The sequence below is a fragment of the Thalia democratica genome, chromosome 4 (assembly GCF_965202585.1).
Source record: "Thalia democratica chromosome 4, ktThaDemo2.hap1.1, whole genome shotgun sequence".
NCBI classification, from domain to species: Eukaryota; Metazoa; Chordata; class Thaliacea; order Salpida; family Salpidae; genus Thalia; species Thalia democratica.
The window spans coordinates 33,547,438-33,613,521 of NC_139168.1; the positions used below are offsets into that span (position 1 = coordinate 33,547,438).

General features: G+C 27.5%; 2 protein-coding genes and 1 pseudogene across 2 annotated transcripts; 2 read left to right on the forward strand and 1 right to left on the reverse strand.

Annotated features, from left to right (window-relative positions):
* The first annotated feature begins 3,968 nt into the window (after positions 1–3,968).
* On the forward strand, positions 3,969–20,547 carry LOC145835218 (importin-7-like). The gene is made up of 24 exons (XM_082942778.1): positions 3,969–4,079; positions 5,965–6,209; positions 6,891–7,049; positions 7,916–8,072; positions 9,665–9,766; positions 9,863–9,945; positions 10,078–10,154; positions 10,418–10,566; positions 11,508–11,607; positions 11,815–11,923; positions 12,218–12,401; positions 12,677–12,884; positions 13,147–13,265; positions 13,545–13,770; positions 13,946–14,046; positions 14,400–14,522; positions 14,672–14,764; positions 14,946–15,032; positions 16,522–16,655; positions 16,846–16,988; positions 17,374–17,510; positions 19,192–19,315; positions 19,876–19,992; positions 20,124–20,547. The coding sequence occupies exons 1-24, from the start codon at positions 3,996–3,998 to the stop codon at positions 20,225–20,227; spliced, it is 3,165 nt and encodes a 1,054-aa protein (XP_082798904.1). The 5' UTR covers positions 3,969–3,995; the 3' UTR covers positions 20,228–20,547.
* A 9,760-nt stretch (positions 20,548–30,307) lies between these two features.
* Positions 30,308–30,951, forward strand: LOC145833282 (calcineurin subunit B type 2 pseudogene; annotated as a pseudogene).
* A 6,915-nt stretch (positions 30,952–37,866) lies between these two features.
* On the reverse strand, positions 37,867–53,616 carry LOC145834644 (telomere length regulation protein TEL2 homolog). Its single transcript, XM_082942126.1, has 14 exons — positions 53,459–53,616; positions 52,617–52,804; positions 50,262–50,444; positions 49,396–49,547; positions 48,050–48,188; positions 46,854–47,019; positions 44,871–45,015; positions 43,453–43,705; positions 41,824–42,040; positions 41,437–41,568; positions 41,117–41,233; positions 39,035–39,280; positions 38,554–38,751; positions 37,867–38,376 (listed from the first exon to the last, which is right to left on the reverse strand). Exons 1-14 carry the CDS (start codon positions 53,588–53,590, stop codon positions 38,098–38,100), a joined length of 2,547 nt encoding a protein of 848 aa, XP_082798252.1. The 5' UTR covers positions 53,591–53,616; the 3' UTR covers positions 37,867–38,097.
* Between the last annotated feature and the right edge of the window lie 12,468 nt (positions 53,617–66,084).

Genomic DNA, 66,084 nt, shown 5'->3' on the forward strand with positions numbered 1-66,084 from the left:
TTTTTTTTTGTTTTTTTGTTATAAAATTTTTATTTTTTAATTTTTTTAAATTCTGTTCCGACAGAATTTTCTAAATACTGCAAGGAACATTTCCTGAAAGTTTGAGGTAGTTAGATTTTTAGTAAAATAGTCTATTTTTGCTGTTTTAGTTTGCGCCTCCCATAAGGAACCTATTGTTGCCTCTGACTTTGACCGGCTATATCTCAAAAATTATTTTGAATTTTTAAAATCTGTAAAAAGCATCTTGTAGCTTAGTAAAAACTATATAAAATAAGATCAAAAACCAAAAAAGGGTGTTTACCCCCCTATGCCTTTAAACGCGGGTGGATTTTGAATGTGTTTTATATCATAGTTTTTATACTGTGTGCAAAGCTCTAAATTGAAATTGATAATGTTTTTATAAGTGAGAAACCCCATTTTTCTATCCACTCAAGCGTGAAATCATTAGCTAGTTTTACATTTCATTTTACTTTTGACAAACAATTAAGTAAAATTCAAATAATTTAAAGCAATCTACCAAGTCCAAAATTTTGGATTCGGCTGAATCCTAATCTTATTTTGAAATTAGGATTTGGCGGAATCCAAGTCTTATTTTTATATTTAGGATTCGGCTGAATCCTAGTCTTATTTTGAAATTAGGATATGGCCAAATCCAAGTCCAAAAATGCCGGATTTGTCTTAATCCAAGTCAAAATCTTGGATTTGGTAGATCACTACTAATAATAAATGTTTTAAGCCTAATATGTTAAATCTAAAAAGATTGTTATATCGAACTATATAATTATATTATAAAAATTAAATTTAGTTATTTAAAACAAAAATATTTAATTAATTTTTTTGTACAATATCAAATTATTGTTTTAATATCACTGCTTTAATTGTAAAATAAAAGAGATAAAGTATTTAAGTTATATTAGTTTATGATAAATAAGTTTAATTTTATTTATGTATTCATAAAGTATAAAGTTTTTGCCTAAAATTATGGTTATAAAAGACATTAAATATAATACAATTTCAGCTTGATATTGGTGCAGCACCATCCTAGGTAATTACCTAATATTTATATTAATTACAGTACTGTAAAATTGAAGCAATTAGATGTTTAAGTTTTATTAGTTTATATTTTAGTTTAATAAGTAAAAAATTAAATTCTATTTATGTATGTATAAAGCTTGTTTAAAACAAAGTATCTTTTTAGACTAAACATATTAGGCTTTAAACTTATATTTTTTAACCTAAAACAATGGTTAAAATAGACATCAAATATAATGTAATTTCAATTTGATTTTGATTTGACATCATGCTAGGTAATTACCAAAACGGATGATGAAAGCTGATTTACTACTATTAACTACATTTTTATTTAAGCAATGTTTATTCTGAAAATTAACTAGAAGAAAAAAGAAGCCTAAGTATAGGTTCTTCTTATTATTTTTATTATTATATTGATTTTGAAACTTGACTAAAATTTAAGGGCATAGGGGGGGGTAAACACCCTTTTTTGGTTTTTGATCTTATTTTATATAGTTTTTACTAAGCTACAAGATGCTTTTTACAGATTTTAAAAATTCAAAATAATTTTTTAGATATAGCCGGTCAAAGTCGGAGGCTACAATAGGATCCTTATGGGAGGCGCAAACTAAAACGGCAAATAACTAGAAATCACTAAAAATCTATCTCCTCCTACATTTTTTGAGCTAACTACCTCAAATTTTTAGGAAATGTTCCTTGCAATATTTAGAAAATTCTGTCGGAACAGAATTTAAAAAAATTAAAAAATAAAAATTTTATAATAAAAAAACTAAAAAAAAACTGTTTTTTTTGTTTATTTTTTTTATAAAATTTTTATTTTTCAATTTTTTAAAAATTCCTTCCGACAGAATTTTTTAAATATATCAAGGAACGTTTCCTGAAAGTTTGAGGTAGTTATCTCAAAAAACGTAGGAGAAGATAGATTTTTAGTGAAATAGTCTATTTTTGCTGTTTTAGTTTGCGCCTCCCATAAGAAACCTATTGTTGCCTCCGACTTTGACCGGCTATATCTCAAAAATTATTTTGAATTTTTAAAATCTGTAAAAAGCATCTTGTAACTTAGTAAAAACTATATAAAATAAGATCAAAAACCAAAAAAGGGTGTTTACCCCCCCCTATGCCCTTAAACTTTACCATATATTTAACCTTAAGATTAAATTTTAATTTGCTTTGTTTTTAAGTAAAAATTTTCAGTAAAAATTTGTTTTTATTTAATTGTTTAAATACTATTTTCCATGACTGTTACATATCTTTATAGGTTTTTTATTTAAGCACTGACAAGGTCTTTGACCAAAACTTAGTTTGCATAATAAAGTCTTGAAAGAATAAATATATTATTTCTCCTCTAGTAGTTGATATCTCTTAATTTGTTTTCTATAAATCAAAACATATAATAAGTATAATACTGTTAATTTTGTGTGAGTTAGGTTAGGTATAAATATATAGACTCTGAATTAAATGTATTAAAAGAAAAATCTATTAAGGGCATAGGGGGGTGTCCACCTTGATTTTTACAAGTTGATCTTATTTTATCTGAGCTATCAGACTTTTTTAACCTCTTGAAAAAAATCATTGTAAATTTTGAGATATGAGCGATCAAAGTCATCCTCAATAGGTTCCTAATGGAAGGCGCAAACTAAAAATTCAAAAAAAGACTATTTTACTTAAAATCTATCTCCTCCTTCATTTTTAAAGCAATGTTCTTCACATTTTCACAGAAAGTGTATTATTAAATTTTAAAAAGATCGAATGCAGGAATTTTTTTAATTTTGAAAAATAAAATTAAAAAAAAAAAAAACACCTGTTTTTCTGTTTTTTTAATGTAAAATTTTATTTTTAAACACTTTTAAAATTCCAACATTCAAAGTGTTTTAGATTATAAAAAAAAGTTTGAGGTCTCTAGCTCAAAAAATGAAGGAGAAGGTAGATTTTTAGTGATTTTTTTAAATTTCTAAGAAAATTGACCCTGAAAAATAGGCGGTCTATATGTTTGTATTGAAAACTTTTTATAAAAATTACAATGTCCCAAAAGGTAAATAAGATTTTATAATTTTATAAAAACTGGCTTGTAGTTTGTATTTCAAGCTTTCATATAAGATCTAATGTTATTTTTAGTAAAATAAATTCAAACCCCCCTTTGCCCTTAAGTCACATAAAACTGATATTTACCTAAAATGACTTAAACAAAAAAATTTAAAAGATACCTTTTTAATTGGATAAGTGTTGTTGTCATTTATTATAAAAATTAAACCTTGATAATGTTAATAAATTTACTTTAAAACTGAAATATTTCTGTGAAAACATTAAAAATCTTAAAAGTGAATTCTCCTCAACTAGAAGACTACCAAGAAAATATTTTCTTTCTTTCAGATAAATTACAAAAGTGTAATTAGTATGTAATATTAACACCCATTTCACACTGTAAACTAATTGTTTTTTCCTTATAAATAAATACCGTAATCCCTTAAGTTCAGCTAGTACTTTTTTTATGTCTGAAAAAGAAAATAAATCTTTCTAACTTTTTTTATTTTTAAAAAGTTAATAAATTTTATATTTTCTATCAATAAAAAAATACTGTATTAAACAATAATTGAAATCTGAATTAAATAATTATTTATACTCACAACTTTTTTATTTCAATGTTTTATCTTTATATTTTGTTTCCATTAAAATACAAATACTAATTAGTTTTTTTAAATCTATAATTGAACCTAAATTTGTACTTATTGCTGTTTAAATAAATTGTACCATGGATAAAAAGACAAGAATAAATTTTTAAAATTTGTTGTATTTTGGCTACAATGTCTTGCTTAAAATATTTGATATTGTGTTTTTTTTAATATATAAGAGAATAAAAATTGGATGATCAAAATAGTGTTAGCTAGTTTTACCAAACTTTATTATAAAACTTACTTAAATAATGAAAACATAGTTCTTACAGATTTTTTGATAAAAATACTCAAATGAATCCAGAAAAAGTTGTAAATGTCCTTCAAATGACAATGGACCCCCAAAGGGGCAAAGAAGCTGAGGAGACCCTCAAACAGGTAATAACTACATATTTTTTGATTAAATTGGGAGTATTAACTTTTAAATTTATTTAAAATATAATGTAAATCTAAAACTTATATTTAAAATGTATTAAATTTAAAGAAACAAAAAACTGGTTATTTACATGTATATTTATTTTTCTTCAATGTTTAGGTGCTTTTAACAGTTAAGACTTCAAATAGATTGCTTTTTGAGACATGTTGTGTAAGTCTTAGCTTTTGTATGTTTATTATCAAAGAGGTATGAGTAAATTTTTAGAATTAGTTATTTCCCCTTTCAATTTTTAACAAAAACTTTTTAATTATAAAAAATAAACTTATTAGTTCTAGTTTTGTCTCCGGATATTTACTTATTAAATTTGATATAAATTAAAAAGTACTGTATGTTTTAGACTTTTTTTTTGTTATTTTGATTCTCCAAAAACATATTAAATGTTAAATGTTTATAAACAAACAAACCAACGCTTTAGAATTTTAACAAATAACTATAAATTTAAAACTTATAAAACTTTAATAATATTTTTTTAATGTACCTAGTAGAGGAGGGCATTAACTCTTGTTGAGGCATTTTATGTCCAATAAAGTATAAGTAGTGGCAGTAGCTTTATTTATACACAGTATACAGTTGGTGTTGGCAACGATTAATCATCATGACTTACTTTATCAGGGTTGCCTCAGTATAGTTTTAAATTTTTTTAAATTTCAGGATGACTGAAAATAACTCAAGCTAGTTAATTTTTTTTTGAAAATCTCAGGGCAGTTTTTTTCTAGATATCAAATCTGATTTAGTTGGTCCAGTTTCAATATATACTATTTTATAACTAATTTTCTATAAAACTAGAATTTTATTGATTTTGAAAGGTATATTTGAAGTTTTATTATCTTTGCAGCTAGCTCTTTACTACTTAAAAATAAAGTTATGGCATTTGTTTAAAATCTTAAATTAGTATTTATTAACATTGATGTTATGTTAATAATAATGGTTTATAGATATAAAAATATAATTTATGATTATGTTAAGTAATCAGGTTTTTTTTTACACTTTAATTGATTTTAACTTGATGCTTTGATCTTTTAAAACAGTAGTTCTAGTAAATTTAGTAACGTTCAAATTTGGAAGCATATGTTAACAAATTTATTATATATTCACTTTTTAAAAGAAAAATATTTATGAGTTGTAAGTAGTTTGACCCTCAAGCACAATTTTTTTTCAAAGAGTTTAAAAATCCTAGTATGTCCCAGACTAGTTTAAAATCACTAATGATAGTTTTTTGATTTAATGAATTGCAACCGTGTTTTAAGCTTGAAACAAAAAATAATTGAATTGAACTGTTTTATAACAAATATTTTGTAATATGTTCTCATTTTTATTTTCAGCATTGAGTAGTATTAATACAATTGTTCTTTTACAACTTTGATTTTAAAACGTTTTTCCACAATTTAAATTATGCATCCTCCAGAGAAAATTTTCCCATCCTGCCTAAAAATTGTTGCCATGGGCTAAGTTTATTTTATAACCTCCTAATTTATCTTGAAGTTAATGTTTTTTCAAAATAAAATATTCATTTAAATTATTTAACAATATTTCAGTAAATTTATTTGTAAAAAAAAATACTTGTTTATGGCAGTTTTAGGAAGCATCATCAAAGAATACAACTAAATAGTGTTCAACTTTAATTTCTTTCTGTTATATAACCTAAAGTCTCTGCATTAATAACTGCATAAGTTAATTGTCATGAGCGTAAGTGTAGGTTATTGGAGTTGTTTGGTTTTAAACAAAAACTCTTTTCAATGGAATAATAATTAATCAATAATTAATAAGTCTTAATGTTTTTGGTGCAATGATTTAAAAAAAAATCATACATACTTGAAAAACAAACAGATGCAGAAGATAGCAAATTTTGCTCCACTTTTGCTTAAAATTGTGATGTCCACTGAGGTAGATGTCCCAGTGAGGCAATGCGGTGCAGTTTATCTGAAAAACTTTGTGGACAAATATTATGAAGATCTAACTGATGACAACGGTTGCCCTGACACAGAAAGGTTCAGCATTCATGAGGACGACAGAACAGTTCTTAGAGAAAATATTGTGGATGCAATTGTTATGGCACCCCATAACAATGTCAGGTTAAACCAGTTGTACTCTATTATTTTATGTAGTACTTCAAATTGCTTCATTTTGATTTAGTTTCAGTACTGATGTGTATTTAAGAGCATAAGGGGGTAATCACTTTTTTCACAATTTAATCTTATTTTATACAGTTTTAACTAAGCTACAAAATTATTTTTACAGATTTAGAAAAATCAAAATAATTTTTGAGATATAGCCAGTCAAAGTCTGAGGCAACAATAGGTTGCTTATGGAAGACGCAAACTAAAATCACAAAAAAAAACATTTTTTCACTAAAAATCTATCTTATCTTATGTTTTTTTTTTCAGATAAATACCTCAAACTTACAGGAATGTTCCTTGCAATATTTAGAAAATTCTGTTGAAAAGAGTTTAAAAAAAAAAAACATACTAAAAAAAAAAATAAAAAAAAAAGTTTTTTGTTTCCTTGTCATAAATTTTTTGTTTTTTAATATTTTAAAATTTTATTCTAACAGAAATATTGCAAGAAATATTTCCTGAAAGTTTGATGTAGTTATCTCAAAAAATTAGGAGGAGATAGATTTTTAGTGATTTCTAGTTATTTGCCGTTTTAGTCTGCGCCTCCCCATAAGTAACCTTTTGTAGTATCCAACTTAGACCGGCAGTACCTCTAAAATGTACTTAAAACTTTTACTAAAAGTTAATTCTATTTTGAAGAAATCAGTTGACAGTGATGGCAAACACAATCATAAAGCACAGCTTTCCCGAAAAATGGCCTAATTTAATTGAAAAGATTCATCAATATCTTGCTGGTGGAGATGTAAATCAATGGATGGGAGCTTTACTTGTCTTGTACCAAGTCATCAAAGTTTTTGAGTGAGTTACAACCATAAAAATAAATAAAATTCTATTTAACAACTGATTTATAAAATAGTTTTTTTGTAGCAAAATCTTCTTTGATTTCTAAAATATTTTACTTAGTTACTATAGGTTTGATTATTAAAAAGCAATTAAAGATACCTATTTTAAAAGAGGAGAACTGCTATTTTTTAAATATATATTTTATATAAAACTATACTTAATTAATTTTTTTATATATCAAGTTTCAAAAGTTTGTTCAGCAAACTACGTTTCCCTTGTAGAGTTTGCAGTACAGCAAATGAATAGTTCTAAAAAATAATGTAAAAGGCATGAAAAGTAAATAGATAAGAGAGAGATTATAATTGTCATGACTTTTGAGTAAATTATATATATAAGCTTTAGTAGTATAAATTGTACTAATTTTTGCTTTGTGTTAGAAACTTAGACTTTTTCCTGTATTTTCCTATAACTTTTTGTACTATGTAGTACAAATACAATTGTTATATATTTTCATGTCATACACTTTTTTATTGATGAAATTTATATCAAATAATAAGTTTTGTTTATCACTTTTGTAAGGGTATAAATCAAATTTTTAAATAATAAGCTACTTTATAATCGTTACAACAAACAACACAGCTTTGACTATTTTCTTTAAGCCTTTTTTTAAAATTTATCTTCAAATTTTAAATAAAAATAATTTCTTTACAACTTTAATTTTAGTTTTTAAAGTTAAATATAACAAAATCACGGACCCAAATACTATGGTCTAAGTAGGTTAGAAAAAGGTGATCTATATTTTAGTTAAAATAAAATATTTGTTGTTTGTTGTCAAAATAGTTTATGCTTGACAAACTCGACCAACTTCTAAATACGAAAAGATACAAGAAGCCAGAATCGAGGAAGCCAGTCAACGAGACAATGAAGCATCTGACCCCGGGCCTGCTTCAGATGTTCTCCAAACTTATGCAGGACGACTCAAACCCTTCCTTTCTCATGCAGAAGCAGCTGGTGAAAATCTTCTACGCCTTCATGCAGGTTAATTTTGATAATTCAAGTGTTGTACTAAGATTTTATGAATGTTAGTTTGGTTTTTTAACCAGTTTTGAAGATGTAGTTAGCATGCAAAAAGTATTTAAAATTGAATTTCAATAATAAGTAAATTTACAAGTTCTTTTATCTGAGTTTTCAAAGTAATTTGATATTTCATGTCTATTTTGAAAGTAGTTAAGCTATTTTTTATACAAAATTAGTTTATAAACCATTATTTGTTCTTCTGTAGGAATATTTTAAAGTATTTTTGAAATGAAATGTTTCTTTTTTTTCTGTGACTTTTTAAATAAATTTATTATTGTCATTCGTTAAATTTATGATAAATATCGAATTGAACTTCCAATGAGGATATTTTTCACGGCAGCCATAATGCTGTGTTTAAATTACGTCACAAAAGCTTTTGTTTCGCGCCACATTTTGTTTATAAGCGAACATTATTAAAAAATTCCTTCTAATTGTTGTTTCTTTGTTGTATTATTATGTATAATTTATCTTAAAAATGCAAAAACACAGAAATTTTAATTAACTTTTAATGTAGATTTAAATAATTCTCAAAATTTTATATTTTTATACTTACCTAATTTGATGTGTTTTTTTTTACAAAATAAATCTTACTTAACTTAAATGCGTTTTTTTTATTAGTTTTTGGAGTAATTTAGATTGACTTAAAATTAATTTTACAAGTGGATTAAATTTTACGTAAAAAATAAAAGACACAGGCTTTTTTCAGTTTATAAAATAAAGTAGGTTGTTACTAACATTTAAATAAAACAAAAATTTAGATTTTTTTTCCAAAAAAAGTTTAGTTACTAATTTATTAAAGTTTACAATTTTTTCCACTTAAGTTTAAAAAGTTAGTTTGCATATTCCAATATCGTGATTAAGTCAGGTCAAAAGTTACATAAGACAAATTTAAGCTATGAATTGAACTTTACAACTTAAGTTAAGAACAAAGTTTATACAATAAACTTTACAATATATTTATGTTGAATAGGTTTGACCACTTATATTTAATTGGAGGAAATTTATTAAACTGAAGTTTAGCATAATGTTTTTATTATTATTTTTTAATCTGACTTTCTATTATCTGTTTGCATTGTTTAAAGTTCAAAAAATGCACACTTATTTAGTAAATTATCAAATTAATTTTTAGAAATTTAATAAAATAGTATTAAAACACTGTTCTTCTTTTTAAACTTTTTGAACTGTATACTGTTTTCTGCAATATTTATAAGACTTCTATTTCTTTTTATCTGATTGATTACTTTACAGCAAGTAAATAATTTGTGTAGTCTACTTTTTTAAGTATTTAATCTCCTACACTTTTTTATATCTAACATAGTTTTTAATATCATTTAAGAAATAATAATTATATTATTTTAATAAAATAATTTCTCAATTTATTTTGTAAAACAGTTAGATTTCCTACATGAACTTGAAATTCACTGGAAATAATCTAAACAAATCTAAAACATTTTTGTTGCCATAAGATATTTTAACATAATAAACTTATAGTATGTGATTAACATGTTTTCATTGTTTAACTATGTATTAAAAGTAAATTTCTCCTAACACAGTACCACATGAACTACTCAATTTTCAACGACCAAACCACCCAGCAGTTTGTCACCATTTTAAACGGTGTTCTGGACAAGCCAGTGCCTGAACACACAAACCAGGTTGATTTCGTGTTGTTTCTAAACTTTGCTGTTTTCCAAAGTTTTATTAAAGTAGGTTATTTTTAATTACTTGTTGTAAATTATGACGCCATAAAGGTGGACGAGAGTGAAAGGTCGGAACTTCCGTGCTGGAAACTGAGAAAATGGGTGATGAGGCTTTCCTGCAGAATATTTGAAAGGTATTTTTATTAAATTTTAACAATGTACAATATACAACATACAAGGATTTTTATATCCACTGTAATACTTTGTTTTTAACCAGAATTTAAATTTGCTCATGAATGTTTTTATAATTCAACCTTTGTAATCAGGTACGGCTGTCCTAACTCACACAAGGAGAAGGGCGCAGCTAAAAAGTTTGCCACTAATTTCATGAAAAAGTATGCCTGTAAGTTTCACTGTATTTTAGAACTCAGCTTATAAGTTTAATAATAATGCATTGTTTATGTTATCTTACAAAGCTGTAAAGAAATTGAAAATGCATCTCTCAGCATTTTACCAATTCAAACATTTCCATCCACAACATTTTAACAGGTTATATATCTTATAATCATAGTTCCTACCTCAAGGTTAATTAATTAAAAAAGCAAGAAAACAATAAAAAATACAATAAATATTTTTACCACGTTGTATAGTTGTACATATTTATAGGCCAGCTGATGCAGACCATAATGAAGTACTTGTCGATGTTCAGGAGCAAGACTTACGTGTCGCAGCGAGTCCTGCAGCTGGCATTCCAGTACCTCGAGCAGGGAGTCAGCCAGTCGCAAACGTGGAAAATCCTCCAACCTGCTTTCATGGTATGCTTATTTGAGATTTTATAAATTTGCCTCATTAGTTTTTAAGAAAGTTTATTTCTAGCTGGTTTTGAAACTGGTTAAATGTCAAGGAAAAAGGTTTAAGGGCATAGGGAGGAGAAGTTCAATTTTTTTTTACTAAAAATAACATTGTCTATTATATGAAAGCTTCAAGTACAAACTACAAGCTAGTTTTTATAGAATTAAAAAAAATTATTTAACTTTTCAGATATTGTAATTTTTGTAACCAGTTTCCGATACAAACGTATGGACTGCAATTTTTTTGTGGTCAATTTTCTTGGAATAAAAAAAAAAAACACTAAAATTATATCTTTTCCTTCATTTTTACAACTAGAGACCTAAAACTTTCAGAAAATTTTCCTTTTTTAGTTTAATAGACTTTGAATGTTGCGATTTTAAAAATATTAAAAAATAAAAATTTTATGTAAAAAAAGCAAAAAAAAAGGTGGTTTTATTTTAATGAAATTTTATTTTTCAAAATTCAAAAAATTTTTGCATTCAATTTTTTATAAATTTAATAACACACTTTCTGTGAAAATTTGAGGAATATTGCTTAAAAAATGAAGGAGGAGATAGATTTTTAATGAAATAGTCCTTTTTCGCGTTTTTAGTTTGCGCCTTCCATTAGGAACCTATTGAGATAACTGACTTTGATCGCTCATATCTCAAAAACTACTTTGAACTTTTTTAAGCGGTCAAAAATGTCTGATAGCTTAGATAAAACTCTATAAAATAAATCAACCTGTAAAAATCAAGGTGGACACCCTCTATGCCCTTAAATTGTTTAGAGCAAGTTTAATTGTTTAGTAGGCTGTATACATTTTTTGTTTAAGTAATATAAAAGTTAAAAGTTCATCAAGCTAAATTTAAAAATAAATTGTTCCATTGTAGTTGTGTAATAAATACTTTATGACGTCACACAGGAAGTGTTGAGTGACGTAGTGTTCCCACTTATGTGCTTCACCGAAGAAGATCAGTTGACCTGGGAAGACGACCCGCAAGAATACATTAGAAAAAAATTCAGTTAGCCAGTGTTTAATATTTTAAAGACCATAAATATTTTTGCAAAAACTAATAACTAAGGCTAAGAACTAATTAAATAAAAGTACTTAAGAAAAATTTACAACTGACATAGAGTAAAAAAAAGAATTAATACATTTTATACTTGATTATTAAAAGTATACAAATGACATAGAGTAATTTTTTTTTGAACAATACATTTTAAAACAGGTATTTTTGAGGACTTTTTGTCGCCAGCAAACGCCGCTCATTGCTTTTTGACTGCTGTTTGCACCAAAAGAAAAAACATGCTCACTAAAACAATGCATTTCTGTAACACGTAGTTTTCATTTTGTATTGAAAATTTTTAAATGAGTTTTCTGAATAACGTTAGATGTCTTTTATTTCTTATCAAACTTTTTTGAAAAAATCTTATCTTAATTACATGATATATAAAAAAAACCATGTAAGTAATCTTTTGATTGATATCTTCTATATAAAAAATGTACTTGAAATTTTTATGCTATGCATTAATTTTTAGTTATACCAACATTAAAAAAATAGTGTTCTGCTTTTCAATATCTCAATAAAGCAAGCAATAAACTTTATGTATTCATTTGGTTCGATTTTTTAGGGTACTGACGGTGGGCAACAACGCGGAGGATTTCCCGCGTAAAAAGGACGGTATCCTGCACATGATCGGCACGCTGGGAGAGTCGTTGTTGAAGCGCAAGATGTACAAGGACCAGCTGGAGGTGATGATCAACACTCACGTCGCGCCAGAGCTCAAATCCGCTCTTCCGTACATGAGAGCCAGGGTTAGTTGACGGCTTGTTTGGTAACTTTAATCCTAAAATGTTTTATTTTCATAACAAGCTTGAACTCTTTTTTTTAATCATATAAATATGTTATTTGGAACTGGCAATACCTCTCAACATTTTAAAAGTATAAAATACTTCTAAATACATTTAAAGAGCTCTTCAGCTAATTTATCGCAACTCAAAGCTTCAGTTTTCATATACAACCATAGTTGCCGTAGTTTTAATCCCCCATGACAACTGAAAACGAACCCATAAAAAAAAAATTTCCACAGGCGTGCTGGACGGTGAAGCAGTTTTGCGAGGTGAAGTTCAAGCACAATTCTTCGATCGCCACCATCTGCGACCTGCTCAAGCTCCTCCTGCTGCGCGACAACGAGCTGCCGGTTCGCGTGGAAGCCGCTTCCGCCATGTCGGCCGTCCTGCAGGACCAGCCCGTCGCCGAGAAGCACTGGCAGGCGGACGTCAAAGAAATCGTGCAAGGTTGGTTTCGTTTTTGATTTTAAAATTAGTTTTGCATCGATGTGAATAAAAAAGATTTAAAATTAAATTTCGTGGTGTCTTATAAGTTAAATTAGTATATGTGTTATTTTTTAATTAACTCAATGACAGTGTATTACACTTTATATCTTGTTATATAACGTTACTAATGTGGTAAACAAAACTTGTTATTTAAAATAAGTTTCAAAAATAAAACAAGTGTAATAAATGAAAATGAGTAATTTACATATTAACACAAAAACAGCGCTGCTAGAGCTGGTTCGATCCACTGAGAGCGACGAACTGACGAACGTCGTGCAAAAAGTTATTTGCGCCTACAGCGAAGACATCGCCCCCTTCGCAGTCGACATCACTCAAAATCTCGTTTGTTTATTTTTTTCATTTTAATTTAATTCAGCATCAAAATAATCAATTTTTGTGCGTAGTAAATTTATACGCGTTTCTGTTATCATATAAGTTGTACAATAACTCTCACAAAAGTTTAGTTAGTTTTTTTTTCTTATTCATTTAGTTCAGCCTTTAAACAATGATTTTGTTGATTGTTTATTTTTTAAAATTTTTCATTTTTATATGAGTTGTACGATAAACTGTAATTCTCTTTAAAATGCGCTCCTTCAACCCGCTCTATGACGTCACACGCAGGCGCAGACGTTCATGCAGCTCGCGCAGTCGATCAGGGAGGAGCAGGAGGGGGGACTTCCCTCGGCCGACGAAGACTACGGCGACGACAAGTCGTCGACGGCGATGGGAATCCTGTCGGCCATCGAGACGGTGGTGGAGATGAGCGAGGAGTCGGAGGAAGTGACCGAGAAGCTGGAGGAAGTCGTCCTGCCCGTCATCGACGACATCATCAGGCACCGGCAGATGGGTTGGTGAAAACGATTTCGAAAATTTTGACTTTTGTGACTTTGTTTATTTTATCACTTAAGACGGTAGGCTATTTTGGTTAAAGTTCCTTATTTTAAACTTTTAATTTTTTTACTTGTGAAAAACGAATGAAAATATTGAGGTATACCAGAATTAAATGAAATATTTTTATGCAGATTACTACGATGAACTGTTCAGTTTGACTTTTTCGCTCACTTGCCAGAAAGTATCCGCCAATATGTGGAAAGTTCTGCCAATGATCTATGAAATATTCAAAGTAAAATTATTTTCTTTATCTTCAATCACATTTTTTTCTGTGTAAACTCTGAGATTTATTATATGAACTAAAACAAAGTTCTTCTAGTTTATTTTGTGTTTTTGAACTTTAAAGCTACAAGTAGTTGAAAATATCTTACCTAACTTAAAAAACTTTTTACTGATGAATTATTGAAACAAAACTCAAGAGTTTTTAAATGAAACTGAAAAGGTTAGATTAAGAAAATAAATCGAAAATATAAATGTTCAGATCATGTGCTGTAGACAAACAAAACTTTCAAAGATTTATTTTTAAGAATAGCTCTAAATAAACAAACTAGTTCGTCAAAATTATCAATATCAAATAATTTACAGGAGGACGCGATCGACTTCTTTGTGGAAATGACTCCGTGCCTGCACAATTACGTTGTCGTCGACACGCCGGCTCTGCTGCAACAAGAAAAAAATTTCGAAATCATCTTCCTCATGTGCAAGAAAGTTTGTTGTTGAAAAAAGTGTTTGAAAGCTATGCCAGTTATAATTGAATAAGCGTTTTCGTTGCTCTTTGACCAAAAAAGCAGCTGTAGATAAAACTCTACATATGTTGCAAGTTACTACTTGTTATTAAGCGAGTTGAAATGTTTCAGGTGCTTCAGACTGAAATTGGCGAGGATCCGGAAGCTCACGCGTTGAAGTTGCTCGAAGTCATGGTGCTGCAGTGCAAGGGAAAAATCGACCAGGTTTTTTATTAAACAAAAAAAAAGGACAAACTCTGATGTTATATTTTTATTAAATTTTTTAGACTTTCTTTGAATTTATTATACTTAAACGGGAGTTTGTTCAATTCGTTTTTGTGATTGTCTGCTCAGTTTAAAATTAAATTGGCTACAGAGTTCATCACTAAAATTATTTTATTAAAAGGTGATTCCGCACATACTTGAGGCCATGTTCGAAAGGTTCGGCAGAGAACAGAAAACCCAAGCCGTCAGAACCATGTGCATACAGCTGGTTAGTTTAAAAAAGATAAATTTCTATAAACACAACTCATTAGGTTTGTAATTCTTATTTTAATAAGTTATCCATTTTTAAAAGTATAAAGTTAGTTATATAGAGCATATATATGTCAAGTGTCTCAAACTTTATAAGGTTTAACTTTTTAGATAAATAGCTAAATTGTTTCACTATTTAATTTTTAATTGGTATCAATTTTTGATTAGTTAATTTATTGAAATAAGCAGGGTTGCCACTCGGTCAGGAAAAGTCAGGAAAAATTTGAAAAAATGACAAAAGTCAGGAAAAGTCAGGAAAAAATGGGGGGTTTTGAAAAAAAGTCAGGAAAAGTCAGGAAGTTTGTTAAAATTAAAAAAAAAGTCAGATTTTGTCAGTTTAAATTTACAGAATTCCTTGTTTTCCAAAGACTTCAAATGGTAAAAATTAACTAAAAGTCCTTTAAAGTCAGGAAAAAATTCCAAAATTTTCCTAGAAATTTGCAAAAATATATAATTTTATTTCCAATGCCTTCACCTAGTATGAAATAGTAAAATATCCTTTATAAAACTGCAAAAATTTTCTTTTAACATATTGAACAAGTACCCTACTTGAACACGTAGATTTTGTAAGCTTTTTAGTATTGATGATCTGTAGCAAGGACACTTCCATAGTGAAACTGTGATATATACACAAAAGTTTATCTAGTATAAATTTAGAATCAAAGTGTTTTTTGTTTTAATAATTGAGTTCTTTATAACTAAGCATTTAGTTTAGTATTCCATGTAACAAGTTAATGTGTATATTTTACCTCTTTATAATTTTTTCAAAGTTGTTTAAATTTATAATTTAAGTTATAAGAGGGTATATGCCAAAATTAATTTTACTTGTTGTTTTTATTTTTTTGGAGTAACTTAAGTTTTTTAAGTAAATAAGATATATTAAGATAAGTAAATAACTTTATATTAGCATCGCCTAGTACATGTAATTTTATTTACCTATTATGACGCATAATCTTACAATTTTATTAATTTTACTATTTATCTACAAAAACTATTGAAAAGGGTAGATTGAAAAATTTTTAGTTAACAAAAATAAAATATACTGCAAAATGAATTGTTGTCTCAAATTTTTATATAAAGTAAATAAGAGTATATTTATTTCTTACAAACTTTATACTAAATGATAAGAGGAAATATTTTATACAACAGATATATAGTTTACTTTTTTATGTCTTTTTTTACAGTTACTTAAGTATATTCTTTTTTAATTGATTTCTAATTTAAGGATGTTATAATAAATAGTTTGGGTAGTATTTTATTAAACTAAGTGAACAATTTATATAAGTAAAACTGATGTGAAAAAGTCAGGAAAAAGTCAGGAAAAGTCAGGAGATTTTTCTCAGCTTGATGAGTGGCAACCATGAATAAGAATCAAAATAGTGTTTTTTCATCAACAACCTAAAACAAAAACTTTACAAGTTAAAAAAATTAACCAATTTCTTGTACAGGGAATAGCAGCATTGTACTACTCGCCGCAACTGACGCTGCAAACAATGCAGACGCTGGAAGAAAAGTGGAAGGCTTCGGTTGCCACCGACTGTTTCTTCACCCCGTGGTTCCAAGACATCAACAAGTTTGCCGGGTTGGTTGTCGGTTGTTAGCAACAGTCGAGTATCTTATCTTGGTATATTTTAGTTGCGAGCTCATGGTTTAAACAACGAAGTCGTTGGACCTACAAAAAATATCGATTGTTAAATATGCGCAATTGAAACGTACAAACCTCTCAATCGTACTCAAACACTCTTGTTTTTTCAACTGAAAATGTCTTGCAGGATCCACGAAAGGAAGATGTGCGTGGTGGGAATGTGCACGCTGATGAGCCTGCAAAGCCGACCCCAGATTTTCGACAACTACACCTCGAGCGTCGTCCCCGCCCTCATCAACGTCTTCAACGGCCTCATCAGAGCTTACAAACGTTTGTATTTGATTTTAAATTGAATATTAAATTGTTTTTTTGTCAAACAACTGTTTTAAAACACTGTTATTTTAATAGTTCTGTGTGAGTTTTAAAAGACCAAGCTGACCTATATAATTTATAGTAAGGTTTTCAATTGACTGTTTTTAAAATTTATTTTTTTATTTTTTAAACATTAAGGTGGTTTTTACTTTTAATTGTACGTGTTGATAGTATGTACTTTGAAAATACTACAAATTTATAATGAAATAAGTCAATAAATACTTTCAATTACTGTTTTGATATTTCCGATGAAATACCGAACGGATTTTTAATTGCACTTGAAGTTTTCAATAACTAATCAGTTAACTGGCGTAATTTATTAACCAATCAATCAAATGTGAAGTGAAGGGAGAGGAGGAAGCTTCGGACAGCGAAGAGGAGACTGACGAGGAGGAAGAAGACGAGATGGTGGAGAAGCAGGAGCTGTCCTCCGATGAAGACGAAATTGAGGACAACGAGTATCAGTACGCCGACAACGAAGTAAATTCCAACCTGCTGTTTATAATTTTTCACTTCACTAAGTTTTAAGTGATAATGCTTTAAGAGTGATAAGTAAAAATTGAATTAAAGTTTCAATTAACATTAAGTATTATTTGAAAATAAGTTTAAACCAGTTGTAATTGAATCTATTTTTTTTATTAATTATTACTAAAGTACATGCTTCAGACTGGGATTTAAAAACATCATTATTACGTAAAGTGGTTTTCTTCCGTATAGTACATAGATTGCTAGTAATATTTAGCCAATAAAAGAAAGTGTTTATAGACTAGTTTTTAATCATAAAGTTCAGCTTTAGTTTAGTGAAGGAGTTTTTTTTTTAAATTATTGATGAGATTAAAGCTTAGTTTTGCTTATTTCTTTATTTTTTGTTGCAAAGATCAGACAAAGCTGTTAGAATAGTTTAGACTTACATAGTTCATCATTTTTTGTTGCTTTCAGTTAGTGGTAGTTTCAAACACTCGTTGCTTATAACAATTTTTTTAATTATTACGTCACATAGGACGCGACATCTTCATTTTACGACGAGGAGACCGACTTGGAGGCGACTTTCTCGACTTACCTCGACTCTGACCACTTCGACGAAGACAAGGTGCCGTCCGACTTTCTCGACGAATTCGTGTTCTTCAAATCCGTAGTCCGATGTTAGTTTAGTTTTTTTTGAGTTTTTGTTGTAAAACAGTTGTTTTTGTTTAGAAATTTTTGTGAGCAGAAACAAAATTAGTTATTGTTTAAATTTTGTTTTTAAGGTTGTTTTTGTTTTAAATAATATTTAAGAAAAGCGAGATAGCTTTAGATTTGAGAGTAGTTGTTAAAAAGACACAACAGCTGGAGTGCACAGTGTGTTAGTTTTTAGTACTTGATAGTGAAAACCAAAATTTTGTAGATTTATAATCGAGTTTAATAGGATTAAAGAAGATTAACGAAATACTCAGATAAAAACTAAAAACATTTTGGATTAGGCAAGTGTTAATACCAGTTCTGTTTTGTTTTCTTTCATATAACAATAAAAGCCGTTATAACAAGTCACTTCTCAAAAAGTAGAAACATCTATAATCTGTTAGTTACAAAATTGTATATAAGTTAGTAAATTTGTACCTGTTTGATAAAATCATTCTCTCCAAATTTATTTACAAAAGACCTTCTATAAGCTAGATATTTTTGATAGCTTTCCGTAATAATATGTTTGAACAGTACTGTTGGCGTTTTCATTGAAACGTACAAGAACAAGAGTATGTAAAAGAGAACTGCGTTTGGCCTTATTGATAACAGTTTATAAAAGAAACATTGGTCATATATCTATTACGTAAAAAAACTATACACTTTTATTTGCAGAGAGTTTTGAAGAAGTATTAGATAGTTTATTTTTGGAGTTAACATAATTTTAATCATGTTAAAAGCAAGTTGAGATATTTAGCAGAAAGGATTACAGAATAAAAATCTAAGCTTGGAAGTAGTTAGAAGTTTAACATGGAAATCAAACTTGTCTGGATTTAAACAGAACAACCTTTATACCGTAGTTTAGTCAGAAAGACTTTGTTGATAGTTAGACAGAAAGACTTGTTCGTTAAAACGAATTCAGAAGATCAGTAAAGTGAAAATTTTAACCCCCAGTCTGAAGTTGCGTAGTTCTATTTTTTTTATAACGTTCACCCTTGTTAAGGATTTCGATCTGTCGTCTTACTGCAACTTCGGAGACGAGGAGACCTCCCTGGAGTGCTTCGCCACTCCCCTCGACGACGAAGACGGCTTTGACGAGTTCGGCTGCTTCAAGCAGTGCCTCTTGTGTAAGTTGCAAGACAAAAAACATTTGAAAATGTTATTTTTCATACTTATAAATGCTTATATAGTTATAATTGAAAAAAAAAAGCGTTGGGTAGTGTTTACGTCATTAATTTTTTCTAAATACAGTTATTGAAAAAAAATACTTATTATTTATATAACACAATTGTAAAGTGTATAAAATCGTTTCATATTAATTTTATAGTTGTACTCTTTTTCATTTCCGTAAAACTTGTTGATACGGTTACAAAAGTACAGATTGTTGAGTTAAAACTTAAAAGTTTTGTAAGTTAAAACTACATATAAATTTTAATTTAAATTTGTTATATCGTACATTGTTACAATTTATACTTTAAAGTGCTTAAGATATCAGAATAAATAGAAAATTGTTTGATACAATATTCTTTAGTCATTGGACATATTTTACGCACTAAACTAAACTTTTAACTTTTAAAACTGTTTATTTAAATACATTTTAACAGAATTCCTAACGATTATATTTTGTTTAACTTAAGTTTTTCATCTAACATACAACCTTTCTAACAATTAAATTTATATTTTTCAGGTTTAGAAAACGACAACAACCCGCTGTACAGTGCTCTTATATCCGGGCTGAACGAGAAGCAAGTGGAAAGTCTGAAGGAAATTTATTTGTTTGCTGACCAACGTAAAGCGGCTCAAGGTAATTATTTTATGGTAGTTCTTGCGACCTTGAACAGTGAACGTTCGAAAGCTTTCAGTTTGTTTTAAAGTCTAACCATCAATAGATAAGGTTTTCGTTTATTATGTAAAAAATGTTGTTTTGTTGCACAGAATCTAAGAAAATAGAAAATGCCGGGGGTTACAAGTTTGAAGACAAAAAGGAAGTGCCGACCACTTTCAATTTTGCGGGAAATTCATCACCATTCGGCAAATAATCCATTTTCTACCCCTTAATAAGTCTACTGCCCCCTAAGAAGCGCATAGCTCCTATATCCATATAAAATAAAAACCTTCGTTTCTTTAAAGCTAAAGCCGCTTTTAATAGTTGAATTTATTTAATGTCTAATTTATATTAATTTAAATATTTAGCCGCACTCTAGTCTAATTGTAATTTGTTTTCGTTTAGGGAATGCACCCTTAGTCTATCTTGTCTTTTGTTCTTGATTTTTTTGCCGGTATCGCGGCTTGCTCAGGATTTGTAAAATAAGAAATAAAATGAATTGAATTATTTATTGTTTGTTTAAAATAAATTTGTTCTCACTATAACAAAGTTACGTTAGATTATAGTATTTTTTGTTTATAAGTTATTCGAATTAAAAAACGATTTCTCTTCGAGTTTAAAATTTTTGTGTATTTAAGCATTAACCATTTATTTAGTACTAACCTAAGATAAAAAAGTTGCAATTTAATAAGTAAAGTATAAAGATTTATTGATAAGCACTTGGTTTAGAATTGCGCTGTTAAACTTAATATTTTTAATGGAATACTGTCGAATTTATTGAAATAAAAGATAAACATATGATTAAATACTAGTACAATACATGGTAACCATCACAAACAGCCACCACATTCTTAAACATTGCGGGTTAGCGATTTGACTGCAATTCCTTTACAGATAGTATAAGATATTGAAGTATCAAGAAGTCATTTTTTCTCCACTTTATCTTTCTTCAAAAACTAGCTTATCAGAAAATATTTTTTAATAGTTTAATAAGTAGTTATGAATATATTAAAACTAAAAAGTTTTTTATTAATCCTTTAACTCAGGCTGGTCATTCTACCTGGAAAACTAGAATTTGAAAATTCAGGCAAAACAAACCTGGAAACTTGAATAACTTTGTTAAGTGTAAAAACAAATGTTGTTTAGTTAAAGATAACTAATAATAACCAAAAAAGTCAGATAATTCAGAGTTTTTCTTATTAAAGAAATGTTTAAAGCATTATTGTATCTTTTCAGTAATTTTTTACTAATAAAAACGTTTTTCAATTTTAAAATAAAACTCCTGAAAGGAAGTTTAAAAAAAATCTGCCACCCTCTTGAAACAACTGAACTATTTGAGCACTCAAAACTTTATTCATTAAAATTTAATTAATGACTGTGTGTTAGTATTAAGTTTTGATTTTCAAACTTTAAGTGATTGTGCACTGTGAAACAAAAAACATATTCAAACGTTTTAGCTATATCCAATTATGAATATTTAATCTTATGAAGAAAGAAATGCTGTAGAAAAAGTAACAATATCCATAGTTCAATAAGTCTTATTCATTATTTTTACGAAAAAAAAAGTTAATACGGATTACGAAGCAAGTATTGTGTTCCTGAGAAAAATTTTCAATCTTTAAAGTAATTTCACTATTAAGTTTTTTGAATCGCCAACTAGACTGTTTTGTTTTTTTATAGTTTATTTCGAAACAAAACTGATTTAATAAAATTACAAGCTTGATAAAAAGAAAAAGTTGAAAAATACTTGTAACCAGAGGTTACAGAATAGAGTTTTGTAATGTAGGTAGACTAAGAAAGTACCATGATGTATTTTTCATGAATTGTTAACTTTTTCTTTTAAAACCAACTTAAAAAATCAAATTTTACTAGTCGGTGTTTATTTAGTCTGTACTCAATTTTCTACTTACAAATATTTTATTAGTTACTAGTTTATTTAATTGTACCTAAAAAATATCTATAAGTAAAAACTTGAGTATTAGGTTAATACTTTGATCAACGAATGGATGCAAGTTTATTGCAAATTTTTTTTTACTTGAGTTCTTGTAAATTCTTATGAAGTTAATGAACTTATAAAATTTTTCCTTATGGAGTTTTTCATCAACATCGGTGCGCATTTGCAATTACGCACCGAATCAGTATATTGAGTAATAACATGTACTTTCCTAACTTGTCACTAATTGGTATTCAAAATTTCGTTTAACATTTTGAATACTAGATAAACATAGTTGAAAAAAGGCAAATTAAGCAGAAAAATAAACTATAAAGGATAAAGATATTACATTCTTTTTTTACATTTTTCTTTTTTGGGTGGCACGCATGCGCCAGTGTCCCTCCCCACGCTACGCCCCTGGTTTTGAGTACATATTTAATTTACTTTAAAAGAAAGTGAAAATGTGTTCTGAAGAAAAACTATTTTATATTTTGTAATATTCTTATTTTGTTTGAGATGTGTCTTTACCAACTTGAATAAAGTGAAAAAACAATAACAATAGAAAAACATGCTTAAATTACACTACTTCTAACTTTAGTATTACTTTAAAAATTGGTCCTGAAAATGAGCATCAGTGTACATTTGTGTGCATAAGAACTAATTTAAAAAGCAAAAATTTTTTCAAATACCAAAACGTGACAAAATAATATAAACAAACAATTTTTTTTTCTCCTACATGATATTGTTTTAAATGTTTCTGTGTACACTTTATTAATGTAAAAATTTTAAATAGTTAAAATAGAAAATGGGTAAAAATTACTTGTGTTAAACAAAATACTTTAATTGTAATAAAATAAAATTATAAATAATTACTGTGCATAATTATTTTTTACACAATGGAAAACATTTGTATTTAGTTAATCTATCGAATAAGTTATACATACATAAATTATTAAATCAAATTAATTTTAAAACTTTGTAAAAGTTTACCAGTAGTTTTTATAAAAAAGGAAACTATTATCTGAACTATGAAAAAACACTGTTAGAATGCTAATCTAAGCATTTCATATTATTAAGCCAAACCAGTAAAGTTTTTTACTAGTTATAACGTAATCCAGGGAATTAAAACGAAAAAAAAAATCACATTAAAGCATATTTATCGTGAGTAAAAGACTTAAAATATAGTTTTGTTCGGCGGACCACATTTACATGCAAGCGGGCCGCAATTTTTTTTTTTGCGGGTCGCATTCCATTTAAAATAAAAGCATTCACGCGTGATGCAGATTTATCCTTTGCAGGCCGCAGTTTTCCGACTCCTAGTATAGAGTCTTAAGTCATTTTGTTATTGTTTTAAGTTCTAAAACATGCAAGCTTGATTATCATAATTTTTTTCAGTTTCAACATAAACTCCGGCTAGTTTGAAGTAAATCAGATTAGATCTTTGTCACTTTAGCTGGATTTTTGTGTAGAATAGTGTTAGCCCTGAATTACACTAGGAAAATTTATAATTTTTTTCTGATTACGAGTTTTCAGTGTACTTCCATGCAACATAAACTAGTTTATGTACATCCTCAAAAGCAAACCTTCAGCTTTTAATTGATTTAACAATAATTATGCAAAAAATATAATTAAAGAACAGCTTCAAAAAACTTTTTTATATATATAGATCATTGCGCTTGCTTGTTGAGTATAAGTTTAAAACTCCTACAATTCTGCTACGTTAAGAAAGATGAGGAAATGTAGAAGACGTATAAAAAACATAACAACCAAACTTTTCGGTGCTTAAAATGTTCTGAGTTGAAAAGTTTCTTTTAGTTAGTATCCTCCCTAATACTTTTTTACTATAAATCTTAATTTAACGTTCTTCTTTACTAGATATTATTAAAAACTATATATTCTTTAAAATGAGTATTCTTGCATTCAATTAGTATCTTTATTGGTAAAGTTTTATAACTTGGCTGAGAGTCACAACTACTTTTTTTTTGAAAAATTTCTAATTTTTATTAAGCTTTCTTTGAAGTTATTTTTGAATCAAATAAATAAAAAAGTTTTTAGTCTTTTGAGCTGAACATTAGAGCAGCTCTAAGATTAAACACCACTGGTAACATCTATTTAAGTTTACTTTGTTTTTAAAAAGTTGATATTCACAACATTTAAATAAATATTCTAAAAGTGTGACTAAAAGTGTGTGTTATAAAGTTTTTTTTTTCTTCAAAGTTTACAGTAATTTCAAATACTATAAAGTTATTTAAAAAATTAATTTGATCAGATTTAAGAAAATTAAAACAAACTAAGTATAATTGAACTATTACACTAGACAAAATTAAAAAAAAAAAAAAAACATAAGACTATTGTTAAATTTTGACAAAATAAGTAAGCTATTTCTTGTTAAAAACGATGATTACAGTTTTCCGTATAAAACAGAATGAATTTTTTATACTAACTTTGTTTAAAAAGTTTTCATTATTACTTTTAATGTTTTTGAATAGATTAGTGAAAGTTTTGTAAGATTTATTTTTAACATGTATCTCCTTTAGATTTTAGTTCTTTTTCGTATTATAGTTTTAAAAAAAATGACTGACTAACTTTTACTTGAACTTTATCAAGTGTATGCCTTACAAAAAATTAATTTCAAAACTTTCTATTAATAACTAGTAGTGTTTATAACAAGTTGACAATGAAATCTATTAAACTTTTCTATTAAAAAAACAGATTTGATTATTATTTAAAAAAAAAATTATTGATTTTAATCGGATCTCAGGGTCAAGAAAACCTATAAAAAGCAGCCACCAACTAGCAAACGATTTTTTTATTTAAAAACAAAATATAGACAAAGTATAAACAAAAACATCTCATAAATAATCCTTTGTTTACTGATATGTCCTTTTGTTTAAACTGCGTTAGAAAGGAAAGTTATTTAGGTGTTTAAGTTTATGTATGTATACTTTTAGGTTCACCTGCTGATTTTGTAATTTAGGCCAGTTTCAGTTGAGTTTGTTTTCAAAAATATATGTTAATATTTATTTCGTTGTAAATATCTTAACTTGAACGTTTTGTTGGTTCTCTTACGTTTTAATTAATCATACAATAAGGAAAACGAAAATCTTAGGTGAATTAATTCATTTCCTTAACTTTGGAAATGTATTATGAAATGGTAAGTCCAAATGACTATCCTGCTGTTCTTTGGGTGGGTGACTATTCAAAGTCTTACATTTGAGCTTTTTTAATAATTTTTAGTTATTGTAAATTTTCTCTAATAAAATTACTCTTTTAAAAGTTTTTTACCACCATAGCCTCATTAATTAGACCTACACGAGAATTTTTTTTCGAATTAATTTTTTAAAGGTATGGTAAAAGTAAGTTATAAAACTTAATAAAAGGTAGTTTTTTAGTAATTAGGAATTTCCTAACTCTTAAAACATTTTTTCAAAATCTTATTATAGCATCTTTAGTATCAATTATTACTTACATAAGAATTAACTTTTTCTTTCAATTTCAATTTACTTCGGATATACCTTAAAGTTTTTATAATAATTTTTAATTTTCGTTATTTAGATTGCCATGTAACCTTGTACCTTAATGTTTTGAAAGGTTTAGTTGTTAAAATACATAAAGCTACTAATGTCGATTTCTTTATTTGATATTTAAATCAAGCTTTTTGAAAGGTCGATTTACAAACTCTTGTTTAAACATTTTTTTTTAGAAACTTAACTTCAGCTGCAGATGTAAATAATAGGCTAATTTGTACTATACTTCTTTAAAATATAGATCAAAAAAAAAGTATGTAATAAGTTTTTTTGAAAAAATTACATAAGTATTCAAGTATAACTACTTTAAAATAATGCAAATAGATGTAAAAATGTATTCTTGCTGTCTTCATTAAGTAATTTTACAAAAAATAAACACTAAGTTAAAAGAACTATGCGTTAAAAAAGAAATTATTTATAAAAGTTATCATACAATTTTCATGTTAAAATTTCAAAAGTAAAAGAAAACTGAAAAGACCTATAAAGAAATTGTAAAAAGCTCATAACAAGAATTTAAATAAATTTTGTAAGCTAAATTCAAACTTTTATTTTTTTTTTATATCTAAAAAAGAAAAAAGAAAATTAATCGTTGATTATTTTATATAAAATTGAATAACTATGGGTATACGCTTTATAAGTAGAACTACTTGAGTTTAAACTAAACAGTTATTTGAAATCTATCTTGTAGAAAAGTTTGTCTTATTTTAGATGTAAGTAAATAGAAAAAAACTTAAACAGAACTAAATTAAAAGTAATTTTAAGTGGTTATATGATATATTGGTGAACATAAAAAACAGTAAAACACGAAAACAAAAGTTTTATTTGTAGTTTTTTCTTTTGACTACAGAGTAGTTTAAAAATATTATCCCATAAGTGAAGATACAGATCAGTATTACGCATAAAAACAATAAATAAATAAACGATTTTCTCTAAACTCTATTTATTCTAATTAAAGTTTGTAAAAAGCAACTAAAAAAAGAGTATTTAACTACAAATAAAAAGTAAAAATGTTCAAGTAAAACTATATTAATATTAATTTGGGTAATTTAATTAAAAACTTTGCAACGTTAGTGAGTTTTATTAACAGTAATTGCAAAAAGAATACTACTTCAACTCAGTTTTAAAAACAACTGTGTATGAGTCTTCAGTATAGTTTATTGGTATTTAAGTTTTAATTTTAATTTGTAAAATGCAAGAAAAACTTCCATAAAGTTTGTTAATTATGATAAGCCTTATTTCACAAAACTATTACTCATAAATATATTTTAACAATGTAAAATTGAATCTGATAAAGTTAGTAAAAAATAAACTTTATCAAGTTATCGACACTTTTATATTTTTAAAGGAACTAATGTTAAGTTTTCAACATTCGTTTCCCACTGATTTCTATTTTTTTGTAAACATCCGTATCTAAAGTACCAAAGTAGGATAACCAAGAAAGTGATAAGTATGAATAGGAAACCGTCTAAGCTGAAAAAGAGTACATTTGCCCTGTTAGTAAAATTATAATTACTTTTGATGATTTTTCTGTTTAAAACAGTTGAGTATAATCTACGAAGTTTTTGTTTATTAAAGTAAAGTTTCACACAAAATCTTTTAACATTGTATAAGGCAGTGAAGTAGCTAAGATTAAGTTGAATAGTAATTTTTAATTGAGTTAAACAAGTATTTTAAATATGTTATTTTTATATAAAATATTCAAGCAAAAATGCTATATTAACTTTTAATCAAACTTATACTAACCAGTGCATTTTTAACTCTGAAGTTTTAAGTTTACATTTTTTTCTCTAAGCTAGAAAAAAAAACTATTCGCTAAAAAAAAAGAAGCTTTTTATTGTATATGGATAAACAGTTTAAAACTGTTGTAGAAGTAAAAACAAATATTTAAATGTTTTTTAATAAGCACAAAACGATTTACTGAAACAATAGCCTTAAAATATCAAAACCAAGTCTTGTTTATAATGTTAAGTATTAAATTTTCTTTGAACTTTGGAACAAAAAGTCTGTTGTATACAAACTTAATAGGAAATCATAGGATAGAATACTTGCATGTAACTTTGAAAATTAAAAATAATAAGTTTAGTTGTTAAAAATATTACAACATTTTTTTATCACTTAAAGTTAAACTTTTGATATAATTTGTATATCAAATAGCTAAGTAAAAATTAAGGGAATCTTTTGAAACAATTATTAAACGATAAGTATAGTGTAAAAACTAAAGTACAGTAGTAAGATTAAATAATTTTTATCAACGTTTAAACTAGCTTAATAAAAAATATATTACAAACAATAAAATTGCTAAGTTAAGTGTTTTAAATACTTTAACCTTAGTTTAAAAACGATAAAAAAAGCTTATAAACTTTTTTTTGAATAAAAAGCTATGAAACAACTTAACTACTTTAGACAATAAACACATAGAAAATTCTAGTCTGAATCAATAAAAAAAAAAACACTTCGTCGTTAATTCTAAACTGTGATACAACAGCTGCTGTAGAAAAAAAATCTACTATTAGATAAATTTAAATTTTTACTTTTAAATTTGAGTTAAAAAGCAAAAAACTATTTTAATTCTTTTTCTCGTGATTTGTGGTTGATAGCGAGAAAAACTGTAAAAAGAAATCAAACATAAATTAAATAGTTTTAAATACATCCGTATAGAATTTTATTGATTTTCTTCAGATAGCAAGACTGATATAAACGCTTATAATGTCTTTTCATATCGGTGAAAAAATTGTTATTGATTTGTAAATTTCAAACTTAGATACATTCTAAAAATGTAAATGTTATGAAAAAAGTTATCTAAAAATTATTAAAAAAAACTTTTTTTAATGGTAACTATCAACTAGTTTGAGAAAGTGTTTTAGTGAACGGAGTTAGTTTTTTTTTAACTATCCAAATGCTTCACCATTGATTTTTAGTAGCTACTAGAAATTTTATTACAAATCCTAAGTTAAAAGCCATCATTTGTAGCTGCTAGCAGTTTTTAACAAAAAATGTTTTTAATTATAGATAACTGAAAACATTTATATTAGATAAAGAGTCGCGAAAATATTAGTTTAGTTATTCTAGAAAAAAAAAACTGTTTGCTACTAATTTTGAATATATTTAAAAATAATAGTTATTCTATGAATTAGACCTGATATTTCAAAGCTCGGCACTTCTGCGCACTAGGGTGCATCTGTTGTCCCTCAAAAATGAAAATTTCGGAATTTCGCTGAGTAAAATTTTTTGACGTTAGGAAATCACATAAATAGAAAGCACAAAAACATTAGCTTTCTAGCTTTAAGCCTGTCAGAGCAAATTACTTTTGTAAATTTTGCTTTATACCCGTATATTTAATAAGGGGAAAATGGACTTTTTCACTAAACATTTATTATCTCCTATGTCTTTTGAGATAGTTCCCTGAAACGGTTCGGAAATGTTCCATGTTATATTAAGAAAATTCTGTAAAAGCAAAGTTGAAAAAAAATAAAAAATAAAGATTTATACAAAAATAACGAAAAAAAATCAGTTTTTATTTTTTAATAATTTGTTTACTTATTTTTTTAAATAATTTGTTTATATAGAATTTTCTAAATATGGCAAGGAAAATTTCCTAACCGTTTCAGGTAAAAACGTAGGAGAAATAAATCTTAGTGAAATAGTCTTTTTTTTTTTCATTTTTAAATATACCGGTATAAAGCAAATACTTCAAAAGTAATTTGCTTCAACAGACTTAAAGTTAGGAAACTAATTTTTTTGTGATTTTTATTTATGTGATTTTCCAACGTCAAAACATTTTACTTGTTGAAATTCCAAGTTCGGGGCGACAGATGCACCCTACTGCGTACACTTGTAAATGATTTTAGTGTGCAACGTAATTTGAAGGTGTACTCTTATTTTTGTCAACTGATCACATCTTTTGAAAGTTAAAGTAGCCTTTAAGTTTTAAGAGTCATTGTACGTTTATTAATTTTTAATACTAATTTTACTTTACTTTTTTCTGTCAAAAATTTACCTATACTAAACCCGAATTTAGTTATGGGAGACAAAGTAAACTAAATAAACAAATTTAAATTTGTCAACCTTTAAAAAGAATAAAACTGCTTTTAGCAAAAAACTTTTAGTTAAGATAATTTTTATGTATACTTTGTTTATGTGATTAAGTTTTGGAAAATAAATTAAAAATTAATAATCGTTGCACTAGATTCAGAATTATATTTATTTATAAAAGTTGTTTAAGAAAAAATATTAAGCAATAAAATCAATACTATAAGAGCTTTAAACCAAGTATAAAACAGTTTATAAAATATAATACAAAGTATTTTTACAATAAACTTTTTGACAAAATTTAAGCAAAATACAACTATAAAAAATTTTAATCATTAATTAGAGTGAAAATAGATATAAATACAATTGATTTATCCAAACTGATTTTGAGCGAAATTGTTTATCGTAAAACAAAACACTCGTATAGATTTGTTTATTGAATGTTTTGAAGTAAATATAAAACTTTTCTTTATCGTTTTTATAAAGCTTCTAATAAAAATGCAATACGTTGGTGAAACATACCAGACTAAAAATTATATTTGAATCATAAAATAGATTTTTAAATGATACTTGAGTGATTTTTACACTCTAGATTTAATTTTTTTTCCTAGTTATTTAAGTGAATGGCGAATAAACTTTAAAAGTAGGCTTGACCAATAATTTACAGCCTTTTAAAAAGCTGTACACCATAAACTACTGGAGAATAAACTGTGCGCACGCTAGACTATTACCACAAAATTTACTAATAAAATACACAATTTTTTATTCTTTAAGTGTCTAGATGTATAATAAAAACTGTTGAATCATGGTAAACAAGCTTTTTCAACTAGAAAAAGACAAAACAAAGGTCGTTATTTTTTTTACCATAGTAAATAATCTACATAACAAATAATTCATAGTATATAAAAACAAACACCCGTTAATATTACTCAAAAGCTCAATTGTTTTAAAACTCAATTAAACTAAACTTTAAGCTTAACAAAAGTACGACTTAAGCATCCAGAAAAAAAATAGAAAATGAGTAATGCGGATCGAAATGTGCTCCCAACTTGAGAGCCGGAGGAGATCCACCGTCTGGGCAAGAGGCTCAGGAAACTGGACAACTCTGGCTACCTCAGCACCGACAATTTTCTGCCCGAACTGCAGCAGAACCCGCTTGTGTCAAAACACTCGACCAGGATACGGAGAGACGAAATTAAGGGTGTTCACGGAGGGGATGTCCCAGCTGAGCGCGAAAGGGGATGAAAATGGCCGAATTGTCGACGGGTTCGTACCGAACAGGGGATTGTTCCGCGTGCTGGAGATGACAGTGGGCAGCAACCTGAAGGAGAAGCAGCTGCAGAAGATCATGTGCGCAAGATAATCATGTGCGCGGCCGAGGACGGCAGGATTTCTTTCGACGAGTTCTTCATGATCGTTTCCAACCTGTTACTTCAAAGAATTTTTTGAAAACAATGAGTTTTTTCAATTGAAATTTTTTCTGTTCAAAAAAACGCCATTAAAATTTAAGTAATAGAATTAATTTGTTTTTTAATTCGACGCATTTAAAAAAGCATTTTCAATCAAGCTTATCAAATGCCGATACAAACTTGTGCGTCAAAAACTCGTAGTGACGTTAAAATATTGTATTAGCTAACGCTCGTACACAATTGAAAATTATATTTAGCCTCCTAATAGAAATTAACAATCAGCCTTTTTGACCAGGCTATTCTTTTATTTTCACTCTTAAAGCTGTTTTCACCACGGCTAATAAGCTTTCACTACATTTTCAGTAGCAACTAGCTTACACAACAAGCATTCAGTTCCATTTAAATATTCGAAACCACATAATTGTTGAATAATATCTATTATCACCTAAAGTCTAAGCTACCACATAAATGCGAATGTCGGACATCGATTAGAAGAAGCTTGTCAACGTTTGAATGAAATTTTCCTTTGTTGATGTTCATTCATTTTTTCAGTATATATTCTCTTTTTTCTTCTGCATGTTTTTGTTGTGTGCTTCGTTCATTTAAACTGATTAAATAGATTTCTGCGGTATTTTTTTTAATTTATAGCAGTTTAAGAATATGTTGGATGAAATTTATTCAAAACAAACCTTCACTATGTTGTTTGCACAAGTTTTACACGTATTTTTACGTTTGTATAGTAAAATCTACAAATATTTGCCTTAGTTAAAGATTTAATAAAGATTGATAACCTTTTTGACGCGTATCCGGTTTTTAGCCAAGAACTCAGTGTTGAGAATGTTAATTCATTTATTTTGTACCACTCAGGTATGCACTGTTTGGCTGTGTGCAAAGTGTGTACTCAACAAGAAGATTACTAATTTGGTAAACAAAATTACTAGCAGGCAGAGGCATGATTATAATTAGTACTTACTGTGAAAAAAAGTATATTTAATTTTATTGTACTTAAAGCAGTTGGATTTTAGATATTTGTGAAGACTAATTATGGCATTTAGTGCTTGCAATTCCTTTATTACATAAACAACGCACCTGTGACCGTCGACAACAATAAAAGAAACATGCGATCTGATTTCGTCCTTTTAATAACCCATCAGGCAGGTTGAACTGTGCAGTTGAAGCTGCCTGATTGTTTGCTTATTGTATGTTGGTAAAAATCTTAATTTTTCCGAAGACAACCAGAACATTGCTGCTAGTTACATACCTACTAATGTGATAACATGTAGCAATCATTTTTAATGATTCATGCAGGCTTGCTATAGTGATAAGTGCTTGTATTTTCTTACTTATAAGAGTACTGAAGTATTTTTGAAAAAAAAAGATTTTTTATTAGTACTTGTACAAAAATAAGTTAAGATGCTTTTGTTTTTATGTTTACTCTTTTTATATTTTTTGTTTGTTGAAAAAAATATAAAGCCCAAACACGAACAAGCTACTAATTTTTAGAAATATTATACTAAATTAACTTTGTTTAAAAAATCTTTTAAACCTTAAAAACTTATACCTTTTAGTACGGCATTAAGTTTTTACTGTTATATATTTTTTGTCATCTATTAACACGTAACTTTTCCATTTTGCCCTTAGATTTACAATTATAAAACTACTAGACTTTTAAAAAGATTTAAAAGTAAGTATAACATTATACTATCATCAGAAAACACTGTGTAAAATAAACACAAAATTTTAAAGACACTAAATCAAGATTATAAAAAGTGATTTAGAGTAGCGGTTTACCAAATCCAGTATCCGGCTAGATCCTGATTTTATGGATCTGGTAAATCACCAGTTAAGATAATTCAGTATACAGTTAGTAAAAGAAGAATAAGATACTTTTAAAAAGCCGGTTTAATTTAAAAAAAACATTTTTAAAAGTTTTATGTTGAAAAATTTTCTTAGTGTTGTCTATTTAGTTTTAAAGTTAAAAAGTATTATTTCGTTATTACTAGGTTTTTAACAAAAACCTTAGTAGATTTTATACAATTTATTAAACATTGTACTAAAAAACATTGGTTGAATACAAAATGAAACAATTTTTTGTTTTAAAAACATGATTATTGAACACTATATTATTTACTACCAGTTACAAATTTATAGTTTGCCGGAGAAGATATTTACAAAATTTAGTTGAAATAATAGAGACATGACTTTTTTAAGTTTTAAATTGTTGTATATCATTAAGTTTTTTTTTAATATCTCAAAAAAGTATTCTTATCTTTTACTCAGCTTTAATATAACAAGTGTTGATGGATTTGCATCTTGGCTAAAAAGAATTACTTTTTTGGATTTGAAAATTCTTTATTGCTTGAAGTTTTGAATAAAGACACCTAAAAATTTTTAATATTTTTTTAAACATGGAACTGTAATTCTATTCAGTTGTACCAATTTAGTTACTATTTCTTTATTATAACTTAAACTTTCATTTTAAGTAAATTATTACAAAAGCAAATCAATATTGGTGATGCTAAAAAACTGAACAGTATTTTTGTATAACTATACACTTAAATATTCTTAATTTTATTATAAGTTTTGGCTAACTAAAGTAAAACCTTTTGTTCTTTTTTAGCTTTTTGTATTAACAAGAAGAAATAGTTGTTTCATATATCTTTCGTTTTAGTATTTTTATTTTATATTGTCTGATCTGATTTAAATAGAGTTTCCCAAAACATTTCCTGTAATCGCCTCTTTCTTATAAATTAAAAGATTATTGCTTCCACTCGTTAAAAACCCGGTAAAAAGTACCTAGAACTTTTTTTTTACTTCAAACCCGAAAATATAAAGTTTGCCTCATTATTAGTTATCGCCCAAAGTTTTAAAATCACTCATCTACTAGTTTTTGCACCTCAACTTACTGAAATCGCCAAAAGGGCGATATAGCCTTTTTCGAAAGTCCTAGTTTTACAAAACAACAATGTAGCTCTACTAGCTTAACAAAAATTATATTTGTTTGTTAGTAATGTTTTTTATTTGTGAAATATCAACCAGTATTTAAATGATAACTCATATTATATCGTTAAGTTAACTTGTTTTACTAATTTTGTCTACTTATTGTCAAGTACTTTTTTTAATTCAGTTTTATTATAAGTAGAACCATGTGGTTCAAATAGGACTGGCAGAAAATAAAACAGATTTTCTCCAATTTTTTAAAAGATAGTTTTGGTTAAAAAGTTTAAGTTAGAAAAATGTTTTATGTAGTATAGAAATATTGAAAAAATACAGTTTTGCTACTTTAACTGTGTTTTATAATGTTGAAATTATCAATAAGATATAAAAAAAAGTTACTGTATATGATAGAATTTTTGTATTTGATCTAATTTTTTTACGTGTAAAACTTCTCAAATTCCAGGTTTTTTGGCAATCCTGTTTGAATTTATCAGAATTTTAAAGTAATAAAACTTTAGTTTAGTTATAAAACAGAAAAGGTTTTCTTTGGTTGGTAAATACTTAATAAACGTGATTTAAAGTATTTAAAAAAACATCCATTGTTATTACTTTTACAGGTTGAAAATGAATAGCGTTTCTTGTAAAAAAAAAGGAAACACCAAAAACTTGCATGTGAGTTTATAAGTTTTATACTATATTTATACTTTTTCATTGCAATTAACTAAATATTTTTTATACTTTATTCTTTTTATTTTGTTCCAGTTAATGATATTAGCTTCAAATGTAAAAACTTGTACCTTATATTATGATTTTATCATCGAATTCATTTAAAATATGTCAGTCTTGTATTTTTTTAAATTTTACAAAAGAATAAGCATTTTAAAATTTAAAAAAAAAATATTTTACTTATTTACTTTTCCTTGATAAGGTCAAATCCTAAGTAATTTGTATAAAAATTGTACTTATTAAGTCTACTTACGTTTTTTAAATAAGGGAAGCACAAAGAAGATAGTATTTTATACCTACTTTCAAAGCTGAAATTATATTAAATTAGTAAAATGTTTAAGACAACTAAAATCTGAGGAATTTACTACCTAACCATTTAAATTCCCCAGAAAACGTTTATCGTTGCAAGGGGTAGAGTTTAAGAATGATGTTTAAAAATAAAAAAATTGAAGTAACTTTTATTTACTTATTTTAAAGTATTAGTATCACTAAGAATAATTTTTCTTCCTTACGCTTTTCTCCTACAGATTATAAATTGTTATAGATAATTTTTGTAAATGTGTAATCTTTTATAGTCAGTACATACGTTTATATATGGAAATTTATTTTGTTTTTTGTGCATACTAAGTTATATTTGATCATACAGGACTATTTGTTTGTAATTTTTTACTATGGTATGTTTAGTTTTTAATTTTCATTGAATGTTGTTTTTTTATTTCTTTTTTCGTGTATACTGTTTAAGCGGCTCAGGTTTTAATGCCCGAGTCCATCTTCGCACAATAAACTCCAATAATAAAATTAAAAGTTATTAAAAAAATTTAAGTTATGCCAACTTGCCAAACGACATTTCTGAGTTTAATGAAAAGTTTGGTGATGGTGAATATGGTTTTGAAGAAAGCTATTACACTTTTGAAAAAAAAAAAACGATTGCAAACAATAATTTCTGCAGACATTTATAAAAACTAAATAGTTACGAAAAATTTTTAACTAAAAACATATAGATGTTTATTAAAAATTATTTTTTACGTGAAAACAAGTTTGCTAAGGTTAGAAAACACTTGTTATAATTTCATATATGTACAAATACTTCGTCAAGTGTAACACAATAGTTTTGAAACTAATGACTCAAAAAAAGTAAAAAAAAAGTTCGTTTATTCTACTTAGACAATTCCTCAAAACTAATAGACTATCACTTTTATTTGAAAACGATTCCAAGCATAAAAAAAAATAACTTGTGTCAAGAAAACAGATAGTGTTAAAAAGTTTTCAATAATTGTAAAACTTGTTTACAACAAAATAAACATTGTAGCAGCTTTAAAAAACTAGTTTAAAGTGGAATCAATTTCAAAAGAAAGCATTGTAAAAATAAGGGGGAACTACTTTATTGGAAATAAAACTTCAGTGAATACTCGCAAAACAGCTTCTTACAAACATTTACTCGATTACTTAAAAGATTACTACCAAGAGTGTCACATAACTGTAAAAATTGTATATTGGGTGTTACAAGTGCTTACACATGGTTTTTAAAGAAATAACAAGGCTGACCTTGAATCAAAGAACGTTAATTTGCCCGTCAGAAAATTCGAAGAAGTTTCAAAACATTTCTATGAGTTTGCAGCAGCTCCCAAAAGTATTTTTGAAATAAATAATATTTACATCACACACTATTCGAAGTCAAAAAGCAAGCTTGCCAAAATTAGTTATGATTATTCAAAAAAATGGTGTCGGTTTTGTCAGCTACATGAGTTTAAATGACCTAACTACTAACTAAGATTGATTCATCAGATTAAAAAAATGCAAACAGATTTTATTCTAAAACAGCTTTGTTTTCAAAATTAAAAGTTATCAAAAGCCTTAGGTTCATTTATAAACGAGAGTAAGTTTAGATAAAAAAGTTGAAAGACTTAGTTATGAAACCTTTCTAGAAAAAGCAAAAAAGAGAAAAAACAAAGAATGCTCATTTTATACAGATTTAAAAACATAATATAGAAATTGTACTGTGCTTTCTAAAAGATTAAGTATGTTGTGCTTACTTGAGTCAATTTTACTTTGCGTACGAACAAGCTAATAACGAGAAATGCTAAAATTCAACATTTTCTTGGATGAGCTGGAAATTGGTGCTGAAGTTTGCCACTTGCCTTGTAGACATTTCAACTTCAAGAGCTGCATTGAAGGGTGGTTTGATATATTAGAGGTGAAGAGTCTGATAAACATCAGTACCTAACTACGGATAAAGATTGTATCGATAACCAAATAAAGATTACAAAGAAATTTTATATGTAAATGATACAAAAGCTTTAGATGAAATCTTAAATAAAACTTCAGATAAAACAAACAATAGTACTTTAAATACAACTGAATATGAAGTTTATTTTAATTGTACTTGTCAAAATTTAGACATAGTTGATATTGAATCTCTAGATTAAAATACCTTTGAACTTACATATATAACCAACATAAAACTTTACATAAAAAAGATAATGACAATTCCGACCAGCGTTACACTTCAGATAAAGATAAATATTTAGATGAAGACTCAGATTCAAAAATTTCAAATGAAAATTCAAGCAAAGATGAAGTTTCAGAAGCACCATGCAAAGAAGAAAACAACAAATGCAACTTCAAACTCACATTGGAATGAATACGAGGTTTATGAAAATATAAAGAAAAAACAAGAAATCAATGTCAAAATTAAAATAAAACTTCATATGAAAATGATACTTCGGATAAAGATGATGATGAAGCCACAAATAAATATCAGATCGACACTTCGGACGGAGATTGGGATAAACGATGGTTCCAAAGATTCAGATGAAAACTCAGACGTAGTTTCATCTTCATACTCCGAAGTTTACATTCAGATTCAGAAGCATCATACTAAGAAGGAAATAACAAATGCAACTTCAGATCTCCATTTGAATGAATATGAGGTTGATGAAGATGAAAAGCAAAAAACATAAAACTAATGTTTAATTTGTAGGCCAATTCGTTATTTAAAAGTTTGTATAATAACTTAGTTTAATTGTTTTTTTATTTAGTTATGCACATTTACAAGTTATAAAATTAATTTTTTGTGTAACAGAAATATATACTGAAGATTAACTATTTTTTCCATTTATTTAGTAAAAAAATTTGAATAAGTTATTGGAAAATTATTTACAAAGTTGTTGCGAATTAAAAAGTTTTTATAATTTAATATTTTTTTTTTAATGGTAAAAAAACATCAGTCTCAAACTCTACCCCTTGCAACGATAAACGTTTTCTGGGGAAAAGTGAGTGTGAGTATTTGATTGCTTACTTAAACTAAACCTAATGCCTAACGCCCTAACCCCTTATGTTGAACAACGAATAAATGTCAGCATTTTATTCTGTTGTAAAATTTTTCGTTTTTAAATTTTAATTAAACAGTAAAATTTTTAAACAAACATTCAACATTGTTAAACAAAAACATTTATTCATGATTTCCTCACTACAGCTCAACGCGTTCTACCAACCAACTTAAAAAACGTCAACAATTTCAAGTTCATTTTGACGTCATAATCGAATCTTTTGTTTTCTCGTGAATGAGCGCCACCATATGGCCGGCCACCCGCCTCAAGTTGGCGTCGACCCTGTCGTCTCTTATGACGTCACAAACGGCGGTTACCAGGGTGACGAGCGACTCGTCGACGTCTTCGTGCATGGAAACGCGAAGGAGCCGGAGGGCGCATTGGAGTGCGGAGGAGCGCAGCTGGTGGTCGTCATGGCGACGGAGGAGGAATACGAGGAACTTGTGCATGTCGACACGCATCACTGGCCATTGCTGAGATAAAAAGTTTTTAAAGAAAAAGAATTGAAAAACCATTGCTAAATTACTTGATTTAAAATAATCATCAAATACAACTATTATAATAACATTTTTATGACAAAAACTTTGAGAGATCTTAGCAAAAGTCCTTAATAAAAATAGTATAACTGTAAACAAAAAAAATCAACAAACAGGTATATTTATTGAGTTGACGCAGACGCAAGTTACCACGTGAACGAGTTTCGTCAACAGCATCCGATCCCTGTTAAGCATGTCCAACGTTCGAATGTTGACCGAGTCGAACTTTCGTATGAGCGGGTAAAACAACCAACCGCTAGTGTGCGCTCTCGAGAGCTCGCTCGCCGCTTCTCCTTCGTTGCGATTGGCCCTCTGCTTGTTGTAAAAATTGAAAATAATTGTCTTATTCGAAGTATAGTTTTAGTCAATTTTTCTGAGAGTGAAATGTAGTACATATCTTTAAGAAACAGTTAAACTTTCAACCTATGTTTCAGTTCAAATTCAGAAACATTTAAACTTAGTTAAAAAAAAGTCAACTACACTTATAAACTTTTAAATCTAAATTGTAAAGTGTTCTTTATTATTATTTTTTCAAATAAGTGCAAAACCAAGAAAGATAATTTTGTGCTTTAAAACAAACGACTGGCAAAATTACTTTTGGTTTAGACGAGAACCTTCTTGTCTTCTGCTCAATTCTGGCATCAACAACAGCTCTCCAGTTGTTCACCGAATCTTCGTTCTTATCAACCGTCTGAGGTGGTTCACTTATCTCTTCAACTTTTCCTATTGGTCTCGCCGGGTTCAGTTTACCGGTAGCTATGACAACGGATGACAGAATGTCGCTTCTGACGTCCAAGGTGTAGTTTTCAGAATAGAACTGGTTTGCAAGGTACTCCATTGTCTTTGATTTCAAAATTAAGTAATTAAAAGTCTGTTCATAGAAGTAAAATTAAATTATTTGATCATTGCAACAAACTTAAGCCCTTTTTTATCGGATATTTCACCTAATTCTAGGTTGAATATTGTTACTAAATTAACTTTTCAAAGTGCTGCTAACTACTTTTTTATTGTTTATTTAGTAAACTTAAAATATGTTTTGCGCATTTTTTGGCTTTTGGGCAGCTAAAGACAGTGTACACTAGGGTACTTATTCTTTCGGTCACTTAGGATTTTTTGGCTGGAAATATCATAAAAACACCCTGTGCAAAACTTAAGATGATTAGAAGAAACTTTTACCTTGGTAAAAACCAATTTTCTAAAAACCACCCCAATGCAAAATGTATGGAATCCAAAAATTAAGACTTTATGGGTTTTAATCTGAAAATTTGTTAACATGTGGCTAATTATCACACAAACACATAAAGAACAATTTAAAACAATTTTAATAAAATTTTATTGTGGCATTTCTTAATTTTATGTAATTTTTATCACTTTTTGTAAGTTTTCTCGAATTTAAAGATTTTTATTCAAAAACAAGAAATACTACCATAAAACTTTCTTTAAATCATTTTAAATTGTTCTTAATGTGTTTGTTGTTTGTGTGATAATTAGCCACATGTAAAAACATTTTCAGCTTAAAACTCCAAAGTTGTATTTTTTGGATCCCATACATTTTGCATTGGGGTGGTTTTTAGAAAATTAGTTTTTGCCAAGGTGAATGTTTTTTCAAATCATCTAAAATTTTGCACAGGGTGTTTTTATGATATTTCCAAAACACAAATTTTTTCCAGTCGGAAAATCAAGAATGGCCGAAAAAATAAGCACCCTAGTGTACAGTAGTTAGTAATTTTGTGTACTTTCTTTTAATAAAAAAATTTAATTTACATTATCTTTTAAACTATGTGATAATAACAAAGTTGTAGTCTCCTGTTTTTAAACTTTGGTTTATCTAATATTTTATATTCTAACAAAGCTCCTAAAAACAATTTTGTTTTATAACTTAACAAATCAAACGATTAGTACATATTGTTAAATTAACTATCGTAAGCTATAGAGCTTTTATGTAACAATTTTTTTTTAAACATTAAGGTCATAGGGGGGGGTCCACTTTGTTTTTTACAACTTGATCTTATTTTGTAGAATTTAATCTGAGCTATCAGACACTTTTAACCGCTTAAAAAAACTCAAAGTAACTTTTGAGATATAAGCGATCAAAGAAAGGGCGTTCAATAGGTTCCTTATGGAAGGCGAAAACTAAAAATGCGAAAAAAGACTATTTCACTGAAAATCTATCTCCTCCTTCATTTTTTGAGTAATCTTTCTCAAATTTTTACAGAATGTGTATCATTAAACTTTAAAGAGATCTATTGTAGGAATTTTTTTTAATTTTGAGTAAAAAAAAATTATTGTCAAAAAACTACCCTTTTTTTAGTTTTTTGTGGATAAAATTTTTATTTTTCAAAATTTCAAAAATTCCAACATTCAGATTCTTCAAAATATTAAAAGGAACATTTCCTGAAAATTTGAAGTCTCTAGGTCAAAAAATGAAGGAGGAGATAGGTTTTTAGTGAACTTTTAAATTTACGAGAAAATTGACCCCGAAAAATTTGCGGTCCATACGTTTGTATCGGAAACTTTTTACAAAAAATAAAATATCTCAAAAGTTAAATTATATTTTTGAGTTTTATAAAAACAGGCTTGTAGTTTGTATTTAAAGCTTTCATATAAAAGCCAAAGTTATTTTTTGTAAAAAAAAAAGTCGGACCCTCTATGGCCTTAATAACAATGAATAACAAACTTGTTTAGTATCAGCAACAATTATGTCGGACAAGGCAATCATTCTAATTTGTCTGAACCCTTCTGTGTTAAACTTATTTTCCAGGTTCAACACTAGATGGCACAGTTGAGGGCAAATCTGTTCATTAATGTTGTGTTTTAATATTTTATACATTTTTTTGACTGCAAATTACTTTAATCTAATTTCAACAGTGTTTATAACGAACTTTCATTAAAACTAAATCTTTTTAGATTCATATATGATAAATGATAAAAGTACAAATTTACTTCTGTAACAGTTTACTTACTAAAAACTTTTGCGTTAAAAAATGATAAAACTACCTCTTTGATTTGTTGAGCACTTTTCACAATGAGAGGGTTTAGCGTGAGCAAGTACAACTCGAACTTTTCAACATCGATGTCTTTTTCGTTTATTCCTTCCATGAAGTCTCGAATGTACCGCGGTGGCTTGTGCTGCGAGTTGTTTAGTTCGAATTGATAATATATTACAACAGTAGAAACATAAAAATACATGAGCATTTATAAACGTTTTTCGATTTTATGCATTCATTAAGCATAATAAGATAAAGGGATAAACTTTAAAACAAAATTGTAAAACTAGCTTTTACTTATTGAACCATTGCATTCACTTAATATTATTGTTGAAGTGTTTTGAAATATTTTCGCCCTATTGATATTAGTTTGAAAAGTTTTAAAACATTCTTAAACCTTGCAAAATTTATCCTCCACCGGAATGGACATGGGTTCGAAATCGTCTTTCTCGTCATCCGAGTCCGTTTCCTTCCCCTCGTCGCATAGTGACGTCATAACGACGAAGTTCTTCGCGGTGCTCGCACTCACCGCGTAGTCGACCCTGTCGTCGTTTTCCGATTTTTCGCAAATTTCCGCGGACTCATTCGCATCGCTGAACTCAACTTCAAAGTTTCTGCATTTTTATTAAACTTGTTAATAAAATAAACAGCTTAAAAGTTAAAAATTATTTTTCAAAAGTACATTTTATCTTTTATCTTTACAAGACTGATATTTATACACAAATATATATGTTTAATAACAAATTCTTAATGTGTGGGTAATACCCGGAATAATTAGTTGTTTCTTTAAAATTGTACTTTAACGTTTAATTAAGATTTCTTAACTGATCAAAGTCATGTTGAAGATTTTTAGTCAATTCTATTACAAGCAAAGTTAGTAATTACTCCAGCAACAAAGAAAAGACACATTACGAATTGAAACTAATGTAGTCTACGAATCAGGGTTGTCACAGATCAAGCTGAGAAAAATTTCCTGATTTTTTCCTGACCTTTTACTAAAATTTTCCTGACATTTCTAAATCAAACTCATAATTTAAAATTATTCTAAAATGCATAATCAAACATTTGAAACTATATAAGGCTTTCAATCTTATTCTTATACTAGTTAAAACAACAGTTTTTTTGCTGAATTCAATAATCTAACTTCCATTACATTCACTAAAGTTAATAATATAATCTGCTTTTACTTATTTTTAAAAGTTTAGCAGCTTTGAAAAAATTATAAAGAGGTAAACTTTTATAAAGAGGTAAAGTACACACATAAACTTGTTACATAAAATACTAAACTTATTGCTTAATTATAAAGAACTTAATAATTTACTTAATTAAAAAACATTTTGATTCTAAAATTCTGCAAAATAAACTTTTGTTTATATATCACAGTTCCACTATGGAAGTGTCCTTGCTACAGATCATCAAAACAAAAAAGCATACAAAAACTGCTTGTTCAAGTAGGGTAGTTGTTGAATATTGTTAAAACAAAAATTTTGCAGTTTTGTAAAGAATAATTTATTAATTTTTACCAGATGAAGGCATTGGAAATTAAGTAATTTTGTAAACTTCTAGGAAAATTTTCAAATTGAGTCTGACTTTAAAATAGTTTAAATAACTTTTTACCATCTGAAGGCTTTGGAAAATAAGAATTTTGTAAACTTGAAATAACAAAACCTGACTTTTTTTTTCAAATGTTGTCAAATGTTTAGACTTTTGTCATTTTTTTTAGTTTTTCTTGACCTTGTGGCAAACCTGACGAGTATAAGTGCTCTAAGGATAAGAGCATCCAATAGATTGTATTTACTTCGAGACCATTAATAGATAGAGTGCAAGAGCACCTAAAAGGAAAACCAGCAGTATCTGACCATATTGTTTATTGTAAAAAATGTAGAAAAAAAAAAGCTAGTAATTTTAATAGTTTAAAAGAATGTAGAGGTAAATTAGAGGCTTTGATCAGTGAAGCAATCTTGAATAAACATTTTAACTTACCTTACTTGAAAAAGTTATCTTTTGTAATACAAAGTTGGCTAACTTGAAATCAAGCGCTATATTATCCATAACGTCTTTGCTGACTTCGCCCTCAACCGGACACTCGAACACGTGACGCAATTTTGTGACTACGTCATCACCACTTTCGTCAGCGTCGAACTCAAACCGGAGTTTTTCGTCACCGGGTGTCGCCAGATCGGTGACGACCTCCCCCGTAACCATGGCAACCATGCGCAGTTTGTCGTCAGTTGTTTCCAAGTGCTCATGCACTCCACTCATCACCAACTCCAACATTTCTAACAGTTACTTGTTGTTTATAATTGTTTTTGATTTTGTTTTTAAATTACACGAATAAAAGCACATGTTTTAAAAGTCTTTATGATTACAATACAACTTTTGATGAACAAAAAATTATAGTTTTTTTCAAATTCTTTAAAAGAAGTACAAATTTTCAAATGCTAAAGTATATCCACTAACACTGAATTATTTATTTTGCTATAGACTATATTAAAAATTTTATAATTTATATGTTAAAAATTTTGAACTGACATCATTTGGCTTAGCTAATACTTATTGTATTCAAGATTTATAAATTTTATCAAAAATAGTTTCAAATAAAGTATTTTACTACTGTGAATAATAAATATTAATAAATAGTTTGTTTTATGAATTAAAAATTAAATAGATGGTTTAACTAAACAGTAAAAACTATGATACGCAATTAAGACATCATACAAATTGGTTTAACAGAAAAATAAACAACTTTTGACGATTGTGTACACCAAAAAAAAAACATTTTATAACAACTTTAAACATTTTTAATAACGAACGGATATTTAGCTAAAATTTTATATTTAGTCTTAAATGAAAATATATTATAACTAAGTGTTCCTTCGCAAAAAATAAAACTGAGTTATTTATTATATACAGAACATTTAGTATAAGTTGTTTTGTAATATTTACTGCAACACTTGACTTTATTGTTTTTCAATAATCAGAATAATAATTTCTAATCAGATTTTGTTTTTAATCTTTTATTATTTGCTGCTCATGTAGTGCACTAGAATTTTTAACCTTTGAAAACTATTTATATAAACAAAGGTCTTAATTTATATTCAATTATAAAATATTTTATTTTTATGCTTTTAATTATATTAAATAAACAAGACAGTAATGCAGCTACATATAGTCAAAAACTATCAAAAAACTTTTTTGTAAAGTGCTAATAAAACATTATACAGAAAAGTTGAACTTATATAAATTATTTTATTTATGTTATAACTTTAACAAACTCTTAAATTTAACTGTAAAATTTAATTAATAAAACTGTTTTACTAATACATATTTTAAAAAATTGTGTAAGCTTAAATAAATAAGCGTAACTAAATATTATAAAGAAAAAAATACTTCTTGCTTTAATTTGTTAAGCTGTCTAGTGTACAACACCCTAACAAAACTCACTGTCTTTATCATCACTGTTAATTTCTTCTTTTTTCAAGTATCTGGCACAAGAAAGTATCACGGCGCTTATGTAGTGATGCTGGTTGAAGGGTGTGTTCTTTATGAACGCGGTCATGCTCCACACTTCTAACGACTTCATCATCACCTAAGAGAGTATTGAATATTAGCTTGATGCTCTGAGCGCTACAGCATTACTACCGAAAAATGAATTAAATTTACACTAACTTAAAAAAAATATACTTACAAACCATATGTTATTGGAACAGCTTATTTATAGCTTATAGTAAACAGCACAGGAGTTGCGAGTTCAGCTTTTCATATTAAATAAATAGACAAAGATGATTCTTTTTAAATGTAAAATGTAAGTATCTTGTTTCTTATACTAGTAAACTGTTAATTTTTTAAAAGTTGTAAAAAGGTACAAATAAAGTAATTTGCAAGACACTACTTTTTATGGGAACGGGTGACTTTTGCACGAAAAAACTTTTGCTCAAGGGGACACTTTTGCACGGCGACTCTTTTGCACGAGCGTCACTTTAGCACGAGATTACACTTTTGCACGGCGTCACTTTTGCACGAAGGTCACTTTTGCACGGAGGGCCACTTTTACACGAGGCGACACTTTTGCACGGTCGTCACTTTTGCACGCAGGGTCATTTTTGCACGGCAATATTTTTACACGTAAAAACTTCTGCACGACGTTACATTTGCATGGCGACATTTTTGCAAAGCGTCGTTTTTGCACAGCGTTATGTTTTCACGGATATACGTATGAACTGCGAAAATTTTAAACAATCAGTCAATTTTGAACGGAGCTTCACTTTTGCACGCTTCTAATTTTTAGTTAGACGAATTTTTATTAAACAACGCAAATTGTTTTGAATGAATAAAATGTGTTAAGTTTATAATAAAATTTTATTGTTAAGTTTTTATTTGAAGTTTTCGTAGAACAATATAATAACGTACCACAATACATTAATTTATTTATAATATTAATTTAAATAAACTAGATGAATACACATTCTCTAATTTAAAAAAAAACAATTTTGGATACTTTAAATAAAAATAATCTGAATTTTGTTAATTTTTAAACAGAAAGATAAACTTAATTTATTAAGGCTTTAAAACACGAATCTTGAGTATTATTTTTTACTTATACTCTCTTGATGTTAAAATTAGCATTATATAGTTGTTAAACAAATATTCTAAACTTATTTCAATATTAAACAACTGGTAAATTAAAACAAAAAAATATTTAATTAGTTTATGAAGTGTAAAGGTATTTCAGATTTTACTTGATGTTTATTTCATTTATTTATTTTTATTTTAGCGTGAGAAATTAGAAAAAACGTAAGCTTAAGATAGCACTTGCTTTTTCAGTACTGCATAACGAAAACAATTTTACAATAAAGTCTGATTATGATAAAGCCTTATTTTTATATAAGGCCTTTACGAATTTAACAAGTTAATAAAAACAAAATTTTTAAACTTATTGATGAAAACAGTCTAAAAGTGCAATTTTTTTTAAATCACAGATTTGGTACTAGCTAAAAACTTTTAATCTTCCTGCATGCAAAATTGATGTTCAGTGCAAAAAAGTCATTGTGCAAAAATTTTGCTGTGCAAAAATTTCATCGTAAAAATATGACGTTGTGCAACAATGCTGTCGTGAAAAAGTGTCGCCGTGCAAAAGTGTCTCCTCGTGCAAAAGTGTCACCTCGTGCAAAAGTGACCACTCGTGCAAATGTGTCGCCGTGCAAAAGTGTCACCTCGTGCTAAAGTAACGCTCGTGCAAAAGTGTCCCCTAGTGCAAATGTGACGCTCGTACAAAAGTGACACCCACCCACTTTTTATATTGAAACAAACACTTTGTGTGCAACTAGTTTTACCGAAACAATCCACTTAAAACTTAAACATTACTTTTTTTTTTCAACAGTAATACAGTAGTAAATGACTTATATTGAAAGTATATTGAAAACTCACAGAGTGCAAGAACTTAGACGAAACACTGTTGATGTAGCAGAATATGTTCACAAGAATTTTGAAATCACCAAAGAACTTGTTATACAAAAGTCGGTCTAGCAGCACATCCGCACTTCTCTGGCTAGTTACTAACAAACTTCCTAATACTTTTTCAAGTAGGCAAGCCCTAAAAGATTTGTTTTAAATTAAACATTAAAACTACTTTTTCTAAGCGTTTTTAGTTTTAATATTTTATTTATCAAACACATTACTTCTTTATTTAGTTTCTTTGCTTTTATGTTTTCGTGTAGTTTTTGAAACAGAATACACTAAATAGACTTTTAAAGAAAAAATAAAATATTATAACTGAAATAAAAAACGTATATAGTTTACAAAAAAGAACAAAGTTATAAGCAAAAAACATATTTCGTCAATAGTATAAAAAAAGTCTTATGTTTATTATACAATTGGGGTTTTAATTTAAAATTGTTTTTAATAATTATATACACAAAACTTTAATAAGGTCTGCAATTAAGTTTTTATTTTAAAACTAAAAAGGAGTTATGATTTCAACAAAGTTTTGTTACATGGTAATAACTCAAAAGAATTTAAGTTAAAATTAGACAACATGGGCTCCGACATTTTTTTACAAAAGTTTACATTAAGCATTTTTTGAGAGCTCAAATTATATACTATAAAACACTTATTTAAGAACGTAATAAACTTTAATTATATTTTGAACTAAAGTTAGTTTATTAAAAAGTTTCAGATAAAAGCACGTGTAGAAAAAAAATCATAATCAATTTTCTTGGAATTATGAAGAGACTTTACAAAAAACTGTCTTTTAATTCACATTATGAGCAACTAATCTTAATTTTAAACAAACTTCCATTGCCTTATAGATAAAAATCTTATACGATGTTAAAAAAAAAGTGTTTTATGACAAAAAAGTTAAAAGTAATGGTTTAGTATTTCACTTGATACTTTAAAATTCTTCACAATACGTTTGTATATAACAGAGTTAAGATTAGACTGAGACAGTTTGAGAAAGATTGCTTAAAACTGCAGGAGAAGATAGATTATTACTTATAAAACAGTCTTATTCACCTATTAATTAGGTCTTTATAAAATAAACCATTTGTATTTCCGATTTTGTACCTTTATATATCAAAAACAAACTAAAGCTTTAAAAAAATTGTAAAAACTATCGAACTTACCGCGGTATTTTTTTGAAAATATAAACAAGGATCTTGTCAAGGCCACTTGTAATCTTGTTAAACACTTGGTGCATGAACTCCTGAATTTTGTTGTCATTGTTCATGCAGAGGTATGGCAACATAACTTTGAAAACGTTATCTGTATAAACATGGTTTATTAACTTATCTACAACATGATAAAAATAACTTTTAATTTTTAGTTTCACTATAGACTTTTGGTAACTAAACTGTAACATTTTTTATTGTTATAATTAACAAGTAAAATTAAAAAAAAAGTATGATTCACTATAAAGCTTTTATTAAAACGAATTTTTAAAGTTGTTAGTCCCTAGACCTGTTGAATTTTCTATTTAACTCAGTTAAAGTCTGATTGTACATTCACTATGTTAAGCACAAATTGAATGAACTGAACATACTTTACCGCTAGAGTTTTTAAAACACTTAAAAAACATAATTTGATAAGCTAAACAAAATTTTATTTTTTATTTTGTCTTTTCAAACACACAAAAGTAAAGATTTTCTAAAAAGCAGTTTTGTTTGTCACTTTTGTATAATAAGACTTCTAATTTAACATATATTTCAGAAATTTCCATTTAAACTTTTTTTCTAAATGTTTAAAATAAAATCATATAAAAGAAAATTTTATGCTGAAGTTTATACCATTTCAGTTAGCCATGACTTACTTCCAACAGCTTTAAAAGAATATTTAGATTTGAAAGGAGTTATACAAGTAGTGCCACCCTTAAAGAACAAAATTAAAATAAATGTTAAACTCAAACTGTATGTAAATAAAATCATCATAATTACATTTAAAGGACGTAAAATAACTTTAGCTTAACTCTTGATTAATTAAAGTACAAAAAAGAATTGTTTAAACTAGCCTGAGAATTAATAAATTAAGGAGAGAATTGCCAAATCATTCAAAGTAATTAACCTTACTAGCCTATGGAAGAAGTAACTCTTATATTTTTTAAACTTGTAAAATATTTACTGATAAACAATACATTTCTTTTAATGTAAAAGATAAAAATATCTTTTACAAATTAGAATAGTTGTATACCGTTGTTATTTTATTTTAGTGTCATGTTTAAATTTATTATTAGTTAAAATACATTAAGGTTCTATTATACTTTTTTTTATTTAACTCTTTAAAAAAACTATATCAATTAGTTTAGTCGATTTTATGTTTAAGTGTACATACAAACTAGATTCACATCAAACTTCTTAAAACTTTAGCTTTTACTCTTACTGAATAATTATTTTTATGTTATAACACTCGAGTTAGAATGAAATATTTTTATATACATTTTATAAGCATAGTTTCAATTAGTAAAAGAAGAAAAAACCAGTTTTTCCACGGTTTGCAGCTTGACCAAGCAACCGGGCAATAAAATCTGGTTGCAAGCTGACGTTATCAAATGAAGAAAGCTTCTGAAGGCAGTGGCATATTTGTAGTGCGACAAACGAGTAGTATCTATCATGGTGCAGCGTCTGTGATCTGTATATCAGATGTATTTTGTTCTATAACAAGTATTGTCATATCAAGTAAATTAAATTGAGCTATTTAAAATCTGTTAAAATCTTTGTTCCGAGAGAAATATAATTATACATTGTTGATAAAAGTAAAGCGAAATTTAAGCTGACAAAAAATATAAAACTTCAAAAAACACAAAAATAACACATACTAAAATTTTTAATAAATAGACTTCCAAAATTTTTTGAGAACTTTATGTTTAAAAGCACATTTTTATACTAAACTAATGACGCAGTCCTAAGAAAATTTAAACCGATGTTATATTAATAACAATAAAGTGGTTAGATTGTACGTACTCAAAAACTATAAAAAATAATTCAAAACAAAATTTATAGTGACTTTAATTTTATCAGCTAGAAAATCAACTAAGAAAAAAAAACGTTCATTTTTACAAAACTTTTACCTATTGTATGAACTGTTGATTTATTAAAAAATTACAATATAAAGCTTTACTTGTCAATACAAAATTTGTTATTAAGCCAAATTTGTAAAGACATACACATTTTTTCAAATACTAAAAAGTAGCTGCATTTAAATAAATATAATGAAGTAATACTTTAGAATTGATGAAAATCTTATTTTTAATACACTTTAAATTACCAGTAACGATAATTTGTATAAAACAAAGAAACAGCTTACAGATTTAAGTGTTACTTGTATTTGTAAAGGAAAAGTTACCTTTCAGGTGGCTTGATTTTGTTAGCATAAACATCGGGAAGTGAGAGTAGAAAGTTTATGAGATTGTTGTGCAGTGTGCTTGATTTCGAAATGCTTGTTGTTTGGTTGTAGACTAGTTGAGTTATAATATCAGCTTTGAACAACTTATCTACCACTTTCACTATAACATCGTTGACCTCTTTTCTAAATGTTTCTAACATATTTTAATTCATAATTTCACTGCTAAACTTTCAAAAATAAATATTTAAACAAAAAACAGGATTAAAGCAGTTAGATAGTCTTTTATCAAATGTTTAAATCTGCTTGTTTTAATGATAGAGATATTAAAAACTCACTCATTAATTAAATATTTTTTTTTTAAATCAGCAATAGTAAGTATATAAAGTTTTATACAACTACAAAGCATGAACCGAAACACTTAAGACAAATAAAAAGTTTTACAAGTGATAACCATTTTAGAAACGTCTAGTTTAAATTGACCAAAATTAAGACTCGTAAATTATTTTTTGAGTCAACTAGCATATAATTTATCTTATAAATGGTAACATCAAATGAAATTCGCTTATTCATTATTTTAAATACAGAGGACTTGAGTCTGTTAATACAGTACAATGATGTACACTGCAATGAGAAAAAAAGTAAAGACATAAACATTACAAATTTCTGTAAACTACAGTAAAACAGCTACCAAATCAAACACTAGTGTAAACAGGCTGAAAAAAGATGAAATTATAATAATGCCATGCATTAATGCATGGCCTTCAGCCTATTCAAAAGCTGTGCACAGTAAATTAATAGAAAATAATTTTAGAGCACACTTAGCTATTAGTAACATAAATTACTATTTATAAAATCTACTTTTTAATGTTTAAAGTATCTTAATATATACACAAGGTGTAAAGAACTGCTAATTTATGTTATAATTAGCTTGTTCTTATTTAAAAGACTAAAAAAAGAGAGGTACCTTTGAAAAATACTTTTGACGTTACTGAATTTTTGTGCACTGTAATTTAATTTTTATGTACACCACAGGCGCACTAAAGTATATCAAAAAGCTTGGAATCTCTATTAGTGCTTGGTATAGTCAAGAAATATGACAAAAATAATACTTAACTTACAAGTATAGATATTTAACTTAAATATTCTTTTAAATATTGGTCTAAAACTAAAGTCTTCAAACTAATCAAAAACTGAGCACCCTAAATTGTAAAAATAAAATTCTGTGTATCCCAATGTGCGAGTATCTAGTATAAATTTAAAATTTCCCTTATATCTTTCCCAAAGATTTATCTAAAAAAGGACCATAAAAATCACCTAGACCTTTTTTTTTGTTCTTCATCATCAACTCCAGAATATCTAGTATATGTTTCCATGTTATCTAGTACAAGTTTTAAAACTGCTATATAAACCCCTAATACCTTTTTTTTGCTCTTCATCATCAAATCTAAATTATCTAGTGTAGATTTCAATATTTAAAATAGTTTTTCAAGTTACAATTCATGCACCCCAAAAAAAAATTTGTGCATCCTAAAATTAAATTTGTGTACACTAATGTGTACTAATGCACACTTTGAAGACCACTGATGTAAAATACTCTTCAAATTTAAAACTTTTTATTTTAAGAAGATGTGAGTAATTTTTACTTTAACTATTAAGAAAGTTTTTGTTTTACTTTGTTTAAAACTTATCTATGTTGTATCTTAAATTAGATATTTAATTTTCATTTTTTTTAACTGTTGTTTAGATGAAAATAAAATAATATGGATTGATAATATTTTTATAACAACAAATAGTTTTTACAAACAAATTTTCAAAGCAGTTAGTCATTTTGAAATTCGTTAGCAAAATAAATTTCACTTTGGTTTATAATGTTTATTAGTTTTATTAAGTGTTAAATAATAATGACTAAATAAATAAAAATAAAATATAATAATGACTTAAATAAAATAATTACACATGTTAAATAAATAATTAAAAAAATTCTATAATAACTTGAAAATTTACTATTTGGCATTCCTAAGAAAATCACTTTAATGCAATTATAAAATGTTTCTTTTAACTGTTTTTATTTTCAAAGCATTTTCATAACCAATATTTAAACTATCTAACTATTATCCGAAGTAAAGATAGTTTTACAAAACAAATTTACACAGATTTAAAAAATGTTTTTTCTTTATTTTAGTATAGTTTTTAAAATCACAATTTCCTGTAATAGTTTTTTTTTTAATGTGGCTAAAAAAACTTTTTTCATTAAACTTCCTACCATTTAAGCCAATCTAACAGCTTGTTAAAGACTGTCAACTCCTGCATAAACAAAAAAATATATAAACTATTATTTTTATATTATTTACTGACCTGGAATTTTTTACTACATTGTACGCAAAAGAAAAAGCAACTACTGGCTTTACCAAAGTAAATAACTGAATGGACAGACTTTGAGAGTAATCTAAATCAAGCCATTGTTTGGGAACTTTGTTTAAAATGTTGACAAATGCCATCATTATACTTCTTTGCTCAATCTCACTATTGAAATTTTCAACATTCTGTTGTAACTTTAACTTTAAAGCAACACTTATGTAAAAAAAATATTTACTAAAATTTAACAACTAAAAAGTAACAATAAATGGTTAAAAATTTCATGTATAATACTATACTTCAAAAACCTAGTGCATTTTTACACATATAAAGGATTATATAATATTTGTTCTCATTATAAAACTGATTACTGTACTGGGACTTGAGTAGTAACTTAAATTCCTAAAAAAAAAGAAAAATAAGTTAGTTCCGTGTAACATAAAATGAATTGCTTCTGAATTATTGTGTAAAACTTAGACCAAAAGTAAAATTGTGTTTTTTAATTACATTCTATTAGAAATAACTATTCATTTTACAATGCTATCACCATATTAAAGAATAGTGTAAAACTATTAGCACTAAAAATTTCAACTTATAAATGTGTTCTAATTAAATGAAAAAATAGATGAAAAAATTATGACTCTAAGTGACAAGGATAATAGGAGTTAGAAAAATAAAAGAATTTGCTTTTATAAAAAATAATTAAAAAAAAAACTTATAGCAGTTAAATATTTATCTTAATGGTTATGATATGTAGCTTAAATTAATTTTGAATCATTATTTGTTAAACACAAAAAAAAAGTCATAAATATGTGAGGAAATATACTACGACAAAAACTAACCTTGATGAAATATAAAACAAATTCACTACATGCTGATGAAGAAAATCCTGACAAGTTGACACTGTTAATTTTCTCTTTAATTGTATTTTTGCTGGTATTTTTCATTTTAAATTTATATTTTTTCTTGCCCATAAATATTTTGTTGAAACTTAGTTTAATTTAAATCTGAGTTCGTAAAGTATGTACAGACTACAAATTTAGTAAAAAAAAATACTTGTTATTTATTATACTTAAGAGTTTTAAGCTTTTTCATAGTCATCAAATTAACTTTTATATGAAAGCTTAAAGTACAAACTACAAGCCAGTTTCTAAATAATTGAAAATTGTCATTTAACTTTATAGATATTTTATTTTTGGTTAAAAATTTCCATTACAAACATATGAACTGCAAACTTTTCGGGTCAATTTTCTTGGAAATTTTAAAAGTCACTAAAAATCTATCTCCACCTTCATCTCTTTTAAGATTTTTAAACTTATCTTTTACTCTTAATTTTGATATAAACGATTACACTTACAAAGTTTATATGCTTTTTACTTTAAAAAAGATAGTTTAGTTAAATAGTTGTTGACCAATTTCTTATTATAAATTTTTGATAAATATAAAAGTAAAATTGTTATCTGTAGAGTACCTATATTTTTAGATAGTGTAGATATTAAAAAAAAGCAACTGTTAAAATTAAATTAAAAATAAACCAAACATGATGATTTTGTTGAAAATATGGTACTTTTATTTAGTAAGTCTAAACACCTTGTTGAGGCAATTTTTTATAAAAATAGGTTACTGATGTCTTTTAATATTTTATAATTGGGAATTATTATGCAATAAATAACTTCACAACTGTTTTAGTCATAAACATTATCTATAAATGACTCAAACTAAAATATTAAGTACTTCAAGCCTAGTAAAATAAAAAATTAAATAAAGAAATCAATTAAAATTTATCTGTTTTAAAATTTATAAGATATTATGAAAATGCTGACAAGCAAAAAGTCAGCATACTATTCCTGATACTCTTATAGCTTACAAAAAGAAGTTAAAGAGAATTTAGTTAATGTGCTAAAAACAATTTAGTATCTTTTACTACATGTATCAGTATACTAATTCATCACAAAATTTTTGTTAGATTAAGACTCTTTACCAAAAGCTTTAAAAGCTTTTTAAATTTATAAACCTGATTAGAATGTACAAAATGGTCACTGATTATTTAAAAATTTCTTTCAGGTTTTCTGCTTTTATTCCAGGCAGGGTTAAGTTAAAAAAAACAAGAAACTTATGCCAAGAAACTTATTAGACAAGAACTATCTTCAAGGGTTTCAATCTAGTCTGCAAGATGTTTTACTTGAAAATATAATAAATTAACGTCTAATTAAATTTTATACATTATTAGTCGAATAAGTTTCACCTTTAATAGTGCTTGTATTTTTTTGGGGAACATTTTTGGTAGTAGGGTTATCACTTTTCAAGTCAAAAAAAAACTATCAGAGTATTTTTAATCTTTAAAATAAATATTTGGTAATTACCTAGGATGATGGTGCACCAATATCAAACTGAAAATATATTACATTAGATGTCATTTTAAACTATATTTTGTGACTAAAATTTTCTATTTTATAAATACATAAATAAAATTAAACTTATTTATCATAAACTAATAAAAATTAAATATTTAATCCCTTTTATTAGACAATATAAAGCAATTATATCAATGCTATAATTTATTTGGATTACAATATTGTAAAATAAAGTCAATTAAATATCTTAGTTTATCATCAATAAATTCAATTCTTACGATGTGTTTATATAGCTTGTTTAAAATAAAGTATCTTTTTAGATTAAACATATTAGACTTTAAAACTTAATTTTTAGCATACATTTATATAAAAAAAAAATTGAATATAATATATATTTGTTTTGATATTGATACGACATCATCCTAGGTAACTACCAATTTTTTTTTCCAAAATTACATCAACTTTTTGAAATCAATAAAGGTCAAGTTTTTAAACAAAATTGTTTATTAAAAACAAAAACACTAAAACTAAAAAACTTTACTTGATTTTTTAAATTATAATAAATAATTTTTTAGGAGTTACATGGCATTAGGAGTTGCTCAGCATGTTTTTTTGTTACAATTAAATAGGTTTTCATAATAAAAAGATTAACAAACTTATTAATAAAAAATAATTTTGTCTCAATTTCATACTTACATTAGGGGGATAACCTAAGATAACTTTTGAACTCTTAAAAGAAGTAGTTTTAAAAGCCGTGTCGGCTGCAGTTTAAAGGTCGTTTCTGATTGGTTAATATTTTACTTATATTAATTTTTAGTTTTAAGTGACAAAACTTTTTTTTTTCACATTATTTTTAATATACTTGGTTAAGGTTGGTTAATGATAAGGGTATAGGTGTTCTTAATATTCTGCTGTATTGTCACTTTACCTCATTTGGTAAAAAATAATCAGTCTCAATTCTCAAACTCTATCCCTTGCAACGATAAAAGTTTTCTGGGTAGCATAATGTTATGAATTAAAACACTTCCAAAACCTTACAACTGCAGCCGACCTTAAAAACCTGTAAGTTGCGGCAACTAATTTGCACGTTTAATGAGGTTGCATAGTTTTAAAAATATCTTACTTCTTGTTACTTTAAATTGATTTTATTAAAACTTTTTTTTGTCATGTATTTCGGTATGATGAGTTAGGGATAAAGCTATAGATGAAAAAAAAACATATAAAAATTCTGCAAACTCAGCAAATATTCAAATTAGTTGCAAGTTTTTAAAGCTACCCCTTTAAAGTTTTCAAAAGTCTTATGTAAACTTTAAAGGGGTACGTTGTAAAAATAATTATTATTAAACATTTATATTCGTTAAACGTTTTTTTTTTGTTTTCCTATCTTTCTAAAGCTATAATTTTTAAGTCATATGACTTTTTGTAAAATTAATTTACAGTAAAACGATCATTCATATAGTAACCTTATCTTAACTTTTGGTCCTTATTAACACATTCAAACAAAAGAGCTTCATCAATTTTTGCGAGAAATACATTTTACCTGATAAAACTATTAACTAGTGACGTTGAAAACACAACGATATAGTAGTTTTCCAACTGTGCTCCCTGACCAATTTTACCGCCTTTAGGGCTGTTGACCATACTTATGAATAACATTGCTTTTATTTATTCGAGCGTGAAGTAATTAACTTAAAACAAACAAAAGTTTATACGTTTCAGTGCTTAATTTGCATAACAACTATCACCATTTTGAAAACGCTGTTAAGGGTGGCCGTATCCTTGTTGTTGCACATATCCTATATGCCAGGATAAAGGTCCGTACGGTTTGTAAAAGTTAAAAAACTTATTACAAACATAAAAAAAAACTTTTAACAAATTAAATTTGTTTTTTCGTTGAAAAATGTTAATTTTGTAATCAAAACATCTTGATTTTTATATGTTTTCATTTTTTTTTAAATTCAGACATAACACTTTAACGACTAAAAATACTGATAAGCTCTTTATTGTAAGCTTATCAAATATGTTTTATATTCCTTGTTTAAAAACTTTATACTTTAAAAACAACTAAAAGCATCTATTCACTATTGGTAATTTTAAAAGTATGGAATTTAAAAGATTTGTTAAAATAAAACTGCTATTTTCAAGACCTGCAAAAATAACGTAATAAATTTTTATTACGGTATTGTTGTTAAGGAAAGAAAAGTTCTAATTTTTATTTCATTATTATATTTATGTACTTAACTAGAAACAGATTTGTTATATCAAAACAGTAAAAACTTCTAAACTCCCTTTTTGACCCCTTTCACTTAATTTTTTCAATATATGCCTTAGCGTCTAACACTAGTATGTTTTACCCAAGCATAAAAATGTTTTAGTTTTGAAGAGATACTAAAACTAAGAAAAAAAAGAGTTTTTATTCATTTAATTGCACAATTATAAATAAATCAGCCCGCAGGTTAAAATAAATAAACTCTGAACATGAAAAATAAAAATTGTAATAATTTACAAATATTTTAATCAGGGTTTCCTAAAATGGACCATATGGTCCCCTTTTTCCCTTCGTGGTGATTTCAGAAGTTTAAGGGACCATAAGCTGCAAAAGTAGGGGGGTCAATAGGTCATAATTTGAAATTTACGCTTGTTATACTGGAGTTAAATGATGAACAGCAAAAATACAAGTGGTCCTAAACGTATTGAAGTTTTCGAATTAAGCTTAAACTAGATATTCTGGAAACGGTGGTAAAGAGCAAAAGTAGGTCTTAGGCGTTTTTAACGGTAGTTTTGAAACTAATAGGGATTTTAAGGGAAATTTTAAAACATATGAACACACTAGACCAGGGTTTCCCAAAATGGGCTGTTCTAGAAAGTTAAGGGGCCAAATAGCAATAATTTAATACTTACATTCGATACCAAGCGTAATTTAGATTAGTTTTTGAGAAATTTTATTTAAGGGGCCAAATTAAAGATTTTCTCAATTCCCGTGCAAAAATGTCTCCGTGCAAAATTGTCTGCTCGTGCAAATTTGACACCTACCCTTTAAATGGAGCTGTTCTAAGCTTGAATTTTTTTAGCTATAGCACTTACAACCGCTTGGTTTACAAAAACTCAAGTTGTTGGGACTTAACTATATATTAACCTACAAATTAAAAAATACTGAGATATCTTTTAAAATAAAAAACTAAAGTTCAGTTAAAAAATATACCTTTTACGGATATTGCTTAAAAGACAAAAAACTAACTTTTGATACCCATAATAGAATGTGTAAGTATACACATAGAAAGTAGGAACTTCATATTTTACAACTTTCAACGACCTTTACTTTTACAAGTAAGAAATTTTATGCGATGGCTAGCTTTTAAGTTTTCAGTAAATATATTTTAAATTGTCGCTCACGAATTCAAGGTAGCAGACAGTTTTTTTACATGAGTAAAAAATGTACGTGCTTTGTTTTCACTTGCTGAGCTATATGTTAAATTTTTATAAAACTAAAGTATCAGTTTTTTTGTTAAAAAATTGTTTCTATTAAACCTCAAAATGTTATTTAATTTTAATATTCATTTTGAAATATTGAGGCACTGAATAACCCACTTATGTTTTTCTCAAAAAATACACAGATTAGAAAAATAATGTAGCACCTTCTTAAAAATAGTATACTTGAAAAAATTAGACCAGCTATTTAATGCTGCCTTGAAAAACGTATAGCTGTTTTAACTAAAGTAATAAAAAGAGTACAATTTCATTTTGAATGTTTCTGCAACTTTTTAAATATACTTACATTTTTTCAATTTATAAAATCTACTGAACATTTATTGTTTCTCTTTAGTTTTTGAACTATTGTTACTTTAGTTGATATCTATTTTAATTTACCTACTAAGGACCATTAACTAAGAACAGATTAGTTCAGTAAGCTGTGCAAAAAGTAAAATTTTAAGGTTTGCAATAAATTGTATTACTTTATAAGTAATTTTAAATGTTCTGATGGTATTTGTGAACATCAAAACTTTTCAAGTTATAAATTGCTAACATAGTGAAACAAACAGGAGGTATTTTGATAAATCATTTGAAGATATTATAAAACTTAAATTTTAACAGGTACAACTATTTTCTCATGTTGCAACAAAAAACTATTTGAATAACACTTTTGCTAATAAGATCATACTTTGAAAAATTCCTTTACAGTCGTTATGTTAAAGTTGATATAATAGTCTACTGAACGACGAATAAAGACGCTCAAAATATTTGGTCCTAGGATCTGGTGCACAAAAATCCTTTCGGTTATCGAGTTGTTATAAAGTAGAGTTTAAACTTTCTCACGCTCACATACTGATGCTCACTGAAAAACTCAGGTTTAGTATAAATAATTTACATAGATATGTTTAATTGAAAAAGCTAGATTGTGTTTTTTTTTAATAAATATTTTTGTTTTTAAAGTTTTCAAGCAAGATTAAGTCAAGTTTATTTTAAATTAATAAGAATTTTCTTTAATCAATAAAAGTTATTAAGTATTGATGTGTATCTTAGACTCTACGGAAAGAGCTAAAATTTTACATATGATCTTAATTTTAATGGTTGAATTTTTCGTACAAATTAAATTTTCAAGAGTTCTGACTATCGACCGTATAACTTAGGGGTTGCAAAAGTTCGTATACAATTTTAAAAGAAAATTATACTTAAGTTCATATATAGAAAACGGAATGTTTAAGTTTTTTTAGTTTTAAGTGCAGACCACAAAATATTGTTATCTAAGTTTTATGAAAAAACAATAAAGCACAAAGTAAGTATATAAAGTAAGTTTTTATGTAACAACATTGTAAATGTTGTAAAAAATAAAACGAATAAAGAACTTTTACAATTAAACTTTTGAAATTTAAAACAAGTTTTGAGAAAATAATTTTAAGCATTTGTAAAAATTTTAAAGCTAGTAAAAACATAATGCGTAATTTTAAAATATTGATCAGTGTATTAATTGTAGTTTTTACCAATTTCTGTCTAAGCTTATGTTTAAAAATACAAAGCATTTAGCAAAAAAAAAAGTTTAGAAACAAAATCATTAAAACAACGTCTGTAAATTAACAAAACTTATTCAAAACCAAAAATGAAACCACAAACACTCACTCAGACCTTCACCGTCGGGTAGGAGCATGCTTCAACGCGACTTTCCCCTCTCAAGTAATTCTTGATACACTCAACCAGCTGCTTCATCGATCCCTTGAGTCTGTGCGACCTCCTCAGCTCCAACACCACTTTGTTCTCCCCGGCAAACACCAACCTCGTTTCCGGCCGCAACTCACCGAGCGAGTCCTTCAGATTCTTCTTTTCCTCTTCACGCGCGTCTCTCACAGCCATTTCGTAGTACACTGCGCAGGTGTGCGCGGTTTGAACCACGTCGACGGCGTGTGACGTCATAAAAATCGTCGTAATGACGATCAGCAAGAGCTCGAAGCGACGGAAGTTTCCGAAGAGCGGGTTGTCGCCGGTGATGCCGGGCAGGAGAAGGGGATCGAGCGGCGTGTGCGGAGCGAAGAAGTCGATCGCGAAGGTGGAAGAGAAGACGGCCAGAACGGGAACGCAGACCCTGAGCAGGGGATAGTAAAAGTGTCTCTGGATGCTGTCGCTCTGAGTGAACTTTTTGTTGAACTTGACGCATGCATCGATCGCGCTTCTGCTTAAGCTGTCGTCGCCGAACAAAGCGAATGGTATTATGACGTCACTACCGATCCTCGAGATGTAGAGCAGGTTCGGGACCTTAATGAAGTTCAATCCCATCTTCTTCCACGGAATGATGTTAACAATTTCAAACACAACGCAGAAGGGGAACATGATTATTTCCAGGAAGACGGAAAAAATGATCACCAGAAAAATAGGCTCCTCGGTGTTTTTCCATAAAAGAAACTGGCTGGTATTATTGAGTTTAGTGCGAAGAGAATCCGCAATTAGTTTTTTGTGGAACATTCTCACAAAACTGGTGTACAATATCACAATAAGAAAAAAAATCACAAGTGATATATTGAAAAATATATTTTTATCCACTGGAGCTAAATTATCTTGTAGTGTTGATATCAGCCAAAAAGCTGGTATTGCTGCACTCAGAGGCACTAAAACGTAAGTCAACATCAACGATAAAAACAGCTTTGGCGTTGCGACGACCATCTTGTTTATTTTCAAGTCCATTTCAGCAACGAGCGACTGCTTCTTCACGTAAACCGTGGAGACGAAAACCCAAAAGAAGTTGACCATGACCCAAAGAAAAGCCGCCAACGCGTTGGATTCGTTCGTGTTCAATCGAAACTTTTCGCTGATTCGCCAACTTGTAATGGATTCTCCAATTGCCTGCAGGCTCTCCCGGTACGCATCAACCGGAACGTGATTGTTCATGAAACGCAACGATGAGAGCACGGAAATTGTTAATGACGTCACAATAACCACCAGTTTGGTTTTTGAACCGCTGAAGAGCAATATGCCACTCACCAAAGCCACGCTCATAAACACGACAAAGACGATGCACAAGACGGAGCGCCACCATCCGGTTAAAATAACGACCAGTTGCTCAGCGATCTGGTATGTTTTGCTGTCTTCCGGCGCTTTGGAGCATTCTGCAGGCAGGTTTGCAGGGGTTTCATTACCCTGAAGTAGAAAATAAAACTGAATTAGTTATGTTTTAAAATTTAGTTGAATTTAATATTATATCAGTATTCATTTTTGGATGTTTCTTGCATAATTTTAACTTAAACGTAGGCACAGTAAAACAAATTTAAGGAATTAAATGTCTGTAGACTAGTTTATTGAACGACAAAAAAGACGCTCAATTATTTGGGCCTAAGACCTGGTGCACGAAAAACCTTTCGGTTATCGAGTCGCACACCTTTGGGATACCTTTTAACGTCTTGTCCAGGACTAATGTATTTTCAAAAGATAAAATGATCATAACTATAATTAATGGTAAAGCTAAATTTTATAAATAAAAAGTGAGCCACTAAAAACTGTTATTAAATAAAATATATTCATGTTTTCAATGTTTTATTATATACTGTTGTCAAAAAATACAAGTGTGTTGCTGGAACGTAAAAAGATCAAATAATTTACGAAGCTGAAAAAAAAAATTAATTTGGTTGAAAAATCTCTTGAAAAACAATCAAGTTCTTTTGAAAAAGTTGTCCATAAACAAACTTCATTACATAAATAATTTTTTACCACTATTTAACTATCTATAGAGATAAAAAGTTAGATCTCTATGTCGACAACAACAAAAGACAAAATATTGAATATTTTTTTCTATGATTAACTTTGTTATCTAAATACAACAGTTTCTAAAGTTTACTTAATGTACTATTTGATGTATCTTAACTTAACTTAACTTAACTTAATTGAATTACAATTTCTGAATATGTTTAAGTTAAAATGCAGTAAAATAAAAAATAAAAGTCATCAGAGGTTAAAGTTTATTTATAGTAAATTTGTTTCGTGTCATTCATTTCTGTAGTTTTATTCCACTAAAATACAAAAATTTGTTTAATGTTAAAAGACAATAATTTATAGTATAATCATCAACATGGTCAATATAGATAGTAAATAAGCATACTAAATTAGAAAGTTTAATAAAATAAAGAACTGTCATTGGTTATTATTGTTACATAAATACTGAACTGACTAAAGTAAGTATACGCTAGTATAAGTGTCTTTCAGCCTTTTTTACAAATATTTCATATGCTTTTTTTAACATAGACTATAAGCTATTTGAACTTTAAAAACAACATGACTTTTTAGCAAATTTTTTGAAAACTTGGTTTTAAATGTTTTTTTACTACAAGTATTACAAAAAGTAGTGAAACTTCTAAGTTTGTTTGCAACAAAGTTAATATAAACAATCATTACTTTTAAAGAACGTACTAGTAAAAAAACCTATTTACTAAAGGCAACAACTAACTTTATAATTATATGTGAGTTGTGGAATGTAGAATTCTCCTACTTTCTTGCACCTTCCTCCTTGCAGGCTGTAAGAACTGATGGAACCTGGGAGCGTTCCGCACAAGAACTTGCTAGTTTTATTGCTGTGGAACTCGAACAGGTGGCTGTATCCGCCGTCGATCAGCAGCCTTGTGGTGTTTTCAATGTAACCAGGGCACCGTGGCACACAGAAGGACATATATTGAGCATCCGTCCAGTGAGCATTTGGTTTGTAAGGCAAGTTTATTTGAAACTGCTGTTTGCCATCCATCAACCCGCATGGCTTGTTTTTAAAATCTTTTCCGTAAATAAAAGTTTTAAGTTTACCTTTACTCACAGAAGAGATGTTGTAGTACAGGATTGAGGCTACGTTTAATACAGCCAGGATGATAAAACATGTGTTAAGTACTTTTAATATACTGCAACCCATTTTTGGCTTACAAGCTCTTTCAAATAGTATCTCAGAGGATTTTTGTTTACCACAATAAACTTTTAAAATCTCAACTTGCTTTCAACTAGTAATATTTAGTATGGTAATTTGTAAAACGTACTTTGTCTAAGTTTGCAAGTACTACGTCATAATTCAAATATATTTCAGTGTATTCGTAAAATATTCTGCATTAATTAAAGATAAGAGTTTCTTTCCTTATTTTTTTCTCATATATAAAGATTAAGTCAATAGTGAAAGTATTTTAAAACCTCTATTTATATTGATGATAGTTTAGATTGCTAAAGTTTAATTATTTTTTGTGTGGTCTCCAGTTTAGTTTTAAGAATTTTATTAATTACTAACAAAAAAGGTTACACAATATCTTGTTTATTTTTGTAGATTTTCAGTAAGACTTAACCAAGTATTCTGTAATACAAGTGGAGTAAAATATTGTTTGAATTTTTTTTTTACAAAATTTTAAAAACTTTCAATTTTAAACAAAGCATTAAGCTTTTAATAACTTAAACTTAAATTTTAGGTGGAAAGCTTTTGTAGTTGTTCGGACAAGTTTACCAAAACAATTTCTAGGCTTTGCGTGTGCTAGTGTGTACTTGTGGTTTTTTAACGCATATCTCGTACAATTTGTGATTGTAAATAATTACTTAGAGTAAAAAAAGCAAACAAAATATCAAAGTCATAGCTATGTTTAAAATTTAATTTTTACATATTTAGAAATTATTCACCCTCGTCCGCTATAATGCTAGTTGTTTAAGCTAACTTCTCAGCCAATTTTCAAATCGAAATTAAGAGCAAAAGAACAAAAAATATTTAACTTATTCCAGTTAAACAGTAAGTTAACGACTTATTTATCAAGCTTAAGGTATACAAAAGTATCTAACTATATTAGTTTTTTTTTGTATTATGATCATAACTTTATGTAAATCTTCTTAAAAACTAGTTGGTATGTTTTGAATTTAACACTTTTACAAATAGTTTGTTTTGATTTTACAAACCAGCCGATATTTGTTGTTTAACAGTAGATACTTTCGATTTCACTATTTAGGAGAGCTGTAAGATAATATTTCTGTCAGAAGGAACTGTGCTGTTCTATACTACTGTATTTAAGGTTGAAAAAGTTGCGACAAAAAATCTTAGTTTGTAAAACTTAAGTTTGATACAATGTTAGAAGACTTGTTTACACATACATGAGTCTAGTATAGGAGAAGGTAAAGCTTTTAGTTGGCAGACCAGATTAAAAAAAAAGTCCTTGCTGCACCGAAGAATTTCAGTTTCATTTAATTCACGAAAACTACTCAATTATCCAATTTATTTCGCCAAAACCGTAGTACTATGGGGTCTCTTTTATTTATTCTAAGTTTCAAATCTCCCGTAAACTCTACATATTACTTTATTTTTGTTCTTTATTTCCGATCAGAGAATATCTAGTATTAGCTTCAAATCGCCGTAAATTGTTTATGCTACTTTTTTTATTTTGCTTTTCATTTAAAGTCGCAGAATATCTAGTTTAAGTTTTGGAATTTCCGAAAATTAATTCATTGACATTTTATATACTTTTTCTTTTACTTAAATTCCAAAATATCTAGTGCAAGTTTCGCTTAGCGGGCCGGCCGGATTTTAACCTTTCACGGGCCAGATTCCATTTGGTGGGCCTTAAGTTTCCCACCCTTATTTTCAGCAGTTTCGTTTTTTTTTACGTTTTCAGTGTGCAGTTAGGTTTTTAATTTACGAAAACTTTGTTAAATTTCACCACAGAAAAACCATTGGTAGCTCAGGGAAACCACTATCAGGGAGGAACTGGTTTAAATTTTTATTGGGCTTTTATTGGCTAATATATTACAAGTTTTAGTCAACTGATGATCTCCTTTGATTTAGTTCAAACGAGTGAAACGTTGTTTTGTTAATAAAATTTTGAGTTGATCATTCTCCTTATCATTAAGTCGAGAAGAAAAGTTTCTCTGTGAGCGTCCAAAATATTGAATTTCCTACTTTATAACAACTCTAACATTACGACTGTAAATAAACTTTTTTAAACTATGGTTTTGTAACAAAAAATATATCTGATCATTATTTCTGAGTTATTCAATCGGTTTTTAGTAGCAACATAAGAAAACGACTGTAACTGTTAGAAATTAAGTTTTAAATCATCTTTAATATTTTTCATATCAAAATACCACCTGTTTGTTTCACTATGTTAGCAATTTTAAACTAGAAAAGTATTGATGCTCACAAATACCATCAGAATATTCAAAATTACTTATAAAGTAATACAATTTATTACAAATCTTAATATTTCACTATGTGCGCGGCTTACTTAATTGTGTTGTTCTTTATTAACTAATGCTCATTACTAGGTAAAATTAAAATAGATACAAGTTTGAATCACAATAACCCAATAATAAAAGAGAAACAATAAATATCAAGATTAGTAGACTCTTTGATTTATATAAGTTTAAAAGCAGTAAGTGCAATTACAAAGTTGAAATACACTTAAAAAGTATTTTTATCATCTAATTAAAATAAAACAGTCCTATGTTTTCCAGCATTGAATAATTTTTCATATTTTTTAGCTGAACTGTTTTTGTCCTGGACAAGACATTAGGCTGTATCCATGTGGTGTGTGACTCGATAACCGAAATGTTTTATTATGGTTTTATGTCAGGCTTAGGAACACAGAGTATATAGCTTAAAAATAGCTATAACAAATTGTAAACTGAAATAT

What these genes read in the sequence shown, in the direction of transcription:
- LOC145835218 (XM_082942778.1), top strand. Translation starts at nt 3,996, where the DNA reads ATGAATCCAGAAAAAGTTGTAAATGTCCTTCAAATGACAATGGACCCC. An exon ending in TCGACATCACTCAAAATCTC is followed by an intron (nt 13,266 to 13,544) that starts GTTTGTTTATTT and finishes CGTCACACGCAG; the next exon opens with GCGCAGACGTTCATGCAGCT. An exon ending in CTTCAAGCAGTGCCTCTTGT is followed by an intron (nt 19,316 to 19,875) that starts GTAAGTTGCAAG and finishes TATATTTTTCAG; the next exon opens with GTTTAGAAAACGACAACAAC.
- LOC145834644 (XM_082942126.1), bottom strand. Translation starts at nt 53,590, where the DNA reads ATGGGCAAGAAAAAATATAAATTTAAAATGAAAAATACCAGCAAAAAT. An exon ending in ATTTTCAAAAAAATACCGCG is followed by an intron (nt 47,020 to 48,049) that starts GTAAGTTCGATA and finishes CAAATCTTTTAG; the next exon opens with GGCTTGCCTACTTGAAAAAG. An exon ending in TAACAGTGATGATAAAGACA is followed by an intron (nt 43,706 to 44,870) that starts GTGAGTTTTGTT and finishes AGTAACTGTTAG; the next exon opens with AAATGTTGGAGTTGGTGATG.